This window comes from Bidens hawaiensis, unplaced genomic scaffold (assembly GCF_021521415.1).
Source record: "Bidens hawaiensis isolate Kalapana, Puna unplaced genomic scaffold, B.hawaiensis_p1.1 tig00041865_1, whole genome shotgun sequence".
NCBI lineage: Eukaryota > Viridiplantae > Streptophyta > Magnoliopsida > Asterales > Asteraceae > Bidens > Bidens hawaiensis.
The window spans coordinates 43,757-115,006 of record NW_027497423.1 but is presented as its reverse complement, the minus strand read 5'-3'; the positions used below and the strand labels follow the sequence as shown (position 1 = coordinate 115,006).

General features: G+C 35.8%; 8 protein-coding genes and 1 long non-coding RNA gene across 9 annotated transcripts; 6 read left to right on the top strand and 3 right to left on the bottom strand.

Annotated features, from left to right (window-relative positions):
* Positions 1 to 16,703: 16,703 nt before the first annotated feature.
* Positions 16,704 to 18,838, bottom strand: LOC143593250 (pentatricopeptide repeat-containing protein At3g50420-like). The gene has a single exon (XM_077072938.1). The coding sequence runs from the start codon at positions 18,827 to 18,829 to the stop codon at positions 16,715 to 16,717; it is 2,115 nt and encodes a 704-aa protein (XP_076929053.1). The 5' UTR covers positions 18,830 to 18,838; the 3' UTR covers positions 16,704 to 16,714.
* An 864-nt stretch (positions 18,839 to 19,702) lies between these two features.
* On the top strand, positions 19,703 to 22,076 carry LOC143593255 (uncharacterized). The gene is made up of 6 exons (XM_077072942.1): positions 19,703 to 19,765; positions 19,854 to 19,907; positions 19,994 to 20,146; positions 20,835 to 20,921; positions 21,006 to 21,518; positions 21,600 to 22,076. Exons 1-6 carry the CDS (start codon positions 19,703 to 19,705, stop codon positions 21,804 to 21,806), a joined length of 1,077 nt encoding a protein of 358 aa, XP_076929057.1. The 3' UTR covers positions 21,807 to 22,076.
* A 488-nt stretch (positions 22,077 to 22,564) lies between these two features.
* Positions 22,565 to 23,411, top strand: LOC143593249 (uncharacterized). Its single transcript, XR_013146070.1, has 3 exons — positions 22,565 to 22,782; positions 22,876 to 23,255; positions 23,328 to 23,411. It is a non-coding gene; the product is annotated as an uncharacterized LOC143593249 (long non-coding RNA).
* A 1,521-nt stretch (positions 23,412 to 24,932) lies between these two features.
* Positions 24,933 to 27,942, bottom strand: LOC143593248 (salicylic acid-binding protein 2-like). The gene is made up of 3 exons (XM_077072937.1): positions 27,549 to 27,942; positions 27,299 to 27,436; positions 24,933 to 25,229 (listed from the first exon to the last, which is right to left on the bottom strand). Exons 1-3 carry the CDS (start codon positions 27,918 to 27,920, stop codon positions 24,948 to 24,950), a joined length of 792 nt encoding a protein of 263 aa, XP_076929052.1. The 5' UTR covers positions 27,921 to 27,942; the 3' UTR covers positions 24,933 to 24,947.
* Positions 27,943 to 33,226: 5,284 nt separating this feature from the next.
* Positions 33,227 to 34,689, top strand: LOC143593247 (uncharacterized). Its single transcript, XM_077072936.1, has one exon. It carries the CDS (start codon positions 33,227 to 33,229, stop codon positions 34,466 to 34,468), a length of 1,242 nt encoding a protein of 413 aa, XP_076929051.1. The 3' UTR covers positions 34,469 to 34,689.
* Positions 34,690 to 35,930: 1,241 nt separating this feature from the next.
* On the bottom strand, positions 35,931 to 38,746 carry LOC143593246 (serine/threonine-protein kinase SRK2I-like). The gene is made up of 9 exons (XM_077072935.1): positions 38,560 to 38,746; positions 38,337 to 38,411; positions 37,870 to 37,971; positions 37,733 to 37,786; positions 37,546 to 37,638; positions 37,374 to 37,466; positions 37,187 to 37,291; positions 37,005 to 37,103; positions 35,931 to 36,273 (listed from the first exon to the last, which is right to left on the bottom strand). The coding sequence occupies exons 1-9, from the start codon at positions 38,734 to 38,736 to the stop codon at positions 35,986 to 35,988; spliced, it is 1,086 nt and encodes a 361-aa protein (XP_076929050.1). The 5' UTR covers positions 38,737 to 38,746; the 3' UTR covers positions 35,931 to 35,985.
* A 7,526-nt stretch (positions 38,747 to 46,272) lies between these two features.
* On the top strand, positions 46,273 to 49,291 carry LOC143593244 (uncharacterized). Its single transcript, XM_077072934.1, has 6 exons — positions 46,273 to 46,642; positions 47,537 to 47,651; positions 47,763 to 47,937; positions 48,046 to 48,102; positions 48,833 to 49,023; positions 49,131 to 49,291. The coding sequence occupies exons 1-6, from the start codon at positions 46,377 to 46,379 to the stop codon at positions 49,254 to 49,256; spliced, it is 930 nt and encodes a 309-aa protein (XP_076929049.1). The 5' UTR covers positions 46,273 to 46,376; the 3' UTR covers positions 49,257 to 49,291.
* A 5,512-nt stretch (positions 49,292 to 54,803) lies between these two features.
* Positions 54,804 to 55,746, top strand: LOC143593243 (LOB domain-containing protein 10-like). The gene has a single exon (XM_077072933.1). It carries the CDS (start codon positions 54,828 to 54,830, stop codon positions 55,695 to 55,697), a length of 870 nt encoding a protein of 289 aa, XP_076929048.1. The 5' UTR covers positions 54,804 to 54,827; the 3' UTR covers positions 55,698 to 55,746.
* A 10,531-nt stretch (positions 55,747 to 66,277) lies between these two features.
* LOC143593254 (mitogen-activated protein kinase kinase kinase 5-like) lies at positions 66,278 to 69,971 on the top strand. The gene is made up of 9 exons (XM_077072941.1): positions 66,278 to 66,570; positions 66,918 to 67,235; positions 67,309 to 67,396; positions 68,121 to 68,183; positions 68,284 to 68,447; positions 68,552 to 68,627; positions 69,360 to 69,416; positions 69,503 to 69,628; positions 69,717 to 69,971. The coding sequence occupies exons 1-9, from the start codon at positions 66,278 to 66,280 to the stop codon at positions 69,885 to 69,887; spliced, it is 1,356 nt and encodes a 451-aa protein (XP_076929056.1). The 3' UTR covers positions 69,888 to 69,971.
* Positions 69,972 to 71,250: the final 1,279 nt, after the last annotated feature.

Below are 71,250 nucleotides of genomic sequence, written 5' to 3'. Positions count from 1 at the left end.
ACAACTTGACATTACAATGTTGAAATGAAGTGTTCATTTATAAATACAAGAATTACAATGTTGAACTAATTTTATGCACGTCTTATAATTTCTAGAAAGTAAATATAAATCATTTGAATAAAGCCAACTTGAAAACATATTTACTGTTTTTAATAAGGTTTAGATTTTTAATTCATCTAATTATGGTCAAATCCCTTAAAGTACGGTTCTAGATTTGTTTTAATGATTTATTTTGTATTTTTATCTTTACTTGAATTGCAAGAGAAACAAGTGTTTGATGAGCAGACAAATTTAAATCAGAAGTTACATAATTCACATGATATAATTATTTCAAGCAAAACATGAAAGCTACCCTTGAATTTGAAAGAGATGGTTTTATATAAAGTTAAAATGATTTTTGACCAAAACCCATTTATATTTTGTATTTTACCAATTTTCATTCAATCCAAATATTAAATATGCCCCAACGTTAGCATTGTCCCCACTGAATTATCATATACCAACAAACAAAAAAATAGTGAATTATTAATAATTTAAATTTTATTTTTGAAGAACGCTAAAAAATAAAAATAAAAAGCATCATGTTTATATTATAAAAGAAGGCCAAACGCTAACCATTAACCGGTTCTGAATAGGCGGTTTTGTATAAAAATTACTATTAACAGTTTGTTGACAAGCAAAATTCACGAAGAGATGAGCATTTTGCAGCGAACATTGGTATCGTATCTATATTGTACCGATAGATACGTATCCATATTTTTTTTCAGAAATTTGGTATTGGTTAATCGTACTGTTACAATATTGTAACGAGTAAGGACTCACCTTTGACTTCTAAGGAGCATTATTAACATGTCCTAACAATAACTTAATGCCTTAATAAACTTAAGGTTAAATTATTACAATGTTTTTACGATTTTACTTATTCTGTTTTACATATAAAATTGAACTCAAAAATTAAAAATATTAGTAGGTTTTGAGCCTTGGTCCAAGGTGCACTATTATCTTTTTTTCCCTCCAATTAAAGTTCTTTAAAGTGGAATCCTTTAACTTTATAAAATTATTGCCTATTTACCATCCATCTCAATGATACATTTTTTAATTATTTAGACACATCTCTTTTGAAATATCTTTTTATACCTACAAGCTTTATCACCTTTTTAATATAGAAAGTGATTCCTGGTATTACATTACACAAATAATATAACATATTTATTAGATTGACCACTACTTTATTGGCAATGACATAAGTTAATCTCATCTTTTTTGTTCAATGTTTACACGGTTCATCTTTTTTTTTTAAATCGAATACGAGTCAGTAATCTATATATACGTATAAATCCTAAGAAATTTTAATAACTAGTTTTATTAAGAACCAGTTCAATACAGTATACGGAAATGACGACAATGGTGAAAAAACGATAAAGTTCACATAAAAGATTTACAAAATAATGGTAAAATATTTCTATTAAAAATATATCAAAACAAAGTTATACTTATTGAAGCATTATGTTGTATGCATCTTTAAGACTTAAGTCCACTATACTAAAAGAAAAGGTAGGAAATAGATTAGTCAACCGTATGGTGTGCAAGCTTTATGTAATTGATTACACATTACCCATGCAAAAGTGATTAATGCCAACCAAATAGAAAAAGACAAGTCAACATATGTTAAAGACTTAAAGCTTAAATTACCAACTAATAATCATCAAGTTTTGACCTTTTTCTTGGACACATCTTCATACTCACATTGCCTCTACCTTTTGTTAGTGGTTTCCTTTCCATCACAATCCCATTAAGGAGTATTTTAAAACATGTATATCTATCTTATATGGTGAGTTTAATATAGTCCTAAGTATCGTCTTTTGATCGTTGTTGATTTCAACTTTTAACGTATTTGTTTCTAACGGTTTGCGACTAACAGAATTCTAACATCGTTAGTTGTAGGTCGCCGGAAAAAAAACGTTTTTTTTTCCCGGAAACCACCTGAACACCGCCACCACCAACCAACCACCACCACTTGAGCACCACCAACCGATCCCGACGATGGTTCTAGGGTTGCGACGACCTCAATAACTAGGGTTTTACTAGAAAAATATTACTAAAAGTCTGATACAAAGTTACAAAGCTAAGCATTTTTTTTGTATCATCTTAGGACGACGAAGATGCATACACAAGTACTAGTGTCTCATGACATCGATAAACTTTATTTGTGTTGTATAGTTTATGATTTTTTTATGTTTATTCAGATAGCTGACACTTTAGTGATACGATGTTGAAGAAACGTGGATCGGCTCACTGGTAGACGATCAACTTTCCTCGGGTATGAGTATGCCATTTCACCGATGGTTCTCCGGAGTATGAATTCTTCCACCTACAAAACGAGCAGCACCGTGAACTTACCCCTCAGAAAGGGACAGAGGGGTCCTCTTTGGGGTAACCCTCCGGTGTGAGAATAAGAGATTGTAGGAGAAGATAATAATAACCTGAGAGTGAGTAAGGAATTGGAATGTATTTTCTTGCTTACCTCCCCTTGTGGAGGTGGTGTGGTATTTATAGTGTTAGGGTTTCCAATGATTGGACTCAGATCCCATTAGGGCCTTTTTGGCCTTCTCCTATTGCTTTGCGCCACGTGTCCTTAGGACACCTGGTGCTTTTTCATTGATTATTCTCTGACCCAGGTATTTCACCTGACCCATGTGCAATCACGTGGTAGCACATGGGTTTTGCTGAGTTGTCAACCTTTCATTGGCAGCTGTCAACATCAGCATATTCTTATTCCTTAAAGGATACCTTCTGGAAGGTTATCTGACGAGCACAATCAAGGTTGTCCTTATCCTGATTTGGATAAGGACGAGGTTGATTATGTGCATGTGTGATATGCGCCTATCCTGAGGATGCGCGAGGTCTTCTCTTTATTCTCACGCGCAGATGTTTCATGCGCAGATGTGATATGCGCAAGCATATGTAATATGCGCCACGCGCAGATGTGATATGCGTGAGCATATATGGTGCGTGAGCATGTGATATGCGCCACGCGCAGATGCGATATGCGTGAGCATATATGGTGCGTGAGCATGTGATACGCGTGAGCATATGTGATGCGTGAGCATATGTGATATGCGTGAGCATATGTGATGCGTGAGCATATGTGATATGCGTGAGCATATGTGATATGCGCCATGCGCATAGGTTTTGGCTTTGTGCCTTCATGATATCTTGATTTCAAGCCTTTTGTCTATATCTTGTGGGTTGACCCGCCCCGCTCGATGTTAAGGCGGGTACATACCTTTTCAAGCCCCCCCAGTCTAATGTGTGTCTTGTCTCGCGCGAGCGAGGTAAGATAGATATTAGACTTAATAGTTCTTTTAATAGGGTTTGTCTTTTCCTTTTTTATTTCTCATCGTTGCGCGAAATTCTACCCTTTTGGTTGAAATGAATCGTCCATGAACGTGGTTGGTTGGTGCTGACATGCGTCAGAGATGGAGACATGTGTCAGACTTTTCGTGTGCTCGAGGTGCTACAGTTGCCTTTCCTGTCCCCTCACACAGTGTCAGGAATACGTGTCGCGCTCGTGTTGGCCTGCACCTGCGAGTGGGGGCGCGTGAACTCTGATCAGTACCTGTTTCGTTCCCTTTTATGTCCCCTCACACAGTGTCAGGAACACGTGTCGCGCTCGCGTTGGCCTGCACCTGCGAGTGGGGGCGCGTGAACTCTGATCAGTACCTGTTTCTCTCTCTCCTGGGCCTATAAAAGCAAGCCTTTTGAGTTGTTATTCTTCATCTTCATTGTTATTTCAGAGCTTTTTCTTTCCTTCCATTTTTATTCCGATTAAGAGCCTGTCTTTTGCTTCCAGATTTCCGTTCTTGAAGTAACCTCTGTTTGATTCACAGTTGTATGTCTGATAACCCAGACGCCACAATCTCCCCCAGCAAACGCCATGTAAAATCATTAGTCATGTCCACTTTGAAGAAGACCGGCAAGGGAAAACGGGCTACCGAGGCCTCGTCGGAGGAGGTGGGGAAGAGCAAGACAGTGAAGAGGTGGGATGAGATTCCCTGCAAATTGAGACAGTCTGATTTCGACAGTCTCATCGCCTCTCAGGGTTTTCTCCCTGAGTACGGCTGTCTGCTCCCGGCGGCCGGGCAAACGGCGGCAGATCCGCCCACCGGCTCTATCTCCTTATACTGCCATTTTTTCACTCACTGCAACCTTCGTCTCCCGATGACAAGGTTTATGGGTGCGCTGCTTCAATTTCATGGGATTCACATATCCCATGTCCATCCTTTTGGACTTGTGCGCATGACTCATTTTGAGTTCATGTGCAAAGCTCAGCGCAAGGAGCCCACCCTCGGCGCTTTCAATATTTTTATAGGCCAAAAATCCAAGATTCTTGGTTCTCGTTCATTCCTCGCAGTCAGAAGGTCAAGTGCTGCACTGTTTCCTTCAAAAGCCTTCATGACTGGTCTGAGAAATTTTTTTATATTAAGGCTGGTGTGGTTCCCATCCGCATGACCATGCGCGCGATCACCTCTGCGCCCGCGGATGAGAATGTTCTTAAAAACCCAACTGGCGCATGGGTTGATAAGTTGACTGCTGAACCATCCCCCGCCAAGAATATTTGCGAGGAGGCGCTGGTGGGGGTTGGTATGAGCAGGAGGTGGACCGACAGCGCGACTGAGCCTGTTATCCAAGTTGATGGCTTATGTGAGTTATTAGCTCATTGCATTATTTCTGCGCGAATATAATTCGTTTTGCTGATATCATTTGTCTTGTTTTATGCAGTAAGCAAGGAGTACGTCCATGCCGCCTATGATGAGCATATGGAGGGTGGCACTGTCGCGCTGGGCGCTGGGGAAGTTGGTTTCCCCGATCGCTTCGATGATATGTTCATCCCTGTTGATTTGGGATTTTGCTTTGACAGCGATGCGCCTGGTAGGCCTTTGTACTTATGCTTATGCCTTTAGAATACCAAATTTGGTTAACATTTCTGTTGCACGTATTGTAGATGCGCTCGAGAACTATGAGCTGGAGCTCGCGGAAGAAGAGGTGGAGGAGGAAGCTGAGGTGCCACAACTCAAGCGTAAAGCTAAAGGGAAAACTGGCGCAGGGGCCAGTAAAAAACAGAAGAAAAATGATGCCCCTGTTGCTCAGGATCCTCCTACTCAAGCGAAGGGACTTGAGAAAACCAAGGGGTTTACCTCCAAGTTTTCCTTGTCTTCTTTGCCTCAAGGTGTGGGCAGTCCTCCTGTCCACACGAGGTATGGTGCCGCCACCTCCTCTCTTCGCGCCGCGGAAAAGGGAAGCGGCGCTGCGCCTGCTGTTTCCTCTTCTCCAATAGGTATACTTTGTTTATACTTTATGGTTTTATGAGCGTGATTCCGATAGAGTTATTAATGAATCTTTGCTCACTCAAATGTTTGTAGAGCCGGCGACCTTGGTGGATCAACCTCAGGCGCAACAAGGTACGGAGGCTGCGCCGAAGGTTGCTTTGAAGTCCCCTGTTTTACCCTCGAAAAGGGGGAAAATGGACTTCATGGCGATGTTTAACTCGCGAACGGCGGTGCGCCAAGGTATGTATTGCGCTTTTATTTTCTGACTTTTTTCTTTTAGATCAAGTCATGAATCATTTCTCTTTGTTGGTTTTTTCATAGGAATTATAGCTGACACACAAGCTGCTGGCGGCACTGCTGGCGCCGGCGCCAGCACCGTTGGTTATGCTCCTGCTCCTGCAAGCACTGAATCTCCCCTCATTGGGATTACTAAGGAGCAGGAGGCTGTTTTACGCGCTGATCTAGCGGCGTCGAGACCTCCCTCACCTCCTCCTGCGCGCAGCCCTCCTCGCGAGACTGGTTTTGATTTTTCCAAGTCGCAGGAGAAAAGACCTGTTACAGAGGATGATGAGGAGGTCAATTTTGAAGACTCCGATGGTGGCCGCGCAAGCCCTGTAGCGCCACGAGATTTCGTGGGCAGCCTTCTCGTGGGGCTGGCGCTGACTTTTTTGCTTGCTCTCCGCAGGTATAAGTTCGTTTTGCTCCGCTGCGTGGACTTCCATATTAGTGTTTAGATGACTAGAACGTTGCTTTGTGTTTGCAGGAAGCCGATCACATATACCGCCCGAGATGGAATATTACTGAGGATAGCTCATTTCAGTCCATGGGTGTGTGTGAAGACTTCTGGGCTCACTCTGTGCCTCCAGCTGAAAGGAGGTTTCAGGAGGAACGCGCTCGCGTGGACTTGCTCAATGACCATCATTTTGCTGGGTCTGCGTTCTTTGCTGCCTCCCAAGAGCTTCGCTATGAATATGTAAATGTGCGTGATGCTCTTGCGGAGGCCAAGCAAGAGGCTAAGGTGTCTGCTTGGAATCTTTCTGACGCTCGAGAGAGAGAGCTGAGAAACTCCAAGCAGAACTCAGAGAGAACCGAGCAAGTGCCAACGCTGCCTTCGTGAAGCGCGGGCATGAGCTGCAGGCTGCGCGGGAGAAGCTGCAGGCAGCAGAGGCGGATGTGGCCAAGTACGCGCGACGAGTGCGCGATTTGGAGCTAGATGCAGAGGCGCGTGATCAAACTCTTGTGCAGGCTATCACTGACAAATCTTTATTAGAGAGTGAGGTTGCGCGCCTGAAGAAAGAGCTTGAGGCCGCGCGGGCAGAGAAGGATGAAGCCCTGGCGACGGCAGCGTCTGGCCAAGAAGAGCTCGATGCTGCGCGAGCGGAAAGGAATGAGGCCTTGGCGGCAGCAGCGTCCGACAGAGAAGAGCTAAAACAGACCAAGGAAACTGTTGAGTTGTTAAACTCTCAGATTCCTGCTCTTGAGACGTCTGTTTCTTCCCTCGCGCAGGATCGCCAATGGCTAGTCTCACAGGGTATGATTCGTTGCGCTTATGCGATGAAATACTCAGACGAGTTTCAGACCCTTGTGATGGATTGCAACGCTGCCTCGCGCTTGGTGGGTCGAGCTGAAGGGTTTAAGGATGGCTGTGAATATAGCATGCTGAAGAAGAACCCATCCGACTACCCTTATCAGCTCGACGTCGTCTGCGCTGACATGGCCGAGGTGGGGGAGAAGTATTTGAATACTCCCATTCCCATCCTTGAGCAGGTATTTTAACCTTAATGAGTTTACCTTGACTTATTTTCCTAGTCTTTTTGTACTCATACTTTTCCTTATGATTTGCAGATAGCCTCGCTTGCTGATAAGCCCGATCTTGGCGCTCTAAAGAAATTACTTGACGAGTGTGAAGGGGCTGGTGGCGGCGATGATGGCGCGGGCAATGCTGCCTCTGCTAGCGGCTCTAGCGTGGCCAAAGGACCCGCTCCTGACACTATTGTGATAGAAGACGACTCCATTCAAGACGAACAGCTTGACTATGGCAAGTTTGGAGATGACGAGGAGCGGGCTGCGCCAGATGCTGAGGGAGGTAATGATGAGGGTGATGAAGAGGCTGACGTTGATATAGAAACTTGAGAAGCCCTTCATGTTTTTTTTTATTTGTAGTTTGTATCTCATCATTTTGTAAATTTGTAAATTTCTATGTTTTGGAATGAAATTTTGTTTTTCCCTTATTCGCATCTTGCGCATTCCCCATTCATCTCTTTATATTGCATGTTTGCTTGTTGAATATAAGATATGCTTGCACGTTGAAATTTGAACAAGGTTGTAAGGAAATTATTTTACTTAATCATTGTCATATTTTAAGTGATTTTGCAATATCCTGACTATGCTGACACGTGCCTTGGCGTTTCATTATTCCTATTTTGCGCGACGTTATCGCGCATTTATTATAGGGAATTATGAGTTTTTTTTAGCCTTTACGTGTCAGTATGTGTTACTCTGATATCCATTACGATTCCATGCGCGATCTCGACCTGAGACCTTAACAACTATGTTTTGGCATGTGCTTTGCCTTAGTTGTGTTTAGGTATTTTTATGGTCTAGCTGCGCAGCATGTAGGATGGATGTTGTGAGTGATTTGAGCTAAGGCTCGTATTATTGGGCTAAGGCCTGAGCTAAGGCTCATATTATTGGGCTAAAGCCCTAACGTTTTAGAGTTAAAACTCGTTAACGCGTTTGAGCTTGAAGCTCGCGCATGTATGTTTTACTTCGTTTAATTTTAGTTTTGATGTCAATACAATGTTGTCATATTGCTCAAAATTAATAAAGGGAAGTGTGAAACATGTATGCAAAAGGTAATAGAACACACATTAAGAGAAAATAGCGCTTATCATTATTCATAATGGCTTGAAAAGCCTTGATTACAAACTTGACAATTTTTACATGAAACATTTTCTAAGCTGTGCCGCGTTCCATGCGCGCGGGATCTTCTTTCCATTCAAATCTTTTAAAGCGTATGCGCCTTTTCCCAATTTTTTCGAGACTTGATAAGGTCCCTCCCAATTGGGGGACATCTTTCCCAGGGGTATGGCGCGGCTAGCTTCATTGTTTCGAAGGACAAAATCATTCTTCTTGAAGTGGCATTCTTTCACGCGCTGATTGTAATATTTTTCCAGTTTTTTCTTGTATTTGGCTTCACTGATGATAGCCGCCTCTCTGCGCCCTTCAAGCAAGTTGAGATCCAACCTCCTTTCGCGCTCGTTATCAATCTTGTTCATCATGAGCACTCTATGGGATGGGCATCCAATTTCTGCTGGAATCAAAGCCTCCGTTCCATAGGTTAGGCTGAACGGGGATTCGCCATTGCTGGTTTTGCTTAATGTCCTGTGCGCCCACAGGACATTAGGTAGCTCCTCGACCCATGAATGGGATTCTCCCTCCAATCTTTTCTTCAGCCCATTCAGCAAGCTTTGGTTCGCGCGCTCCACTTGGCCATTCCCCTGAGGGTGGCATACTGAAGTGAAGATTTGGTTGATGCGCAATTCCTTGAGCCAACTGGATATCTTCCTGTCGGTAAATTGTTTGCCATTGTCGCTCACAATTTCCATGGGCAGGCCAAAACGGCATATGATGTGGCTCCAAATAAATTGCTTCATCGCCTCGGCTGTGATTTTTGCTAGTGGCTTGGCTTCAACCCATTTTGTGAAATAGTCTACTGCCACTACCAAAAATTTTACTCGCCCTTGCGCTTGCGGTAGGGGACCCACAATATCGATTGCCCATTTGTGGAAAGGCCATGCGGAGGTCACCGGAATCAAGTTGTTCTTTGGCCGCATGGTGTTTGGCGCATAGCTCTGACACGCTTTGCATTTTTGGATCTCTTTTAACGCGTCCAAGTACATGCCTGGCCAATAGTAACCTGCGCTCATTGCCTTGGCAACCACCATGCGCGGGCCAGCATGTATTTCACAGATTCCTTCGTGTATCTCTCTGATCACATAGCTTGCTTCCTCAGCATCTAGGCATTTCATGAGCGGTCCAAGATAAGAGCGTCGATATAACGTACCATCAAGCAGTTCGTAGTTCTGCGACTTGTGTCTTATCTTCCTCGCCTGTGCGCGATCGTCCGGTATCTTTCCCTCCTTCAAGAATTCCATTAATGGAGTTATCCATGATGAAGGTGTTGTATGAATTACAAGGACATACTTCGCTCCCACCGACGGGTTGCTCATTACTTCCACCCTGACATCTTTGCCAAAGTGATCGAAGCTGGTTGATGCCATCTTACTCAGCGCGTCGGCAGACTTGTTTTCACTGCGCGGAATATGTATGATTCTGAAGAAGTCAAATTGCTCGATGAGTTTTCTCGCCTGCTCTAGATACAGAGGCATGGTGTTCTCCTTGGCATCATAAAGGCCATTGACCTGTGCTGCTACCAAGTATGAATCAACATAGGCCTCTAGCTTTTTAACTCCGAACTTGTGCGCGATGCGCAGACCAGCCAGCAGGGCTTCATACTCAGCTTCATTGTTGGTGCTCTTGAAATCCAACCTGATTGCGTAAGTATACTCATGACTTTCTGGATCCACCAGCTTGAGGCCTGCGCCGGACTCTTCATTGTTTGAAGCTCCATCAGTGAATAATCTCCAAACATTTTTTTCATTATTGGCTTGCGGAGGGTCTACCTCGCGCTGAGCCTCTTCAATTTTTCCTTCAGGGATTTCTGCGATAAAATCAGCTAAGACTTGTCCCTTTATTGCTGGACGGGGCTTATAGGCGATCGTGTGCTCTCCTAATTCCAGCGCCCATTTTGTCAGCCTTCCTGAGAGCGGGGGACGCCGCAAGACTTGCTGGATGTTGTAACCAGTCAGAACTTCAATAGGATGACCATTGAAATATCTATGAAGCTTGCGCGACGCGTGTGTTAGTGACAAAACTAACTTTTCCATGATGGAGTAGCGCGTCTCAGGATCTGTCAGCACCCGACTCACATAATAGATTGGTGTTTGGATTCCCTTGCGATCCACCAACAACACTGCGCCGATGGCGCGCTCTCCTGCTGACAGGTACAATGTTAGAGTTTCGCCAGGAAGTGGAGCTGTGAGCGCAGACAGATTTATCAGACATTCTTTTATCTCACTGAAAGCTTGCTCGGCCTCAGGCGTCCACTTGAATTGGCTTTTCTTTAGGCAATTTCTCAATGTGTTAACAAATGGGGTAGATTTGCTTGCATGGTTCGCTAGGAACCTGTTAATTGATACCAATCTACCATTCAACTTTTGAACTTCCTTCATGGTGGATGGTGAGGGCATGTCAAGGATAGCCTCCACCTTCTCTGGGTTCACCTTGAAACCATCCTTGGTGACCATTACACCTAGAAATTTCCCTTCTTCTACGCCGAATGTGCATTTGCTCGGGTTGAGCTTCATGTTTACTTCCTTTAGGCGCCAAAGGGTTTCTTCGATGTCTTTGAGCATTTGTTTTTCCTCCCTGCTTTTAATCACCAAATCATCCACGTAGACTTCTAGGTTTCTTCCAATTTGCTCGTTGAAAACCGCATCCATGAGTCTTTGGTAGGTGGCTCCTGCATTCTTCAAACCAAAGGGCATTTTTGTGTAACAAAAAACACCCTTGTCAGTTCTGAAGGCAGTCTTGTCCTCGTCTTGTGGTGCCATTTGAATTTGGTGATAGCCCTTGTAGGCGTCCAGGAAACATTTGAGCTTAAATGGCGCCACAGAGTCCACTTTCGCGTCAATGTTTGGAAGGGGGTAACAATCTTTTGGACATGCTTTGTTGAGGTCCTTGAAATCAATGCACATCCTCCATGACCCGTTGCTCTTCTTTACCATCACAGGATTGGCTACCCATGTTTGGTATCGTATTGGGCTGATGATATTTGCGCGCAGTAGATCTTCTACTTGCTCATTCATGGCCTTTGCCTTCTCATCCCCCATGACTCTCTTCTTTTGAGCAATTGGCTCTACAGACTTGAAGGTGTTGAGAGAATGTTGCGCCAGGTCTCGCGGAACTCCAGTCATATCAGAATGTTGCCACGCGAAGACCGACATATACGTTGTGAGCAATCTTTTCATTCTCAACCTTGTGTCGTCTGATATCGTAGCTCCAATTGTGATTGTTTGCTCTGGGAATTTTGGGTTGAGAATCCATTCCTCTGGCGCGTTGTTTGTCATTGGAAGTTTCATTCTCCCTTCCCTCGGTATACTTGTCACTGCGCACAAATGATCTCGGTACACAAATGTTACACCTGTTGGTGTTGGGAACCCCAGCGCGCCGTGCCCTGGTGATGGTATGGCGTTGAATTGAGCAATCGTTCCTCTACCCAAGATCATATTGCGGCATGAAGTGCTGGGCAAGACCAAGAAGTTGACAATTTCGGCTCGCTTGTGTTTCTCATCCCCCATGGTTAGTTCAAATTGTATCTGACCTAGGGGGTGAATGATTTCATTTGAAACACCCGAGATTGGTGCATTCACAATTTCGAGCCTTGCTTGGTCTACTGGATCCAACTTTCTGAAACATTGCTCATACATGATGTCTGATTCACTGCCAGTGTCCACCAGGACTTTTGACACTTCATAATGAGCAATGTGTGTAGTGATGACTAGAGGACTGCTGATAGACGGGCCTCCCCTGATTCTTGGGAAGATTACTTGTTGCTCGCGCCAATCTCCTTGGACTTGCGCGCTTCTCTTTCTCGATCTTTGCCCTTGCCTTCCTCCCTCGGCTACACAGATTCTTTTGAACTTTTTGCTGGCTGAGGCTCCATCTGGTTGTTCATTCTCTGGTCTTGGGTTTTTCACCAGGTGAGCCAACTTGCCTGATTTCACATCTCTTTCAATCGCATCCTTCAAATGGTGGCATGCATCGGTGTTGTGCCCTGTGGACTTGTGAAACTCACAATACTTGCCACTGTTTGATGGTCCCTTGTGGAGTAATGGCTTGGGGCTTTTAAACTGGACATTCTCTGTGCTTAACACTTGTGAAGGCGTTTTAGTGAGGGGAGTCCATATTCTTGGTAGAGGTCTGTTAGGCTCTCTGCCGCCTTCCCTCTTGTCACTTTCTCCGCGATTACGAATGTCTTTTTGGGGCTGGGGTGAGCTTGGTTGCGCCTGCTTTTATGCGGGAGAAAAACTGGTTTGTTGTAACCTGGACCATACGGAGTTCTGCTTGCCCCTCCTTTCATTGTTGCGCGGTGCTACTGTTTGATGCCCTTTATCTCTTGCTCTATCTTGGGCAATTTGTTTTTCATTTCGCGCGAAGACTTGCGATGCTTCCATTAGCTTGGCCCAAGTGGTTGGCATGCCATCTCTGCTCACGAGAGCTCTGCGGAATTGATCACCGCGCGCACCTTGAATAAAGGCCACGCGCAAGAGTTGTTCAGTGATACCTCCAATTGCCAGAGATTCCTGATTGAAACGGGTTATGTAGTCTTCAATGGTTTCATCATTCCTGCGCACGCAGTGCATGATGTCATCGGGGTCGCGCGTGTGTCTGCGCTGCTGTACGAAGTGAGCCTGGAACTTCTCCAATAGCTCTTCGAACCCATCGATTTGTCTAGTCGGCAAGCTTTCGAACCAGACACGCGCTGCGCCCGTGAGGCAGCGAGCAAACATGTGACACCATGTTGGCATCGTCCAGCTTTCTAGGTTTCCAGTGTTGTAAAAACCTTGTAGGAAATCGTCTGGATCAGTTGAGCCGTCGTACTTGCCCAAACCACTTGGCATCTTGGTTTTGTGCTGAATGGGAGCCTTCGCGATGCGCTCAGTGAATTTTGAATGCTTCACCAAGATGGCTGGCCTGTATGGTGTGGTTACGTCCACTTGCCCTCTCGCTGGTGGGTTGTACGGTGTGTACAGATCCATATCGGCTTTGGCCCCAGGCGCTATGTTCATGTGCGCGCGGAGCTGTGAGCCTCCTGCATTAGTATCTCGCGTCTTCCTCATGCCGTGCACTTCTTCATCACTAAAATCAGCGTGTTCAGTGTGAACAGAGTGACCATCTTCCGGCGCGCGCGCCCTTTTTGTTGTTCCTTGAATGGTTTGCTTATCAAACGCGAGCCTTTGTGTTAAATCGGCTAACTTTTTGTGTTTGACCAGCTCATTGTATTTGTCCATTAAACGTCGTTGTTCGTTTATGAGCCATTCTTTAGGGTCATTGGTTTCAACTTCTGGACCCATTGGTCCTTTTTGTTTCGCGCCAGTCAGATTTTGGAACGTGAGATCGTCTGGAGGAGTTTCAGTCTGGCTATGAGGAGTTGTGATGAAGGGATGGTTACTGGTGGTGCGCGCAGAATCACGCGGCACCCTTAGAAACTGCTGTCCCTCATTAAAATCCTCAAGCTCAATATCCTCCAGAACTTGATCGCTGTTTCGAACACTAGAAACCATGGTGAAGTTTTTCAGAGAGAACTGATGAGATGGTGATTTTGTTGCCGTTGTAACAGGTGATGGCGCCAATGAAGAAACGTGGATCGGCTCACTGGTAGACGATCAACTTTCCTCGGGTATGAGTATGCTATTTCACCGATGGTTCTCCGGAGTATGAATTCTTCCACCTACAAAACGAGCAGCACCGTGAACTTACCCCTCAGAAAGGGACAGAGGGGTCCTCTTTGGGGTAACCCTCCGGTGTGAGAATAAGAGATTGTAGGAGAAGATAATAATAACCTGAGAGTGAGTAAGGAATTGGAATGTATTTTCTTGCTTACCTCCCCTTGTGGAGGTGGTGTGGTATTTATAGTGTTAGGGTTTTCAATGATTGGGCTCAGATCCCATTAGGGCCTTTTTGGCCTTCTCCTATTGCTTTGCGCCACGTGTCCTTAGGACACCTGGTGCTTTTTCATTGATTATTCTCTGACCCAGGTATTTCACCTGACCCATGTGCAATCACGTGGTAGCACATGGGTTTTGCTGAGTTGTCCACCTTTCATTGGCAGCTGTCAACATCAGCATATTCTTATTCCTTAAAGGATACCTTCTGGAAGGTTGTCTGACGAGCACAATCAAGGTTGTCCTTATCCTGATTTGGATAAGGACGAGGTTGATTATGTGCATGTGTGATATGCGCCTATCCTGAGGATGCGCGAGGTCTTCTCTTTATTCTCACGCGCAGATGTTTCATGCGCAGATGTGATATGCGCAAGCATATGTAATATGCGCCACGCGCAGATGCGCCACGCGCAGATGTGATATGCGTGAGCATATATGATGCGTGAGAATGTGATATGCGCCACGCGCAGATGTGATATGCGTGAGCATATATGGTGCGTGAGCATGTGATACGCGTGAGCATATGTGATGCGTGAGCATATGTGATATGCGTGAGCATATGTGATGTGTGAGCATATGTGATATGCGCCATGCGCATAGGTTTTGGCTTTGTGCCTTCATGATATCTTGATTTCAAGCCTCTTGTCTATATCTTGTGGGTTGACCCGCCCCGCTCGATGTTAAGGCGGGTACATACTTCTTCAGATGTATCGGCCATTTTCAAATGTTACCGATAAAAATTATCTCCAATACACCGATTTTCCATTTTAGTATTTATTGGCTTCTAGGATGACATTTTGTATAGTAGTTGGTTTAAATACGATGATCGTTTAGCTTAGACAATGTTTTGATTTTAGTGTCATCAATATCATTTTAATACAAATTAATTTACTTCAAACCAAAACGAAATTACAATAATAATAATAATAATAATAATAATAATACAAAGAGGTGTGGAGTATTAAGTGTGTTTGTAAGTAACAACACTTAAAAGTTAAAACCACCAACTAACACACTTTTTCATGAAGCGTTGTACTGTTTCAACCTAAACGTTGTGATTATTATGTACAAATAAATGGGAAGTGTATGGTCTATTTGAAGACACATTTTCACACGGAATATGCATTCTTGTTCTTGTTGAATTTTTAATATTATTCGATTATGAAGCTCATCAGATGCATTACATGTTCGGATGCTTAGAAAGTTCAACATGACAAAATCTTGACTGCGAACATAATAACATCACCAACAAACGTCAACTCATATTCATTGACCCTTCACTCAAAAACGTTTCCACAACTTGGTTATGGCACGTAGGGGTGCAAATGAGCCAGGTTGCCCGCGAGCTACTCGAGTTCAGATCGATAAAAAGCTCGAAAGGAGCCAAGCTTTTTCAAGCCTCTAATGAAGCTCGTTTAGTTATTGAGCCGAGCTCGAGCCTTGTGTATTTTTCAGTTTTTCCTCTTTTAGACTTTTATATATTAATTTTACACTGCACAACCGAGTTTTAGCTCGTTTAAGGTAGTACACGAGCTCGAACCAAGCTTAGGCTCGTTAAAGGACTTTCCCAGATATATAAAAAATAATTAAAAGCGTATATAATTAATAAATAATAAATAATAAACGAGCCAAGCTCGAGCCGAGTCTGATCTTGAAAAAACAACTTATGAGCCGAGCTCTAGCCTGAGCTCTCGTAAGTCAAAACGAACCGGGCTCAAGCCTAGTCGAGCTCGGGCTCAGCTCTTTTGCACCCCTATTGGCACGGCAAGTCGGTTCTCATGACCAAAAAGTCAACTAAAATAAAAAATGTCAGCCTCAAACCAAATTTCAATTTTGACTAAAAACTCCATCCTTTGTATCGGTTTTTTAGCTACACGCAATCAAGGTTTTACATGATTAATTACTACGCGAACCATAAAAGAAACTAACTTTTTTGTTTTATCTATCTTAACCCTTTTTAACTTTTAATCTCAAAGAATCATCAAACTGCACATTTTGACAGCAACAAAACATATAAAAGTACAGCAAACACTATGTTTTGACAGCGATAACGCATATTATAGTTTGCACTGGTTGACAGAAATAAAATGCAGCAAACTGCATTTTTGACAGCAAAAAACTGCATGTTTGATAGCACTATTATGCATTGAAAACTTCACGTGTTGACAGCATTATCAGCGCTTTTGACAACATTAGAATGCAGCAAAAACTGCTCTTTTGACAACAATAAAATGTGAAAACTTCACGCTTTGACAGCATCAGTTCACCACTCGAATGGATACGGGATATCAGTGCAAAAAAATGATTGATTCAATATGCATATTCAGTTATGCTCAAAGGCTGAACAACAATCTTTCTGTATTACAAATTTACAATTACAATGGTCAATATTAACGTTAACGCATGTGGTAATAGCTAAATCGAGAGAATTTGCTACTTTATCACTCTACGGTTTCAAGAAATCAAACTCCATAATTGTGCATGTATCAGAGATGACATAAATTCACTCTCTCGCCTTAATCGGCGACGAAATGAAAGAAATGGTACATTTCTTACAAGAAATTAAAAAATCTCAGTAGGCTTCTAAATATATGATTAGCTTAACACTAAAACATCTTCTTCGGCTTTGACCAAATTCTTTTGCAATAACAATAATTCAGCTTGCACTTCATCAACCTCAGGGTGAGTTTGATCACCCGAAGAGAAAACATGTGCACCGCTAACCAACTCAATCCAACTCAACCCTGCATCTTTCTCCCCCAAAAGCCCTCTTATCTTCCGCCTCATTTTCACCACATCATCCCACCGATCCATTAACGCATACAGATTCGTTAACAACACGTACGCTGCACTATCTTCTTCATCCACATTCACAATCCGTTCAGCCACACGCGATCCCACTTCAAGGTTCCTCTTATCGACACACGAGCTCAACAACGTCCTCCACAGTTCAAAGTTAAATCTGCATAAATTCGAATCCAAATCCATTATCATCTTCTCGGCTTCTTCCAAGAATCCTGCTCGGGTCAACAAGTTGACCAAACAAGAATAGTGCTTTGACCCGGGAGTCAACCCGTTTTGCTTCATCGAGCGCCATATAAACCTCCCTTTATCCACTAACCCGCAATGATTACACGTGGCAAGCAAAGAAAGATATGTTACTGCATCCGGGATCAATCCGCGTTTCATTATTTCATCAAATATTCCAAATGCTTTATCTGCATCCCCATGGTTACCATATGCTAACAAAATCGAGTTCCAACATTTCAAATCAGGGTTTTTTACGTTAAAAAGAACCGACTCTGCTGACTTTAAATCACCCGTTTTAGCATACATATCGATCAAGCTTCCACACACGTTCATTTGTAAATCATACCCGCGTTTAACTGCTAGACAATGAATCATATCCCCTTGATTACTAGCAACAAGACCCGCACACGCGCTTAACGCAATACTAATCGCAAAACTATCAGTTTTATGATCTTTCGACATTTCACGGAAGCATTTTATAGCATTCTCACCATCACCCATTCGAGCATAACCCGTGATCATTTCGGTCCAGAAAACAATATCTTTATTAGGAACTAAAGTTTGAAGCTTTTGAGCCGATTCACAATCACCGTTTTCAAAATACATAGACACGAGCGTGCTTCCAATGTACATGTTTACATCGAATCCTGATTTGATAACTTGAGTATGAAGCGGTCTTCCATAACTACAAGCCGGTAATGATCTTGATCCCGATATAACTATAGCAAACGTATAATCATCCGGTTTGATAAACGAAGCTTTATGAAGATGGATAAACAATTTAAAACAATTTTCACCGTCTTTTTTTCCCGCTAATCCGGATAACATCGAGTTCCACGAAACCAAATCCGGATTCTTTATATCTTTAAAAACTTTCACTTCCATATCCGCGTCTCCACAGCTGGAATACATATTCAGCAACGCATTTTGCAACGGGAGATCGGTCGGTGCTCCCGATACGATTAACCGAGCGTGAGTGACTCGCCCGATGTCATACCGAGGTAACTTGCTACACGCGGTTAAAACCATCGAATACGTAAACTGAGTAGGTAAAGCTCCAGCCTTTATCATGCTTTCATAAAAACACAATCCTTTAACAATCTGTTCGTTTTTCATGTGGCCGACTATGACCGTATTCCAAGCCATGGAGTCTTTTCGACTCATGAAACCGAAAACCTTACTCGAAGTCTCCAAATCACCATGCTCCGAGTACATCGAAAGCAAAGAAGTTTGAACCAATGTATCACTCACAAAATCAACTTTCACAACCTGTGCATGCAAAGAACACCCCAGCATTACATCTCCATAACAAGAACATGCTTGTAGTAAGCTAGTGAACGTCGGTCCACTCGGCGTAAACCCGTCAAGGTTCAACCTTGTCAGCAGCTTAAATCCCACGTGGGTATTGTTGGGACAACGAGAATAAGCAGAAATAAGTGCGTTATATGACACAATGGTTCTTTGAGGCATTTCGTCGAACACTTGGTGTGCGTATAACAATGAGCCGAATCTTGAATACATGGATATGATATTGTTGTATAGGTAAGGTGATTTGTGGATGGGTGGTCTGGAAGTGATGACGTGAGCATGGATTTGGCGGGCTTTTGTTAGGGTTTTGACTGATTTGCATAGTTGGATTAGTATGGTTGTTATTGCCGTGGCTTCTTGAGATGATGACATATATAATACAGCAGCTACATGCTGTTAAATGTAATTAAAGACTCATTTTATTTTATTTGAATAGCCCAATAATATAAGGCCCAATTAAATGCTTCAACCCAAAAAATGAAATATTATAATATTATGGAACATAAACGAGTATACACTTTCGCATTTCCTAACTCGTTAATAATTTGTAATAATTACTAGACCACTATCCAATGATGCTAAAATTACCAACACATCTGTTAGTTTTATATTTTGGTTTTATTATTATTTTTTAAAAGCTCTATGAATTTAATTTAAACAATAAGAAAAATGACCAGCATGTCCATTTGAATGGCAAAAGTCAAGAAATGTTTATTTAACCAGGTTTTCTCATAATGCCGACCCTTAAATCTCATTTATCCGAACACTTTTCTTTTTTGTCACTAATCGATATGATTTTCAACCAACAAGATCGCACATGATGTCTTTTTTTTCCTTAGAAAACCGTTGGACCTGACGAGATTTATGCACTTCTTGTCTCCATAGGTCTGCCAAGTTTCACGCCAACTAACAAGGGTGTATTTATCGACCCGACACTTCTTTTTAAACTTCGTTTATATTCTTGAAATTGTCATCGCCTTAATTTAGAGAATCCCGACAAGAAAAATCTCGTGGGTAGCACCAATCCTTCGACTCACACCAACTCAATACGTGATAATAACTGATTGGCTAAAATTCATGTTAAGTTAATAAGTAATAAAACTTAAAATCATTTACTTAACTACTAACGGTCAAATGGTCAAATGGACATTTTCGTCATTTCCACATGTTATATTATCTGCTGGTTTCTTTTTTTTTTCCGGCTAAAACCGATTCATCTCCGGCGACGGCGACGGTGACGGTGATATGAACCGGCTTCAATACTCAAAGCTCTGTCGTATAATTCACGATTCACTCCATCAGTTTACAGTAAACTCTTCTTATTATATCATAATATATATATATATATATATATATATATATATTATATTCATCATATTCTGCTAACATTTCACAGGAGAAATCAATAACCAAAGAACAAGAGATATCGATATTAATCACACTCTCTCAGGTCTTTAATTACTTGAATTCCACTTACAATTACTTCAATTAGCGAATACTCTGTTCACATGCAAAACCCTAATTTTGATTTTTTAGGTTTTGAATAAAATTAAGCTTTGGACTGCTGAATTCGACTCCGATTCCGAGTCCGGGTCCGGTTCGGGTTTCGACAGTGGCAGTAATGTGATTGATGATCTTCATGATCATTCTTCAGCTTCACATTGTATACTCAAGATCACTAATCAATTGGTACTAATTTTTGTTTAGTATTTATTATTTAATCAGTATTAAATACGGGCCGTATAGGCCACACATGACTAGGGGTGCATACGAGCCGAGCCCAAGCTCGACTAGGCTCGAGCTCGGCTCGTTTACTCTTTATTAATTATTTTTTATGTAATTATAATTATTTTTATATTTTTTTTCTTTTATAATTTTATGCATAATATATTATGTATAATATAATATATATTATTGAGTTACTTTTATTTATTTTTTCATAACATTATATATATTAATTAATAATTATAAAATATATATTTTAAAAAACTATATAAACGACAGGCTCGTTTAAGCTCGCGAGCCTGCTCGAGCTTGATAAGTGAAGCTGGGGCTCGGGCTCGTTTAAATAAACGAGCTTACTTTTAGGCTCGAGCTTGGGATCGGGCTCAATTAAGCTCGGCCCGATTGAGCTTTTTAACGAGCAGCTCAGCTCGTTTGCACCCTTGCGCATGACTGGCAAGTGTACGAAGGTGACACAATAAAAACAGCGTTTTCAGCCTATACGGCCCCTTATTGGCACCCTTGCGCATGACTGGCAACTCAGGTCCTATACGTCCCGTATAGGCGAAAATTGGTATGTGAAGATCCATGGTGGTGTATGAAGATCCTATGCCATTAAATGATATGAAGTTGATTAGTTCACGTTTTGGTTTAGGTGTTATTGCTAGCTGTAGAGAGTGAATTTGTCCAACATTTAGCTGCAAATGTGGTTGTATCTGTATCTGAATTTGTGGTTGCATCTGTAAGTTATAATATATTAATATCTAACACTAGTTATAAACTTATAATAAGTTTAATTTATCTAACGCGGTAACGTGTCTTGCAGGGGAGTTACTGGGAGGAATTCATGCAATCCCTGTGTTGTTACTTCGAGCTAATATTATGTAAAGTTCTTTCGCCTTCTTCAGACCGACCATTTAGAGTTAAAAGTACCCTAGGGTTTGATTCAAAAGATTTCACATTGGATTTGCAGTGCGTGTTGGATAATGCCACATGGCACTCAGCAGGTGCTATAGTTTTGGTATTACGCGCTATCTTGAAACAGTTGAAACATGAAGATGATGTTGAAAGCTTGGAAATTTACTTTCAAGTTGTTGGTTCTTGCCTTGAAGTTATACCGTGGGACATGTGTAACATGATTTTAGTTGATGACATTAATGCAAAGTTTTGTGGATATCTTGTTCAGTTATTCTGTTCACTGGCAGATTCTGAAGACGAAAATCGAGCTGTTCGTGAAATTTTCAACATATTTTCAAAAACTTTAACATGGTTTTTTGGAAAGCAAGAAGAAAGTTATAATAATACAGGCATGTCTCGATACATTCGACACAAGATTTTGGTATGTTTTTTTGTTTATATGAAGTTATGAATCAAGATTAGATGTTAACATATTAATACGTAACTGTTTAATCAAATGCAGGTACTAATGATCAGGCTGAGTTATCTAGTCAAGTTAGACTGTGAAATCACGGTTTCATGGTTGCATGTTATTGAAAAATACTTTCATAATTTGTTATCTGAACCTGTAACCGAGCCAGAATCTGATCAAGATGACTGCCTCAAAGATTCTCCATTTAACAAGACTTCTTATCGACATCTACAAAGACGGGTATTTTTCTTTATTTAAATAGTGCATTTAGTTTAATAGGGTTAAAAGTTAATTGTGAGAAGCAATGTTCATGTGGGAATATGAATTCTTGCTCAAAAAATGGATTTACAGCACTTTATGAATGGGTGAAAAAGCATCTTCCTACAAATATTCTTGATAACCATGAGTCATATGATGAATGCTGCAAAGGCTTCACAAAATCCTTCATCCGGCTTTATATGCATGAAGATGATATGTTATTTAAAGTTCTCTTGCAGCTGACATACGCCCCATTTGGACACACGCAAACGTGAGTATCCCGACTTATTGTTTTTTTTTTTAATATTTTTTATTAGTTTTAAGTTGGGTTAATACAGTAAAAGCCAACATACTTTCTGTCTTTTAACCTGATTTTGGTATTTTAAAGCCTTTACACACGTTAAAACATATGAAAAAGTCAATGAACCCAGTTTTGGTATATTAAAGTCTTTAAACTTGTCTACAACGAACTTACATAAAAAAATATATAAAATGATGACTTGTTAGTTATTACCTCTTAAATTGGTCGAAATAAAATGCTATAAATGTTTGTGCACAAAGTTTTATTCACTTTATGCAATTTTAACCAAATTAAGGGGTTAGAAGTAATTATTTTATTTATTTATTTATTTATTTATTTATTCATATGTACATATGCATTCCTGACAGGTTTAGGGACTTAAATATAACAAAATTGGGCTGAGAGGCGTTTTCGTGTTTTTAACACGTGTGGGGACTTTAATATACCAAAACTAGGTTGAGGGATCTTTTTGTGATAACTAAGATAGTATGTTAAGTTTTTTATGATATTTACCATTTAACCCTTCTAAATTTGTAGCATTTATTCATATATTTACATCACTCACCTGACAGGATTACTGAAGATCGGATACCTGAGGTGGTTGCGAAAGACATACTTTTACTGTTATCTGATATCTTCGATCCTGTGTGCTTATTCCATCTATTTCTTTCAGAGGTAAATGCTTTCAGTTCCATAATATTATCGTTTTGAATCTTTTGTCACAAAGTTATAATCTTGCACTCATATCTAATTATCAACCATTTGCAGCTACATTATGATCATCAAGTGCTTCTTGATTACCTTATTTCAAAGGACACCGGAGCCAGTTGTGCTGAATATCTTTTAAGGCATGATAAAAATCATTTTACTTCATTTTCTCTACATAATTTGTTTGTTTCCCATTAATGTAAGAATATTTTCAGGTGTTTGCGAATTATATGCGATAAATGGGATTCATTTTTGAAGTTTCCGTTTTGGGCAGAAGTTGAAAGACAACTATTTCACAAACGAAGAAAATTTGAGAACGAGAAAGCTTGTGAACACATGTTTAGTAATGCGCGTGATTGCTTGCTTCTGCTGAAGAAATCTTTAGAGAGTTTACATAAGAAAGATTTGTTTCCGTATAATCCACAAGTCCTTTTGCGACGGTACGCTGATCATTTACATGTTTTTTTTGAAGTGTTTGCTGCATTTACGATTATTAGTGGTTTCGTTTGCAGCTTAACAAGATTTCAGGAACTTTGTGTAAATAGGGTGTAGGAGACGGGTGATCCTGCGTTACTCTTGTAGTTTCTTCGTTTTACCTATTGTAGGGGTATGGTACTAAACCCGGTTTTACGACCCTAAATTTATTATGATTGGCTTATTTTATTATATGGACTAATACAATGTTATTGGGCTGAGGGGGTTTTGTGGAGGTAACCCTAACTGGGCTAGGCCCATTAGGGTACCATGATGGTGGCCATGAGGCTCCCTATATAAGGAGGTCTCCACCTCCTTATTAGGGGTTGGTCATTCTCAATAAGAGCCACCACCATATTTTTGTGTCTGTGAACAAGAGATCCTGGAGATTTTTTAGCGGTCACCTCCACACCCCCAAAAAGTCATTGCAGATCCCAACCAGCCGGAGAAGAAGATCAAGACGTGGTTCGTTCATCTCGAAATCCGTGGAAACATCGTCATAGATCAGGTCAGATTCATCTCGTGTTTCGACACCTATCGTTAAAATTGTAAATATATTGGCGGGTCGACTAGAGTTTTGGCTATAGAATTGTTAGTTTAATAGACTTTTCATTATATTGTCGCGACTCGCAGGGCCGGCTCCGAGAAAGCAAAAAAAAATTTGGGCCGAAGGCGAAAATTTTTTTGAGCCTTAAGTAATAGAAGTATTTTGTTAGGTTTAAACAATTTAAATTTTATATGGGTTTACTTGGTTATAATTTGGGTTGTCTAAAAAACTTTTGTAAAAAAAAAAGATTAAACATGTGTCAAATGGGACTTGAACTCATAACCTTTTGGTTAGGAGTAATACCCTTTGCCACTAGACCAAACCATTGGTTATGTAATTAGGTTTAAATATTAAATATACATATTGTATTTCATAAAAATACAATATAATTTACAAAAAAATAAAAAATCCGGGCCTAGCGGATGTCGGGCCTATGGCCGTCGACCACCTTGCCTCATCCCAAGGCCGGCCCTGGCGACTCGGGTTACTCCTTCTTAAGCAACTTGTGTACCATACTGACTTGACTGTTAAACAAGGGTTGCGCGAGTAACATGATTACAACACCGTCAGATAATTTATTTGATGAAAATCCGCTAAGTGCAAGGTGTCGGAGTCGTTGGTATATAAGCCAATGTAATTACGAGTATTTTAAAAGATTAGGTTTTGCAATTCAGAAACGGGTAGTTGTGCAGCTTGTTGCCCATTTGCCTATTGTTTCGATGTAATCATTGCTTTAAGTTTTATATTTGAATAAAATTCTATTATATAAAATTCAAAATTAGTTTCTTAATCATTTGCAATAATAAAGGTTTAAAGAACTTGTAACAAGTTTTCCAATAGTTATGCTTTTTCTAATTTCCATTTTCATTTGGTATGAAGAAATAATAAATTCTTATAAAAACAATTTTTGTAGTCACATTCAGCAAGCTGTTTTCATAATACCCCTTTTTAAATGATTATTTGTAAGTTAAAAGGGACAAAATATGAAAAGTACACAATATCATATACCAAATTACCAATAATTGTCACATACAACTTATTATTGCTAGAATACATTATTTGAAATTTCATTTTCAAATAATTTTGTTTGTGTTTATTCTTAAAAGTAACATTAAGCATATGTGTGGGCTATGCCAAGAAGGCAACCATTAAGTTGTTTCGAGTCACATAACATCGCCATGTGGTCGACATCTTCCAGCTCTTTAACCTCGTCCACATGACTATTGTCGATCATCCACTTTTGAAATCCCTTTTTAATTGCTTTATCTTCATCACAGATAATGTATACTCGTCTTACATGACCGTACCCTCCTTCCGTGAACTGTTTTGCAACGTGTAGATCTTTCATAAACATCGAGCTAGGTCTAATGAGCATTTTCCCTAGTTCAAGATCCTAAAATAATATACAACTTTGTTAAATACAGAGGGTAAATATTTAAGAAAAAAAACATCATACTTTATTAGTTTTCTCAAAGAAAAAAAAAACCATTTTAACATAATTTTCATATACTAAAGTCCCTAAATAAATATGATTAAAGGAGGGGAAAATGTCACTCTAACTCAATTTTCTTATTATAAAGTCTAAATTTATCTACATTAAAGGAGGGAAAAATGGCCACTTGTTTATATTTATTTTCTATAATCTAATTGTTCTTTTTAACCAAATCATATTAGTTATAAAAACTTATATAACTTGTTATTAAAAAACAATTATGTTTTAAGAAAAATAATTTATACAAATTGAATTATTGTATAGAAACAAAAATAACATAAAAATTGAATAAATTTATGTTTCTAAAATAAAGACTTTACAATTTTTTTTTTTATTTTTATCAATTGCTACATTTAAAATTTAAAAATTATGACGCACACACGATTAAAACATATGTTGTGAATATTATATTTGAAAAAAAAAACAAGTAATCTAGGCCCACCAGCATTAACCGATGGAGCCCTAAGAGACATGCAAGAGGCTAAAGCCTAAGGGCTAGAGGTCCAATTGGTAGCCGTACCATGTGCGATGCCACTTACTTTACCGGCGGCCTCTTATAGCCGTCGGTGCCGATGGATAGTCTTATTATTTATTTATTTTTGTTAATATTAATGTCTAGAATTTCTAAGATAATTATATCACACATCTTTACCATATATATATATATATATATATATATAAACGAAAACATAAAAATCCTACGTGTCGCGATGTGATTGCTCTCCTTTTTTTTGGAGTTACCAGATTTCCTCGATTTTTAAATGGATGCTTCTCATGTATTTGATCCGAATTCATGGGTATGGATCTAATCAAACCCATATATTTCTTAAACATGTTATAACATCTTATTAAATTAAAAACTAATCTCACCAAATATTTGATATAAAAATCCTAAAAAGTAGGGATATACTAAAAATTAATATATGATTTATTTAAAAAAGATATATATTATTTATAATTAAAAAAACTAATTTTATAGTAAAGAAAATAAACGGGTCTCGGGTCTCATCAACTCATATAGTTTTTAAACCGGGTTATAGCATCTCATTTATTTGTGAATTAATTTATCATCAAATCATATATATATATATATATATATATATATATATTATTAACTTTCATACAATAAAATAATAAAAATTCAAAAATAAATAAATATTAGAAACAAATAATATAAAACAACCCCGTAAATACACAAAACATTTAAAAGCTCTATGGTTGTTTCTTGCATTTACTCAAGCTATCATATTGTTTTATTTGTAAATGAAGACTTCTCATGCATTTTACCCGAATTCACGGTATGGGTCTCACCATACTCAGATAACCTTAAACGGGTTATAACATCTCATAATTCTAAAAATAAATCTCACCAAGTATTTGATATGAAAATCCTATAAAATAAGGATATACTAAATATTAATATTCAATTTTTTAAGAAAAATATATTATTTATAATAAGAAATAATTTTAAGTAAAAAAATAAGTGGGTCATGAGTCTCATCTAACCCATAGTTTTTAAACGGGTTATAACATGTCAGTTATTTGTGAAACTATTTCATCATCAAAAACGCTAAGTATATATTAACTTATTTTAAAATAAATAAAATTAAAATGCAAAAAATATGAATATTAGACACGAAAAAGAAATACAACCCCTGTAATACGGGGGATAAAAACTAGTATATATATATGTGTATGTCTTGACACTTATGAATGATATATCCTATACATTTCAATATATAATCACTTATATAAATGTGAACGTTTTGTTTGACTAATTCATTCTACTTATATTTTCAATTCAATTTCATTATAACTTAATTTGTATCTAGTGTAAAATTTTTGACATGAACTATTACCACTTGTCTAACCATTCTAATATATATGATTTACTTTTTGCATCTACTTAACAAAAATTTCTAGATTCATCACCGGTTATTAGGGTGGTAGATGATGATGAGAGTAACAACCTCATCGGAGCAAAGTTGATAGAGTTTCGACGACATAAATTCTGGACCGAAAAACATGGACATTTCAGACCCAGTTTGAGCGTTGTACGACAAGAATTGCGTGTCCAACCAATCTTCTGCCGAGGATCTTTCTTTGTACTTCAAAATGAATAGTTAAATAGAATAAGCTTATATTCAAAAGTTATAAACTCAAAATAGTTAACTATTAAGTATTAATAACATAAGTAACTTATTATTTATATTTTATAACCTGGTCTAACACATAAGAAACCTTATGTACATAATCCGGCATGAAGGCGGCCAAAAAGACTCCGACCGCCACCTTTTCGGGGAACATTTCCATGGCAAGAGCTATGTTCATGCCACCTAGGCTATGGCCCACCAACACAACCTTCTCCTCTTGTGGCAAAGTGGCCATGAATTCCAACAATGGCTTAGTGTAGTCCAAAAGTGTGGCCACATGTTGTATTTGTTCGGTGTTGGCGCCCGAGGCCGAGAGATCAAAGGCCGAGACGCAGTGGCCAGCGGCCTCGAGGAGGGGTTTGAGCTTGAACCAGCACCAGGCTCCATGGCATGCACCATGTACCAAAACAAAGTGCTTTTGTTCATTGATAACTCCCATGTTATGTTATGTTACCTTAGTGTTTAATGTTTATGTTATGTTACCTTAGTGTTTAATGTTTGGTTGATATTGGCTTGCACTTTTGATTGTGTTATTTATAGGGAGATTGACCAATGGATAAGATTTGCAACTTGCTATGACATGTTATATTATGTCATTACAATTTATATATATGACATCTTATATTATGTCAACTTTATTTTAAGATAATATGTGACACCCATTCCTCCACACAAAATTTCGGGTTCATACCCAGACAAAGTGTATCTAGTGGCGAAGTTTGGAAGAATATGTAGCGGATGGGTATATTTTCGGATGAAAACAAGTAAAAATATATATTTTTAATTTAATTAAGTCTATCTTTATATAAAAAAAAAAGTTTTGCACAACCCAAATCATAACCCAATAATCACATTTAAATTTTTAATTGTTTAAAAACAATAAAAGAAACTCATTTACTTAAGACACAAATCTTTTTTCGTCATTGGCCTAAAATTCTTTTAATGATTCTCGAGGACGGTCTGGGTTGATCGTACATGTTGCTTTGATCTAATTAGTTGTTAAAAAAAAACTAAAATGGTGAAAGCACGTGCTTTTTTTTTCCTCCAATTATTGACAACACCTAACGGCTAATAAAACCAATTATGTCATTTTCTGTTGATTTATTTGGCGGTTCATTATGTGTTGCAAGTAGCCATGTACACTTTTTGAAAATATCTCACAAGTACTTTTTGAAAATATCTCTCTAGTCACATATATTAGCTTTTTGAATATATGATCATAACAAACCAATTATGTCATTTTCTGTTGATTTATTTGGCGGTTCATTATGTGTTGCAAGTAGCCATGTACACTTTTTGAAAATATCTCACAAGTACTTTTTGAAAATATCTCTCTAGTCACATATATTAGCTTTTTGAATATATGATCATAACTAGGGGATGGAACGTGTGAACATGTGCGGCGTAGAGACGCAAATAATTTGGTCGGTATCAATTTGGTACAATATTAATGCGGTACTGACACTAGCCCTACCTATGGCAACCAAAACCTAAAGAGAAAACTTAGACAATTAGGTTGTAATATGTTCAAAAGGATATCAACACATATTTTACACCTATCGAAAACCAAAAAAACAAAATGATAGGTGAATCGAAACTTAAAAAAAAGCTGTTCATACGGATTATCGGGTATATTAAAATTTATAATGGTTGATTACAACGACACTTACGTTAGTGTTAACCACACAGAAAAAAAATTCACGTTGACACTAAGATAAACACATTGCAAAAAAGAAAACGGTTTAAAACGAAACCTTGATGCAACGTTAATAGCTTGTACGTTTGTGCTTCAATGGCTTGTACATTATCGCGCACAACTTGTCTTTTAATAAAATTTACACTGAAACATAAATAATAAGCACATCACAAAAATATATTTAGTTATAAGACATCTTAATTTTAAGATTATAAAAGGAAACGCTATGAGTGGACCAAGTGTCAAAACATGACTGGGAGGAAATGATTTTAAAAAAATAGAAGGGGATATAGGGTTTCAATAGTAAGTATACCAAAAGTTGAGGGTATACTTGGTATGCTAAACAACATTTATACACATCCTATAGTCCTATACTCCTATACACATATTATACATGTAGTGTATATATATATATATATATATATATATATATATATGCGCGCGCTAGAGTGATGTTAGAGGACCAAATGATGATATAATATTGTTTTGGTTAGGTGTTTTGGATTATATGATGAATAAGAAGGTGAGTCTCTCATTTTAGTTTTGTTTTTAATGTCGTGACTTTCATTTGTTCGTCTGGGCTTCCAGTAGTTCGTTTGAAAAGTGTCGCTTTTGTTTTCACTAAACGGGAATAGCAACAACTGATGGGCTTTTGTTTTCACTAAACGGGGCTATCAAGGGCTCGTCGGATGATTAAAGAGGTGAGTACCTCATTTTTATTCCTCTTTTACTCGATGTGGTTTTCATTTGTTCATTTGAACTTTCATTTGTTCGTTTGAAAATGGTCGATTATGTTTTCACTGAACATGGCTAGCAATGAATGGTGGACATTTGATTCCTATTTACGGGGCTATCAAAAACCTATATGATGACTAAGGAGGTGAGTCCCTCATTTTAGTCTTATTTTACTCGTCGTGGTTTTCATTTGTTCGTTTGGGATTCCATTTGTTCGTTTGAAAAATGTCGCTTCTTGTTTTCCCATAACGAGGATAATAGCGAGTGGTGGTCTTTTAGTTTCAAATAACGGACTATCAAGGACTCTTGGTATGATTGAGGAGGTGCGTTCCTCATTTTATTCTCCTTCATGTTAACTCAAACGCCCCGAAAACGTGTATCAGGATGCTCTAAAGGAAATTTGAAAAATTATGAAAAATATTTTTTAAGCCATCAGGTATACATTCATGGCTTCACGCTCCTTAACTCCACGTAGATACCAAATCATTCATTTTACCTTGTTTAACTCACCTCACTTTAAGAAAATTGTTTAACCCCTTTTACAGTTTACCTCTCTTTATTTAATTTAAAATTGATTCTTAAATTATTGTGTATTTGCCATTTATTTCTCGGTTTATGGCATGTCACCAGTACACTGTACACAATATGAAAATATCTCACAGGCCAAACCATTTTCTTGTCATTTAGCCCAAAAATATATCAACACGTATTTGACATAGACCGATAGAAACCCATAAAAATAAAATAACATGTTTATCTATAGTTTTTACATCGAAACATAAGGCAACGAGCAACAAGCTACCCACTGCCTCTTTTGGTCTTACATCAAAACCAAAATCTTTCTAATAAAACTGTTCATGCCGACCACTAGTTACAACTTGTGACGGCTGATTTTGACAATTTGAACACTAGTATTAACCACATGAAACAAATTCACGTCGGCACGTTAATAAGAATAAACATGTCGCAAGAAAAGACAGGAAAAAAATGAAACCTTGAAGCAACTTTTATAGCTTTTACGCTTGTGTTTCGATAACTTATACATTATTACACACAACTCGATTTTATTGAAATTTACTACCAAACGTAGATAAAAGCAAGCACGTCGCAACTACATATTTAGAATTTATTTTAAAACATCATATTATAATTATAAGAGGGGGAAAAAACTACGAGTGAACCACACGTCAAAATAAGGTAGGGGAAAATTTTTTAAAAACAATTGGAAAAATATAGAGTTTAAATAGTGATTATACTGAAAGTTGAGGGTGTAATATTGTGACTTAATAATGACGCGTGTATATTGTAACTTTAAAGCTATCATACATAAAGTAGTTGCACAACGTGCTCAAAGAACTTGTACATTGTCAGACGGGTCTAAATGAATTCGGGTTAATACAAATTCATTGCAAATAAAGTCGGATTAAAATGAATTGTTTTAGAAAAAAATACTATTAAAATATGTTCGTTCACTATATTTTTATAGTGAATAGTAGTGATGAGGAAGACAATTAAACGTGCCCAAATCACTTATAAAACTGTTTTTTAAAATGTTTAATGGGCTCCCAATGGCTTATTGGGTTAGTTCGGCCTAGTAAGGCTTAAACTAAGTTAATTAGTAAATTAGTTATTTAAAATAGGTTTTTAAGTCAAACAAACTGATATTTTTCCCATATTATTTCAAGTCCGTAATGTTATAAAAATGATTATAAGAAAAAAAAAGTATATATCTAAATGAATTTGACTAAGCTGTGGCTTTAAAATGATTTAAATTGCGACAAATGATCAAATAAATAACGGCATATTTTTATGATACTTTACACAACAAGGACTTCAATATCAACGAGTATCCCAACGTTTGCTAGTATAGTCAAACATCTACGAGTAATTGCAACATCCACGAGAACTTTTATACTTAACTAATTAACTCACTAAGAATCAAGATCAAACGGCTAAAATAGACTTCACAATCTCTCCATTTAGTTGACAATTGCTCCCTAAAATCATATTAAGCTTCAAAATCACTATTATCATCGATGTTAATATGTTTACGAAAACTTTAGATTCTTTTAACACAAAATGCTTAATATTCTCATATAAAATCGGTTTTGAGCCAATAGGGGTACCCGTTGCTTCATAGCATGCTTGAACCAGTTTCGAGTAAGTAACGATTTCCATGGTTCTATGACTATTAAATGACACTTAAATCTACTAAGAAAAAGTCATTAGATGCATATAAACATGTAAAGCTCAGGTTGGTGCACAAGGGTAATATTTCATATGTGATCAAGTTTAAAACGGGTCTTGCACCTAGTTTCGGGTTGTGATGTCATCCACATTTTTGGGCAGCTTCTTAACAAGGTATAGGACTATCTAAGAGCATAGCGAGTCCCTCAACCCTCACCTGTGTTTTCGTCCAAACTTCATTAATATCAGTATATCACACAAACAAGTTCTAGAAGTGGACATTTTTGATCTAGTGGATTTTATTGATGTAAAATTAGTAACATATAATTTAAAATGAAACAACAAAAGTATTTTTTTTATTTATAACCTTCAAGTCTTGTGAAAAAAAAAGCCAGTCATATAAGTATGAAACCAACACTAACAAGAGAACTGTGGTTTTTTGTTTTTATGGTTTGATCAAATCTAAATTAAAGAAAACTACGGTTTTCGTCGTTGGTTTAATCAAGTCTATTGTTTTAGTCCAAAAGTTTCAAATTTGAGTTTTTCGTCCAATAGTTTTGTTTTCATTTGCAATCAAACCCGACCCATATAATCCGGTTAACTCTGTTCGTTAAAACCCATCAACATGCCCCTCACGTAAACAAGTTTAAACCGGGTCTTGCACCTAGTTTCAGGTACGTCATCCACGTTTTTGGCCTTTTGAGCAGCTTCTTAACAAGGTACATGACTACACGAACATACAAGGATTACACAACCAATTAAAAACAAAATTGTCGCTCACGTAAGATGCATGCACGTTAATGGGTTTCACAAGTAGAGTTAACAAGATTAGTTAGGTAAAGTTTAATCGCAAGTAGAAAACAAAAAAGTAAAAACCACAAATTTGAAACTATTAGACTAAAATCGTACGTTAAAAATGAAGTTGTCCGGCATGGAGCCTAGTCAGCCTACACGAGAAATATCTCTTGTCTCGTTACACGTGTCACAATCTGAATCTAGTCTATACACATGGCACACGATCATTTACCATTTTACCCCTCAACCTCCTATAACTAACTCAATTCCGTTACAACAGACTTAACAATATATCATCACTCACCTTTACACACAGCTTACAAACTCCATTCATGGCGTCTACTCTGCAACTCACTCTCATCACCATCACCATCGCAATCCTCCTGTCAACCACCGCCGCTGGAGCTCCTCCTACCTCACCGGAATCCGCCACGTCACCTCACGACATCCACGACTCGTTCGCTCCAACCTCAATCTTCGAACCGATTCTCGCAAACCTAGGGTTTCATGAACTCGCCATGGCCGTACCGTCACTCTCCGACGACTCAGCCTTCACCACGTGGAACGGTCCTACCACTCTCTTCGCACCTACCGACGCCTCCATCCAGTCATGCTCTTCATGCTCCGTCGTTCGCCTCCTTCGCGAACACATCGTTCCAGGTCTGTTCTCTCATGAGTACTTAACTAAACTAGCCTTCGGTACGAAGATTGAAACTATGGATCCAGGTAGATGCGTCACCGTGACGTCATCAGTTGAATCTAATAATCACAATAATAATAATAATAATAATTACACGAAGATATTCATCGGAGGCGTGGAGATAACTCGTCCGGATCTATTCAACAACGGACTGGTAGTCGTACACGGACTACAAGGCTACGTCGCACCGTTATCACCGTTCTCGTGTAACGTCGAACGGATGACGTCATTATCATTTCCTGATAACCGTCAATCCGTTACACAGCAATCAGTTCAGTATCCTGCTTACGTCATGCGACTAATGCTTCGAGACGCCATGCTTCGACTCCGCAACAGCGGATTCAGCATACTCGCACTCGCGATGAAGTTAAAATCGGTTGAGTTATTAAGTCTACAAAACATGACGGTTTTCGCACTCGATGACGTGTCGATCTTCTCCGGTTCGCATTCGTACGTCAATAACGTCCGGTTTCACATCATTCCGAACCGGTTGTTGGCTATATCTGATTTAGAGAAGCTATCGTCTGGTACGTTACTTCCTACGCTTGAGCCTACACAGTCGGTGATGGTTACAACTGCTGCCGGTGAGTTTACGCCGATGAAGATTAATTACGTCAGGATTAAGGTGCCTGACGTCATGCGGAACTTGAAGATTATTGTGCATAGTGTTTACTTACCGTTTCCGCATCTTCATCCGTCAGCTGGTTTGTTTGAAGAGACACGTGTCACTGGTGCTAGTGGTACTGAGGCTTTGTTGGAAGTGATGAATACGACGTCGTGTGTGCATGAAGCTAGTGGAAGCTGTGCTGTTGGTGGTGGTATGACGGTTGACGTTAAGCAGACGGTGGTGAAGACGGAGCATCAGGGTTTGTAGGTGGTTGTTGACGGTTTCGTTAGTCAACGTTAGTCAAACTATGAGATGTTTGAGAATAAATGGAATAGTGATTAGTGGTAGCTTAAAGTCATGATGCATATCTTAATTGTACGTTGTTTGTTTTCGTGCATCTACTGGTTGTACTGTGACTTACTAAAACGGGTTGAATATTAAATGAAGCTTCACCTTTGTTATGATTTGATTATTTGTTCCCATTTCATTTTTATACAACATAACTAGTATTTGGGACTCGTGTTTCGTGATGGTACCGTTAAACCTTAAATTACTCACTCGCCTTGCGACATTTTAACTCACGAAATGTCCAAAATCTAAAACATTGTTGTATAAAAGACTGAATCGAAATAGAAAAAAATTTTACTCAAGCAGCTATGAATTAATATAGAGATTTTTTTTATTTCTACTAATACAATACTCTACTGCGTTAATTTGGGATAAACATATTGTCATATTGATTATGTATTTGTTTATATAATCATCTTATATATCTTTCTACAATGTTTTTAACTTAATTTGAGACACTTGTTCGATGTTCACTGATATGGAAAATAAATTTTACCGCATGTGATAAAAAGCCAAAGTCACATACCTTCAATCTTGGAGAAGGCTTCCATCTATCATTGTGTTTTCTAGCTTCAAGTCTATATGACGAACTTGTTGCAACTGACAAATAGTTACTATGTCTATACGTTTTAAGATCGATTAGCTAGTCATATAAATAATATCAAACACATACCATAGCATGACAGTAGCTGACCATGAATATCATTTGCTGAAAACAGAACCGCGCCTGCACAAAAACTTAATTAGCTTTACATGTTTTGTATAATCAGAAAATATGTTGGCATGATAGAAGAACCTCATGATCTACATTAAAGCACCCTGCGTCACAATAATGTCACAATAATCGAACTTGAACGGTGTCACAATAATCGAACTTGAATGAAAGATACTGATAAAACAAACTGATGTAACATATGATAATAATCAAAACTGATCTTGTTCTGAATATTGTTTACATCACCACACAATAAATACAAGATGAAACGTTGCAGCTGTCTCTTGATAACCGCTTCACAAACAAACACGTCGTTTAAACCTAACGACACACACACATGCATGACATAAATCGGGCTGTAAACAAGTCTGACTCGTTTACAAATACAAAACACTAATAAAGTTCTAGACCCAATAGAAAGTAAACATCACGAGTTAACGAGTATATATTGTGTCAAATAAGGTTATTACATTATCACTACAAGAATGAATATTTGATATTTTCTTATTATAGTTGTAACAATAATAACTGTAATAGCCAATAGTTGTACTGTCAATAAAACAGATTACATATTAAATGAAGCTTCTCTGTTTCCATTTCATTTCATTTTTATACAACATATTTGTAGCAGATACATAAACCATAAGTCCATAAGTCTATTAAGTCAATAGACTTAATACTCGTGTCATATTCAATATATATTCAAGACATGTAAGTGTGATCACAGCGCGTTCACAATCTCGCCACTGCTGTCAATATGAAGTTCTTCACGATCAGAGTCAAAGTCGTGTAGATCAAAGTCTAGATCATCGTCCATCATATCAAGATCATAAAGACCAACGGACGGGATTGTTGCCTCGGATAGTATCTGCATGATTGAATCCACACTTTGCATAGGCTCATCAGGCTCTTCAAACTGAATGTTCATCATGTTCTCTTCGTCCATTAGATCCGCAGGCATGTTCTTTAGAAACCATTCGTGTGTCTTTATTTCCGCCATTGTGATTCTCTGTTTAATAGCATACACAAATGGTTAACTATAAATTTAGGCCTGTAAATGAAATGAACATTTGGTGAACTGTTCGTGAACCATTCGGCGGGAAGTTCGTTTATTTTGTTTATTTAATAAACGGGAACATGAACGCATGTTCCGTTCGTTCATTTATGTTCATGAACGTTCGTTTATGTTAGTTTATATATGTTCGTTTATGTCTGTCTATGTATTAATAGAAAATAATTAAATATAATCTAGATGAGTATTTTCATTTATGTTTGTTTGTGTTCATTTACATTTGTTCCAATATGTTCAGTTATGTTCGTTTAGATTTTAAACAAACGAACATAAATGAACACAAATGTTCATTTTTAAAATAAACGAACATGAACATAAATATGTATTCGATTAAGTGTTCGTTTTCGTTTAAAATCAAATGAACGAACACGAACATGCCCTTGTGAGTTCATTCTATTCGTTTACAGCCTTTCATTATTCACATTATTGATGAATACATCGGTCTCAATCTCTAGGCTTTGCCAATTTTAATTGTGTTTCGTTTGTGTTCATGAACACATTCGTTTCCTTAATGAATGAACACGAACATAAAATCTTGTTCGGTAAGTGTTCGTGAACCGTTCGTGAACACATTATTTCCTTAACAAACGAACATGAACAAGGCCTTGTTCGTGTTCGTTCGGTTCGTTTACAGCCGTAAATAAATTGAATAAATGATATTATTCAACCTGTGCAGGGTCGCCAACGAAGATCCGTGACAGTAAGTGACGACATTCAGGTGACAATTCAATATTATCCGGAATCGAATACTGAACATGGAGAATTCTCTGCAGACAACCAAAAGGTACATTTGTAAAAACCGAAATGAAATGAAATTAATATTAATAAAATGCAAGTTTTAGCTAAGTACATGTATAGTTTTCCTGAAATCTCTTGGTTCATTTGGATCCTCAAAAGGATATCCGCCAACAAGCATGACGTATAGCGTCACACCACACGACCACACATCCGCAATCTGAAAACAATGCACCCCGATAAGTTTTTTCTTTTTCTTTTTTTGCAAAAACGTGTCGAATTGGAACGCGATTAATTCATACCTTCCCATCATATTCTTGTGTGGCCAACACTTCTGGAGCAATGTATGCTGGTGTCCCAACTGTAGATTTCGGCTGCGAATGCAGGACCGATGACTGCAATACAACATTCACAAATCATACCAAAATCAAGATTTTATAATAATAATAATTTGTTTCATGCTTATTATTATACCTTTGAGTAACCAAAATCACATATCTTTAATCTTGGAGCAGGGCTTCCGTCTATCAACGTGTTTTCTAGCTTCAAGTCTCGATGACAAACTTGCTACAACCGACAACACAAAAATAGTTAGTTAGCATGTTTAATGTTTATATACGTTAAGATCGATCTAGTCATGTAAATAATATCAAACACATACCATTGCGTGACAGTAACTGACACCGGATATCAGTTGCTGAAAAAAGAATCGCGCCTACACAAAAACTAACTTAGCTTTTCATGTTTTATATAATTAGTTAAAAAAAAATAAAAAAATATTTATAAAAATAAAAGAACCTCGTCCTCACTGAAGCGCCCCGCGTTACAAATTCTGTCGAATAGCTCCCCTCCAGCAACATATTCCATAACAATCGCTAGATGAGTCGGGGTCAATATAACCTTTGAATTAACAAAATATACACATATTAACTATTTGAATCTCGGTTTAACCAGGGGTAAATCATAGTTAAACCCCCCCCCCCCCAGTAGTGTAAATTTAGTCGTTTTCCGTCTGAAAATTTTTATTTGTAGTCTAAGTTTACCTGTTTAAGACCAAAAGTTGACCCCCCCCCCCCCCGGTAGTGTAAATTTAGTCGTTTTCCGCCTGAAAATTTTTATTTGTAGTATAAATTTACCTGTTTAAGACCAAAAGTTGCCCCCCCCCACCTCGTTTATGAATTTTTCCATACATTTTGAATCCCCCCCCCCCCCCCGCGGGGGCGTCACATAATAACCAAATGAAGAAAGTATTAACGATTTCAAACCTCTTTAAATCGCACTATATTCGGATGCCGCAAAGGTCTATGATTAATGATTTCTCTTTGAACATTCTCATCTATCTAAAACACAACCAATATTAACATGCTAAACATTATTTCCATATTTAGTATAAAACTTATATATTTTGATCATCAATCAAAACTTAAAAAAAATAAAATTAAATTAAATAATAATAATAATAATAAAAAAAAAAACTAATTAACTAACCTTTTCACCTCTCTCAATATACTTAACAGCAACAAGCTCTTTGGTTAGTTTATTTCTCATAAGCCTTGCAACACCAAAATTACCGGACCCGATATCCCGAACAAAGTCATACTGATCAGTATCATGCATGATCGCCATCTCGACGACCGGATTCACCGCAGGCCAATCCATATTCATATTCCAACTCAAATAAACAAAAAAAAAAACTCACGTTACAGTTTCATATATAACCAGGCAACTATATATCAACATGCAAACAAAAACAAATACTTAAAGTGAGTTGCATCTGGTTATTATATATAAATATTATTATTATTATTAATGCATAGAAACAGGGTGATACGGTATCGTTTTGGCTAGAGTTTGGTTGCCAGACGACAAGTGATGATATTGGTTTTATTGAATCTTTGTCGGGTTTTATGTGTAGACTTAGTTTGAATCGGTCATCATATGTTTTTTATATTAAAAAAAAGATGATATTTTTAAAAAAGATTAGAATAAATGTTTTTAAAAAAAGTTTAAGATAATATTGTCTGGCCAGAGTCGGCAACAGGGCTCTTCAAATTTGAGTGTGGTAACCTAAAAAAACAAGAAAGCTGTCGTTCTAAAAAATATCCAAGTTATTTACGGTTTGACCAATGATAATTCTAGTTTTTCACTATTGTTGATAAGAGCAATTTCAATCAACGGCGAAGGTTGCTTAGGGCCCGGGGTGGCCCCACCCCTTGTTTTTTCACGCAGTAGTGCAGATTTATCCGTTTTCGTCGAAATTTTTTTATGCGTAGTGTAAATTTAGCTGTTTTTGGCCAAAAATTTGAGCTCGGCCCTCTTTGTGAAATTTTGTATACATTTTGAGTCCGGCCGCCCACGGTGTCTTAGTTTAAGCTTCGCCGCTGATTCAATCATAGACTTTATACTTAATTTATATGTGGTCTATACTCGATTTTCGTTTATATTTTTCTCCGTTTCGTTTATGATCATCATTGTGAAATAAATCAAGTGAAAATCAGGTATAAATAGGTTATAATTATGTTATCGGAATTGCCGGTGCTAACAAAAGGGAATGCTAATATTGATATATCATCACTGGTTAAGTGTAAGTCAGGATTATTATCAGGCATCAGCCAATATGTCATAGCTAGAATTATTAATTAAACGTGTTTATGAATATGTATTAGACCTATGAATCACTCTTTTTATACTATTTTCACTTCATTACGCAAAGTAATATTATCTTTTCGCCCATCTACTTCTATGATCCGTCACATAAGTTGTGTCAAATCTATAATTTAACTTATTTATTTGTAAACAAATATATAATTTAACTTATTTCTAAATTCATCGAAGAGTTTAAATCCGGGTATCTTCATATGTACTTAATGGAAAAGAACCTGACGGATATGTTATTGTTGTTGCTGCCAAATCATAATTAAATTAATACTACTTTATTCAATTTGCAAAATGCAACTTGCTGTGTTTAATATTTTTCTTGAAACGACTTGCTCTAATATTGTGACATGAAAACGAGAAGATATTATTAAAAGTTTAATGTATAACATATTTTTATTTTATTTGGGTTTGGTTTGAAATAGGATCATGGGTTTAGGTATTAACCATTTATATAAGGAAATGAATTAAATTATTATCAATCAGATTGTCTGGTTTAAAACAATGGAATTTGATATCCATTTTAACGCATTATCGACAAAATATTGTATTTCTGGTATCAAATCGTTTTGTGTTACCAATACTATATAAATTTTTATTTATTTTTTCTTTATTTTTATAAAAATAAAGATAAGTTGACTAGGCGTATAAAAATTATAAGTTGAAGCTTCATATATGTAGTAGTTTAACTTAAAAGGTAGAAAAGCGTCCCGTCATGTAAGCATGAAGCTGGCACTTATTTTATAAAAAAATAAATTAAAAAAAAAATAATTTGATTGGTTGAAAAATAAGCTTGCCTCACAAAAAGAACCCTAGTGACGCCAAATGAGCTCTTTTACCTTTGGCGGTGACACCCATATGAAATTCTCTTGTAATGGTTTATGGTTTAAGTGTGGGTGAGGATTGGTGGCAGGGAGGTCACCGCACAACACACACTTTGTTTCAAGGGCGCTACTTTTTATTTCATTTTAAACGTAAGAGCAAAAAAGTTGTATAGTTTTCCTGTATTCCAACTTTAATATGTGTTATCATGTTTCTTATCAAAATCGTGTACATAAATTATGTCATCAGATTCTCGTATGTTAAGATCCAAAGCAAAAAAATATTAATGAAAGATACCATGGTTTTAGAATTTGCTTTACACCCGAAGAATACGTGTTATAGTTCACCGTGAGAGGTGAGTTGTGAGGGGGAAGTGTGCTACGAGGTTTACAATCACGGGAACGCAATGCGGGTCTAATGAGTGATAAGTGGGTACCTAGTGAATGTGATTTCGCTCGTGAAGCCATTCATTTTTTTAAAATATTCTTAATAGTTAATTATTGTCATATCACGCATCACTCACTAGACCTAACGAATGATGAGTGAATGAATGTATTTCTTGCTTACATGACTCCGTTTATCACTCATGCTCATTAGGTATAACTTATAAACCAAAGTTCAAAGAAAGTTTAATTAGATGCAGTTAATACGGTGACTTAATATTATTTTTAGTCAGTTTAAGTTTCAAGTTCAAATCGCTTAATATTGTATAAAAATAATACAGCTTATTATAAGAAAAAGATGTTTTGACCATGAAGAGTGTCTAGTATTTGTTTAAAGATTTTATACATTAAAACAGGTTCAACTGGATTTGTTATTTCGTGCGTCTAGTCACACATTTTTTAATTCCTAATTTGCTATTTGTAGAAACTTTTAAACATTGATCAAATAATAAACTAAATATTTTAAAATTCTCAAAGTGAGAGCAATAATTTTCCCTTATCAAGATTTGTAATTTACTATTCATTGAACTCTCAATCTAATTTACAATAGTCGTCCTCAATTTGGAATCTTTGATTATAAAAACACAAAACTTTAAAGTTATTTGCGTTGCACAGTCATAGTTTAAAGGGCAGGCTAAACGTACCTATTATTTAATTTTAAATTTACTTATTTGTTTATCTGTATAAAATAGGCTTACTTATTTTATATTTGTTAACTATTTTAGAATTGGTTTATATCTTAATATTTGTATAGATTTAAGCACCTTCTTAAGAATTTCCGTCACTATTTCTTGGGTTCAGTTTCAAAACCTTATGGGGTTACATTAAAGTTTTTTTACGGTCTCTCAAAGATTTACACTGTGTTCCCGAGTTAGATTAACGAAAGAAAAAAAAAAAGATTCATTTCCTTTCCTTTCACACATCCTATCTCTTTTCCTTTCCTTTCCATCCAATTCTTTCCATTTTGGAAAGAAAACTTTCACCCTTTAAAACCTCACATTTCCCCCACTTTTCCTTTCGTTTCTCCCCTTAAATGAAACTTGGGAACACAAGTTTTTATCTTCCCATCTATTTCCTTTCCTTTCTCCCCTTAAGTTGAACTCAGGAACACAGCGTATGTACTAAAAAAAATTAAAAAGTCATGGAGTGCAATTGCACCCTTGCTCCCAACCTAGCTACGCCTCTTATTGTATTGTCATATCAAACTTGTGTAATAAAGACTATGTTTGAGCTAATATGTTTATCAAATGTAACTATATTGTCGTGTTTAATTTGATATTTTTTAACTCGTTGACGGTTACTTAATCATATTACATGTCAGCCTATTTAAAACTAAAAGTAGAATTTAAAGTTTTATTTTATAATATCAATTTTGTAAATACATTTTATAACTCGTTTAAAACTACCAATGACCTTTATGTTTATGATTTGTTTACAACTGATTACAATCCTTCAACTCGTTTAACTCGGTTGTATTGTAAACTCAACATATTAACCAGTACACCTATTACACAAACTTGGACCTAATTATTTAATTCCCAAGCTGTTTTTTGTTGAGTTTAGTTTGATATATAATTTAAGAAAAGAACAACTTATTTGTTACAATTATTTGATGCATGCCTTTAAAAAAAAATTCATAACATTTATTCATTAATTATTTCAACTTGTTAATCCAAAACGTTTTTAATTTGCAAATGGGTGATATATAAATTAACAAATTGACCATAGAATAACGTGAAAGGGGAAAGAAAAGAATACTTTATTTTAAAGTGGAAAGAATTTCTATAAAAGATAACCCTCGTTGTATAAAAAAATGAAATAAAATTAAAAAAAAGACACTTGACAAAACAAACATAAACGATAAATTGCATTTGGTGAAAATTTTCAAGCTTTAAACAGTTAAAGTGTAAAAACATCATTATTGACTTTTGTTTTCATCTAACTTGTTTTCACCTAACTGCCTAAGAAAATTCTAATCAAGTTTTTTCTCGTCTATCTTTTTTTTCTTAAATGCAGTATTTGTTAAGATAATAATTTGAATTGTTAACGGAGTATTAGGTAGGTAAGTAGGTTGTGTGGTGAATTTATTAGTAATGACTCCAATGATAATTTTATTGACAAATTATTAGTAACGGGTGTAAAAATTCGTTTATCTATGCGTTCTCGACGTGAGACTTAAGTGTAGTTTGTTTTTTAAAAGAAAAAATGTTTGTAGTTTGCGGACCACAGATGCATATCTTTATATATTAAGAGGTGGATCGAATGTTTTTAGTTTGTAATGACAATGCCATTTATTTTTTAACTTTTAAAAATGCTAAAATAATATGAAATTTATGGTGTATGATTCAATTTCCTTAAGTAAAAATCAAACCTAGGTCTTTTAAATATGAATTTTCAAAATACATTATTTCAACTTTCAAATACACGAAAACCTAATGACTAATATTAATCTTTATCACGTGAAAATTTTATCAAATAAAGAATTCGAAGGTTATTAATTTCACTTACAGTCAACGTCGAAGTTCGGAAGAGACGGCTGACAGTGGCGGTGGCGAAGAGCAGCGGGGACTATAGATAGTGAAGCAGGGTACAATAGGTTTATGCCTTGAGTGTTGGATTTCGATTGGTGGAATAGGGTCGGTGGAGGGCGACGTCGGTGGAGGGGCACACCCGGTGACGAAGCAAGGGGCGGTGGCTATGGTTGAAAGTATGTGAAGGAGAACGATGGTTTATGAGGTTAGAAAGAGCTTAGAAGAGGTAAAAAGAGACAGGACCAGATCTCCGAAAATATAAAAAATGTTAGATAAAAAAATCGAGGATCTGGGACATGTTTAGAAAGGCCTTAAAAAAAGCTCTAAAATACTCCCCTAAACAAACTATTCTTCTATTTTTTACGTTTTTAAGTATTGGATAAGCATTCATGAGACAAAATATCTAAAACTTAACAAAAAAAATTTATAAAACTGGAACATAAAATTAAAAATTGAAACATTAACCCATTGAAATACACACATAAGCAAGCACAATAGTTTTAAAAATCAAACAATCTCAAACATGAAAGTTATTGAAATGTATAATTGAAAACCACTACAATATTACAAGTACATCATTTCATCAATTCATACATGCTATTGAAACTTTGAACAAGTGATTAGTCCTCCGGGGCCTTGGTTAGTTGCTCTATGCTAATCTCATTCGACTGGACAGTGAACGAAGGAGGGATTGGTCTAAAAGATAAGAACAAGGAACTAGGAAGGGAGGTCGATGGTCGCCTAATGGTTATGTTTTTGTTTGAAACCTTTGAACTGTTGGTTGTTACGTACGTAAAAATTGATACATGGCCGACTTTTTTCCTTTTTTTTTAATTATTTTTGTTTTAACATGTAAATAAGTTAATGGGTTTTTTAAAAGAAAAAACTAAACGAGCATTATAAATAAAAGGAGTTTAGCAACCTAAAATACATGGATTTGAAGTGGGTTTAATATATATTCTTATATTCTTTTATTGAAAACACACACACATATATATAATTCTTTTCTAATAAACCTCGGGCCTCATAGGGGATTGCGCCTAGTATTGTCGCCATCCCCGACCTCCCATGGGCGGCCCTAGATTGCTAGTATATAAAATTAAAAGTGGAAGTCGAGTACAAATTGTTTTGTATATTTCTCCGTCAAAGTGATCTACAACTATTAAGAACCATTATACCAAATTTTGTTTTTATTGTATTTCAATAATCTAAGAAATTTGACTGCAAACTTAATTTAATGATGAAGGGCATGTTCTTGATTTAATCTTTGAAAATGCGTAGATGATTGTAATTGGTAGTGGAGATTAATTATAAAATTGTTAAATTGGAAATAAACTGGATTTGATGTGCATGCATAGTGACATTTGGGTTTTGACCAAGACTTTTAATCTATGGTTAATGGGATGGATTAAATAAAATATATGACACTTGGTGCATATTTATTAATCATCATGTTGTGCTTTATTCTGAACTTTTTTACTATTTATAGACCAGAGCTCTTTAACTTAATCCTAAATATATACAAGTGGATTCTACTAGGATAAGTTTATAAGTAGATTGATAGGGTTAATAATTTACATGTGGGTGAAGTTTTTAGTTTTAGTTTTATTATAACAATAAAAAAAAGAGTCAAACGAGTTATTCAAATTGTGTGTTCTCGTGTTTGAATACTGAGGCCTGATTATCATCACTTCTAACATATTATGCATGTCCAACTTTTCATAATTGATTCACCTTGTTAATGTGTACATGTGTGAATTTCGAAGATGAGGAGTGCTTGAGTCCATGTATCTACGCATCACACATTTATCCACATCATGCGAATGGGTGTATGCACCATGTAAGTGTAGTCAAAGCTCATTATAGATCTTGACAAATATCCATACGACATATAATGGGTTAAACACATCATGTAAAATGGTGCGGACACTTGATGGTCACACAATGCATTACACCTTATGCCTTTTCTAAATAGAACAATAGTAATTACTATATTTGTATCTTCATGCTGCAAAAATTGATAAAGTAGACTTGGGGATAAAACCCGGTTCTAGACCCAACCCAAAAACCAGACCAGTCCTACCCAACCCCCGGGTACACAGAAGCCGTGCCCGGAATCAAACCAGAACCAGTTCCAACTCTACCTGGTCAAAACCCATACCCGACCTAGCCACAAAACGTTAAAAAGCCCAGCCAAACCAATAAAAAACCGGCCATACTCGCATAGTTCCTACGTAACCCGATTCTTAGCTTTATTGACTAAACCCAGAACCGGCTTTTGAAAAACCCGATTCATGCACCTCTATCACAAAGATGTTCCATTTGAGCATGTTAGATGCCTCTTGGACTTCAATTGTGAAGGGGTTTATTTTTCGGGCGAGGACATAGTTTACTTTACTGGGTGATTAGTGAATATTTTGGCCTTTGGGACATTCAAACTCAATAATACTTGACATAAGTATAAGTACTAAAAGTGAACTTAACTTCTAGTCCACAACAGAGGTGGTCATATAAAACGGTTAATTGAATTGATCTGAAATTAAATCAAAACTAAACCGTTTTAAAACCGATTAGATAGAAACATATTTTGAACCAATTAATAGGTTCGAAACCAAAATTGATTAACTGAACCGAAACCAATCAAAATCAGGTAAAAACCGAAACCGATCATAAACCGGAAATTTTATTTGACCAAACCAAACCAGTTTAAACCCAAACCAGTTCGGAGTTTTAAACCGATTGTGCAACTCAAGTCCCCAACAACTTTCACATATTATCATTTCACCCCCTCAAACTCTCTAACCGAATTAATTTCAATTACCACCGCCGGCGAATAATAATAATAATAATAATAATGGTATCGGACACAGAACTCACCGGCCGGCTACGGCAGTACCTAACAACCGCCGATCTCAACACCACCACCACCGCCAGTATTCGCCGGAAGCTGGAGGAAGAGTTTGGAGTCGATTTAACGGACAAAAAAGCGTTTATTCGGCAACAAATTGATTTGTATTTAGAAAGTCAACAGCAAGTTAACGAAGAAGATAACGAAGTTAACGAGGAAGGAGAAGATGATGATGAAGAGGAAACGAGCAATGGAAAGAGCAGAAAACGAAGGTTAGTTGTTTATTATTATTATTATTATTATTATTAATTTGTTAATTTGATGGTTTAGTTGTTGTATTCAAGCTGTTATAATTAGCATTTAGGATTTGAATATGTGATGTATTGTTTTTTGCCCTAATTATGTGAATGTGAAATTGAGTCATGATAATGAATTTGCATATTTGAATATTTATCACTTAGCAAATGAATTGGATGTTTAATTGTGTTTAGGAAGATAATTAGGTTAGTTTTAGTCAAGGTTGCAAAAGTCGCTAGCTGACCCTAGGTAGCCGACTGCGGAGTCGGGTGTATGTCAAAATAAGCATAGTTCACGTAAAAAATGTGAATTGAAGTGATGGTAATGAATTTGCATATATGAATAATTAATTAGCATATGAATTGGATGTTTAATTGTGTTTAGGAAGCTAATTAGGGTTGGAAGATTTGGACATTAATTAGCATACTTTTTGTTTCCTAGCGCCTGAGGCTGTGGAGCTTACTTAGCCGAGTCCAGCGGGTTATGTAAACAATGTAGTTTATCAAAGACTTGGTTTTGCAATCAAAATGGAGCTAGTGGCATAACTTGTTGCCCATTTGACTTTTATTTTGATGTAAAAGAGTACTTGAGCAATTTGTTGCTTTTGATTAATCCAGAAAAAAGAAAAATTAAATTTCCAAAATAAAGAATGTTACTTTTGTTAAAGTATATTTGTTCATGAAATTAAGTCAAAAATGTAAATTTCAGTGATGGTCATGTATGCATATCTATGAATAATCCATTAGCATATGAATTGGATGTTTGATTGTGTTTAGCAAGATTATCAGGTCGTCTTCTACATTTGGACATCAATTAGCAATTTAGCGTAGTTGTTACTTTTGTTAATGTATACATGTTCATGAGATTAGGTCAAGAAATGAGAACAAAGAGGTGAAGAAGAAAGGGGGCGGGTTCACCAAATTATGCAGTCTTTCTCCGCAGCTTCAGAAGTTCACAGGGGTACCCGAATTAGCAAGAACAGAGGTATGAACACCATTCTGCATATTTGTTTTATCAAGTTTTGTGATTATTGTCACAAATCAGATTTATACATCTCGATATATATATTATAGCGCGGTAACATTATAATCATAGGTTGTTAAACAACTATGGAGTTACATTCGTGAACACGATCTGCAAGATCCGGCCAATAGAAGGAACATACGTTGTGATGAACCGTTTCGTGAACTATTTGGTGTGGATACGATTGATATGTTTCAAATGAACAAGGCTCTTGCTAAGCATATATGGCCATTGAATTCTGATGGTGGTATATCTTCATATCATTGTTCTTCATAGTTATAACAGTACAGTTAATATTAAGTTTTTTATTTTTCTTACTGTTTTATATTTATGACTGAAATATTATTATCTGCAGCAGCTCAAGCTAGTGTAGAACCCAAGGAAAAGAAGCCAAAAAAGGCAAAAGAAGAAGGTGGGCTCAATTTATTTTTTATTTTACTCTTTTTATAAGTTAGCGTTAAATAAGCGATCATTTTGGGAGAAGAGAATGAGAAATGGGAAATTTTGATGTAGAGAATGTTAATAATCTCAATGGTTTAAAGCTGTATTTAGGGATGTAAAAAGACCAAACGAACCCGAATGGAGCATGTTCGTGTTCGTTTAACTTTAACCGAACAAACGATAGAACACAGACAGTTAACAACGGGTTTTTTTTCTTCTTGTGTGTTCATTAAGAAAATCAATGTGTTTGTGTTCATTTATGCTCGTTCGTTCGCTAATGGTATAAACAAATGGTTCATGAACGTAAATAAACGGGCATAACTGAGCTTAAGCCCATTAAAAGTAAACGTGAACAGCAATTTGGGGTCTAAAAGGTTATTAGAACTAGACCAAATTGTAATGGGCCTAAAAATATAAAAATGAATATAATAACAACTGTAAACGAACAAACGTAAACTAACAAACATATATGAGTGTTAATAATGAACATAAATGAATTTAAATGAAAAAGCATTCATGGACATTAGTGAACGAACAAGACATGTGTTCATGCTTGTTCGATTAGCTAAATGAACAAAAGTTTTGTTCATGTTTTTGTTTATTAAATAAACGAACATAAAACAAACTTCCCGCCAGACGGTTCACTGAATGTTTGGTAAGTTTACAAGCTTAGTTGTAGTCTCACTTAGTTTGGCTTACAGATTCAGATGAGCCGAAAAGAAAGAAGAAACAGAAGAGTGCCGGGGGTGGCGGAGGCAGTGGTTCGGGTCTTATGGCTCCGGTTCCACTTTCAGAAGCTTTAGTGAAATTTCTTGGAACAGGTGAAGACGCATTGGCACGTTCGGATGTTGTTAAGAGAATATGGGACTACATTAAACAAAATAACCTCCAGGTACATATGTATGCCTTAACCATTAGTTGTTTTTTTTTATTAAATTGGAAAATTATAAATGTTGTCATAACTAACGCGTTAAACATTCATCTGAAACATGCGTATAGGATCCCTCAGACAAAAGACGGATTTTATGTGATGATAAGTTGAAAGAGCTCTTCGATGTTGACACATTCACTGGATTCACAGTTTCAAAACTCTTGTCACCTCATTTCATAAAGGCAGAAAGGTGAATCTTGCTAGTTAGGAGCATGTAGTTTTGGATAATTTTGGCTTGAATTGTTTATTGATAAATATATTTCACTGATGGTTCCTCTAGTATGAATGTTTCGCGGTTTTGCTTCTTTCTTTTTTAAGAAAGTTTAGGTTTGGTTCCCGAACAGTCCCGTTGGCCATTGTTGGGGAACTGTAATGCCTTCAGAAGTTATCATTATATAACATTAGAAATTTTGTTAAACTCATGTGAAATTACATTTACCCGTCTTATTTAAAAAAGGCGTGTTTTATTCTTCTCCTTTGGTCTCGTCACTTCTTTCCAACTAAAGCTTTTAATCTGTCGTCTTCCACCTCCCCTTACTAAACATTCACGATCATCCGATGCTATACATTCCTTCCTAGACTGATGATGTGAGTACTAGCTTTCAGCCGGTGCAAAACCGCAAAGCCTTAAACCTCTCCCCTCATTTTTGTTTTGTTTATCAGTGACTGTGACTGGTTGGATGTTTCATCTCCAAGTGGTGACTTTGGATATTAGTAGTAATGAAAGCGATTACGATTTACGAGTGTTGTTAGGAGGTGTCATAGAAAACCCTTGGAACCATCGAGATTATGTTGCGATGGTCACACGAATGGCAGAGACGTTTTAGTGCTTTTTGATTCAATGTGACAATATATGTATCATATGTATACTCTAAAAGTGAAAATAAGGCAGAAAAATCGACTTTGTAAACGACATGAGCCGCAACCAAATGCACAGAACCAAAACTGGGTGATGTGAACCACTGATACAACTAGGTGACCTGGCAACTGGGTTGAATCACGTTGGGCATGGAGCCGCAACTGGCGATGAGTGTTGCATATTAACACTCCCTCTCAACACCCACTTCTATATATAGTTGCGTTGTCGCATAAACAAATTAACAACAATTTTCTTAGCTTTTACACTAGTGAAGTGATAATGAGCTTCAATGTGTTTAGCTCGTGCATGGAAAGTAAGGTTCTTACTTTTAGCAAGTTGAATCGCTAAACGATTATCATGAAAAAGCCCAAATCTTTCGAAAGTTGCAAGAGCCACACTTTCATGAGCTGCCATCGATGGAACTCGTTATTATATTCTTCTTGAGTTGTTGATAATGACACAATAGTTTGACGTTTACTGCACCATGATACCGCACTTGACCATAGCAGAAGCGCATAGCCAGTAGTTGATCTTAGAGTGTATAGATTAGATACATAGTTTATATCATAGTACACTACTCATTGTCCAAGATGTTTTTTTTAAAGCATGCGAACATGTTCTTAATTTGAATGCTATCTTCTTCGAGATCACATAAAATAGCTGATGTTGAGGAAAGGCCTTCGCTCGCACATCCATATTGAGATCAACCTACAAGTAAAAGAGAGTCTACGAGAATGAGTGCCAGCACCAATGACGAATTCAACTGATACCGACCTAACAACATAGGCACTTGTATTGGTTAACTTTCATGTGTTAACTTTAAAAAAGATTGAATGCATTGATGTGTTTAATTTTCTTCTATCAACGTTCAAATATAAATGTTGCTGAAAACAAACATGTATTCGAAATGTGTTTTTTTCCGGTTGGTAATTTAAGCTGTATCAAGTGTCGTTAATGTACTGGTACATTGACAAATGGATCTGAGACCGACCAAACACCATCAATATTGTTATCATTATTATCAGAACTAGTACCAATATATGTTTATACATTTTTTTATTAACGTAACCGTTGTGATTAAATTAAATAAGCCTTTTTGTATTGTAAACAACACCGAGTATCAATACCATAACGAGTTATTTTTCGTGTTGTAAATTGTACTGATTGTTGGTACCATACCAGTTAATGAAACGAATCCAACCCATACTTATCAAACAATGTCAGTATTGCCATCAATATTATCATAACCTGTGTCAATATACGTTAATATGGTTTTTGATCTATGTAACATATATTTTTCTTTCCAAATATAATATTTTATAAAATTCCAGGAATATTATTATTTTATCTATGTGTTTATTTAGATTATTAAACCACTCGTTTTAGTATAATTAAATGATTAACAACCTAAGTTTATTCATAGCATAAACAATAGTTACACAATTTTGCTTTGACCATAAGATATTCTAAGTCAAAATGAAACAAATTTAGAAAATTAATAATATATATATATATATATATATATATACTAGTTTTTATCCCCCGTATTACGGGGTTGTTTTATATTGTTTGTTCTAATATTTATTTATTTTTTGAATTTATATTTTTTTATTGTATGAAAGTTAATTATAAACTTATGGTTTAATGATAAATTGTTTCACAAATAAATGAGATGTTATAACCCGGTTTAAAAGCTATATGGTTTTGATGAGACCCAAGGCCCGTTTATTTTTTTTACTATAAAATTGGTTTTTTAATTATAAATAATATTTATGAAAGTTAATAATATACTTACGGTTTGATGAGACCTAAGACCCTTTTATTTTTTTACTATAAAATTGGTTTTCTTAATTTAAATATATATATATATATATATATATATATATATATATATATATATATATATATATATATATCTTTGTTAAATTAAATAAGATATTAATTTTTAGTGTATCCTATTTTATAGGATTTTTACATCAATAATTTGGTGAGAATAATTTTTAATTTAATGAGATGTTATAACCCGTTTAAGGAATATCTAGGTTTGGTAAGACCCATACCCATTAATTCGGGTTAAATGCATGAGAAGCCTCCATTTAAAAATCAAGCAAATCTGGTGACTCCAAAAAGGAGGGAAGTGACCACATCGCGACATGTAGGATTTTTATGTTTTCGTTTATATATATTATAGATATATATAGTTTCATATATGATTTTGACCGAAAATGTGGGTAATTTATTGGTGAGAAACGGTGACAGTTTAGAAGTACATTGGTTTCTCACGCGACATCTTATCTTCCTATCTTTGCTTGCCGTATAGACCAGCAGATCATGTATATATAAACTAATATAACGGTTAATTTTATCCAACATTTAAACTTAGTTTACTAGGATAATATTAATGATCATTTCACCTATAAAATAATCATGTGTAAAGAGACATGTCTAGCAGTTCAATCTATTTTGACGGTGACATGTTGAATGATATGGTTGAACAAAAAATGATCTTATTTTTAGTGATTGCCTATAGTTATGTCCAAGTTATGTACTCGCAAATCAACGTCTTTTTTATAAATAAAACAGATGAGCGAAAGATTATGTCTTGAAGGAGAGAAGTGTTAGGTAGTTTAGTTTCGTAAATTTTCCATTATAAGTAGTTGTTTGTTTTAGTTCCAATTTATTGTAATTTGGGCCGTTTGCCTCTTGTTAGTGATGACTTCTTTTGCTTTTAATAAATTTTGCATTAAAAATTAACTTATACGGTTTAAGTTTTCAATTAAAATGAAAGCTCACTACTTTCGAATTTTGTAAAATCAAATTTTTATTTACATACATGATTTATATTTACAGGGGGAAAGTTTACGCACAAATGAAAGTAACGTGTTAATTGTGAATATCAAGTATAATTACATAATTATTCAACTTGTATATATAATTATTCTACTTGACTCTCACAATTAGCACGTTAATTCCATTTGTATTTGATCCAAACTCTTGTTAACCATATGCAAATATTTGTTAACCTATTCATGAACTCTTGCTAACGTGTTAATTGTGAATATCAAGTATAATTACATAATTATTCAACTTGTATATATAATTATTCTACTTGACTCTCACAATTAGCACGTTAATTCCATTTGTATTTGATCCAAACTCTTGTTAACCATATGCAAATATGAACCTCAAATTATATTAATGATCAATTCACACACAATATATATTTATGTAAATGATTCTCACCCACCTACACGATTTATAAGAAAGAATTTGTATTTTTTTTAACGACCAACGAATCCTTCAAATGTGCTATTGACTAAATTCAACACATCATGATACACTCGTCTTTCGTTCTGGGAAAAACACTCACCTAAGGCCAACATCCGTGAACACTCGTCCGAAAACACAACAGTACGGTGAGATAAAATTACCCGTTCAGTTTAAGAATCCAACTTGTGAAAATTATCTACAAGATGTATGCATATTATTCTCAAATCACAATTAATGCTAGCTAATATATTTAAAACCTCGTGGTTTTTTTCCTCCAAAACATTTTATAAAAACTCTTACATTTGACATTAGAGACATTTTTTTACAACTCATAACATTTAATTATGTAAGTCTTTAATACACACACGAATAAATAACACGTTAAAAGGAAGACAAGGACAAAGAGGAAACTCAGATTGCCTTTAAATCATTCTTCAGAAATCTAGTCTCTCTCTCTTTCTCTCAAATCGTACGGTCAAAACACAACTCTATTCCAATCACACGGTGAAAATTATATACCCCTATATTTATCTCACACACATACACACAACTAGACTCATTTATACACAGTAATTATATGATCCATAATTCCATATGTATGCATATACAATATTATTACAATGGTTTAATTAACACTTCTTCAATAAGCTTTTGTGTGTGTTGTATTAGTTTTTCACCTTGCTTGAGATCTTGAATACGTTGAAGATCGGATCAAGATCCTAATTACCATACATCTTATATCAAGGTACATGAATCTTTCAATCTATATATATATATATATATATATATATATATATATATATATATATATTTCATTTTCATAACCATATAAATATAAGGAAGATATATGTCAAATTAATATGTGTTATGGACCATGATATATTATTATTATTATTTCCTTAATTTTTATATCAAGATTTTTTGTGAGAAATCAAAAGGTAGGATTAGAATGATTTATGATTCAGTTTTTGTTTCTCTTTCCTTAAACACTCCGAACATGTTTTGAATATACATGCTCCAAATATATATTGGATCTAAAAGTTTTGGTATTATGGTATATGTGATCATCAATACAAAATAATGTTGATTTTTTTTTATAAAAGTTATTATATATAACACAAACCGAGCTACATCTGGATAATGAGTAAATGAGCAACAAGCTGCGCAGCTAACCCCCTTTTGAATCGATATTATTTTTACATAAATTAGTTTCTTTTGTTCTTGTGTGTGTGTGTGACTGTGTGTAACTCAAAGGTATTAGTATTACTATTAATTACTATTAATTACTATTTTTACCTATTAATCTCTTATTCTTTTAACAATTTTCAATATGCAAGATTTGAATAAACAAGTTATTTGACTTGGAATTGTGTGTTTCGATACATGAAGAAATTAAGGCTTTAATTGCCACCACCTGCTTCTTAATATTGGTAAACGAACCTTCTTGAATTCATGTGCACTTATAAGTTACTATATTATAAGTCATGCCCATAATTGTCAACATGATCACATGTTAATGGTTTTGTGAATTCCATGAAATAATAATTATTCTCTAAATCTGATCATGATGTAATAATAATATTTGCAGCTTGCTAGTAAATCTCAAGGAACATAATCACATATTCACATATCAAACATGTCATCTTCAAACTCACCATGTGCAGCTTGCAAGTTTTTACGTCGAAAATGCACGCAAGAATGCGTGTTTGCGCCCTACTTCCCACCGGACCAGCCTCAAAAGTTTGCAAATGTGCACAAAGTGTTTGGTGCTAGTAATGTTGCTAAGATCCTTAATGAACTCAACACTGCTCAACGAGAAGATGCGGTTAACTCATTGGCGTATGAGGCGGATGCAAGGCTAAAAGATCCGGTTTATGGATGTGTGGGATTAATATCGGTTCTTCAACACCGGTTAAAGCAAGTTCAGACCGATTTACATAATGCGAAAAGAGAATTAGCTAGTTACATGGGACCTTCTATGATGTTACCAGTTTTGAATCAAGGGTTTATCCCACAAATCCAGAGTATGCCTTCGTCGTCCGTGCCGGTATTACCTTATAACATGCAACCCATGCTGGGCGTGTCAGGTCCTGGAAGCTTCCGGGACCCACAGCACACCCAGATAATAGACCCACAACAGCAACAACAACAACAAGAACAACTGATGCTTAGAAACTACGAGCATCAGCAACAACAACCACAACAACAGTCGCTTGATCTAGTAAGATTTAGCGGCGGGTTGGATATTGCGGCAACTGGGCAGGTGACTGGGAGTGGATTTAGCCTTATGACGGCTCCGGCAGCCATGTCACCGCCTTTAGGGTTAACTAGTTCTTATGTTAATAACATGTATCAAATCCAACCGCAGCCGCAGCCACCACAAGAAGTACAAGATCATCACCACCTTGATCTACAACCGCATCCGCTGTTGATCCAGCAAGATTCTCAGCAGCCACCGCCTGCAACCGCTAGTGAGGAGGATAGGAGTGTTGCTCCTTCACGTTGATTTTGATAATAATAAGTTAATAACCATCTTCAACTATTCTAATTCATATATTACTAAACTTTCAATGCAGGTAATTAATTAATTAAGCTTAATTAATTTCTTTCTCTTTATTGTTAAAATTGATTGATTAATTGTTTTGTTTTATGCTTATTGGTGAATTAGAAATAATGTTAATTTGGGTGCTAAATTTGTGTTATGAAATTGTCCTAATTAACCAAAGTGTAGTTTTAACATATTTGGGTCCTAATTAACATATTATAAGTGTATATAAGATGATAGATTCATGTATATATATATATATATATATATATATATATATATATATATATATATAAGGTTTTGCTTTACTTATACTTAACAAGGTAAAAGTTGTTAGGTGGGATCTATATGAGATGATCCTTACAAGGGATTATTGATGTTATCTTTTACTATTCAATTATATATATATATATTGAACGATCATTTGTATCACTGACATATCACTGATCCATTCGATTATCTTCATTTTATGAATATTAGTTATATAGTTAATTCCTTCTTATTCGATCTTAGTTTTGACCTTTATTTCTTCAACTACCTGATGAAGATTTTATCATTTCAAGTCTTCCAAATAAACCACATGACATGTAATGATCACAAAAAATAGCTTATTTAATGGTAATTGTCAAAGTATAAGGAGGTAGGAAAACTAATTAGTTCCTTACACCTAGGCTAGACATGTTGCCAAACAAATTTCGCAAAATAACAAGAGATGACCACGCGAGAAGGTGATTGGTTGGCTCTTTCGACCCCTTGCACAATCCGATGAACCTATGGTGGTGCGTCTCTTTTTAACGGACTTCTTTGTTAGTAATTGATTCAAAGTTACCCTCCAACCGAAGACACCCACATTTTTTATGGGATCCAGTTCGACACATATGCTTGTTATCATTCGATCGACCAACTATCTTTGTCGTAAGAGCTTATTCATTCCACTTTCCTTTAAAGGAAGAGTTATTTAAGATCAGAGAAGGAAGAGGCCATAGGAGATTTGATATGTTGTAATTTTTCTTCACACCACCCTCGTATGCGTGCTCACACACAAACACATTGTTAATTGAAGATCTTGAAGACATCTTTTATTGGGTTTAGTGGAGATTGAAAACATCAGAGTTCTTTGGACCGATCCTATATCTCTTGTTATGGACCGTTTATGTTTTCTTGTTTTTTTAAGCTAGAAACTCTAATGTATCTCTATCTAATGTCTTCTTGTATTTGTAATTTCTCATCATAAGTGTTGAAAGCGTAAAGCAATAATAAATTATGCTTGCAACTTGTGAGCATAGATCACATAGACCAAACCTTCGTTCTCGTGTTCATTTAATTTCTGTTGTATGATTGTATGTGTTTTGCATAACGTACATCTTAACAAACACACACATTTAATTTTGACCAAACGGAAAAGAATTAGCCCCCTTTGAGTGCCATATTTAACACACACATTTAACGTGCATCTTAACAGATACACACATCTAATAGTGACGAACACAACAAGAAAATGTTTTATTATAGAAATTAAAGTAAAATTTGCCAAAATATTTGTGCTTAGAAGAAAATGTGGAAATGTGGTAGTATGTTTTGTCCATCTAATGCATGTGTCAAATGTAGGTTACATTGAGGATTTATTAAGACTAAAGAAGATACTGTATCAAGTAGATCACAATCAATAATATATATAGTGGAAATATCCGATACACTAATCCTTAACGTACATTAACGTACGTGAATCCCGTTTTTCACGAATCGATTCATGAAATCACATCCCAACATCTCAGAATCGGTTAACTGAAAAAAACAGTTTTGGATTGTTAGTCGATCAATTTTTTACTTTTTTCACGAAGACCGTTTTTGAGCGTTTTCTAAGCGTTTTAGGTTTTTGGCTGAACGTATAAATTTTTGTGAGCGTTTTCTGAGCGTTTTAGGTTTTTGCCTTTGAGCGTCTCGCATACCTCTCGAACGTTAATGCATTAGACCACCCGTACTGGGTGCGTTTTGTGTAGCGTTTAGGAGGAAAACGCGGGGGGTACACCGCCCCCCTGCGTTATATGATTTTTTTTTTGCTACGTTGTATCCAAAACGCGCAGAATTGCACAAAAATCAAAATTGGACCGTTGCATATTACCGTTGGTGAATAAAAAAAATTTATTTCTTTATATATTAAACCAACTAATTCCCAATCAAAACTCTTCAAATTTATAAAAATTCTCTTTCAAATCTACAACTCTATAATTCCTTTACACAAAATTCATTATATATGGATCCTCCATCTATAAATAAACAGTTTTTCGGGCCCGACCAACAAGCAGAGGACGTGGAGGAGGAACAGGCGGTTACGAGTGCGATTATGCTCGCGACAAAGTATATTAGTTCCGTTACGGGTGCGATTAGCTCTCCACCCCCCGTTTCAAAAAGAGCATATATCGAACGAGATCGTGCCGAAGCCAACAACCGGTTGATGGCGGATTACTTTTGCGACTCGCCTAGATACAAGAACCCGAAGACCTTTAGGCGTCGTTTTCGGATGTCTAAAAATTTATTTATGCGCATCACCAATGATTTGGAGTGTGAGTTTGATTACTTTCAGCAAAAGTCTGACGCTCGAGGGTCGCTAGGATTCACGGCTATTCAGAAGGTTACGTCAGCCGTACGCGTGCTCGCCTACGGAAACACAATCGACATCAACGACGAGTATTTAAAGATGGCCGAAAAAACAACTCGGGACACCTTTGAGTATTTTTGTTACGGTACGTTTTTTTTTAAATAGTTTATCACTTGTTTACTGTGATCATTTATTTTATAAAAGTTTTGTAAAATACAGGAATATTTAAACTATATGGACCACATTATCTGAGAGAGCCCAACGTTAACGATCTACAACGTCTTTACGAGGCACAACAAGGGTGCATGGTTTCCCCGGCATGATAGGGAGTGTAGATTGCATGCATTGGGAATGGGCTAATTGTCCAACTGCATGGCGAGGTCAATTCACACGAGGTGACCAAAAGGGACAAACGGTCAGCCTTCAAGCGATCGCTTCATACGACCTTTGGATTTGGTTAGTCTCCTGTGATGGAGAGTTACATATCTGGGACCGTTCCCGTCGCTTCGTTTTGGGATAACGATAACTTCTACGATCATGGGTACTAACTGGGTGATGGAATATATCTAGAGTTCGCGATAATCGTTAAAACATTCAGAGACCCGATGGATGAAAAAAGACAGTATTTTAAGAAAGTGAAAGAGTCTGCGAGAAAGGATATCGATAGGTGTTTTGGTGTTCTTCAACAACGATGGCATTATGTTAAAAATCCTTGTCGTCTGTGGTCTTTAGAAAGATTGAGATGTGCTATGTATGCGTGTATCATAATGCATAACATGATCATCGAGGACGAGGGAAGAGCAATATGTCCAACTTTAATACCGGACCAGGATCCACCACGGACTCCGGCAAGTATGGAGCAACGACTCGAAAACTCGGATTCCGTGCGGTCAAGAGAGATACATAACGCACTAAAGGAGGATTTGGTCCAACATCTTTGGATGTATCGGCCTCTGCCTGGTGAAAACGATGATCAAAACGAGGGCAACAATGAAGACGATGATGAAGACGACGACGAAGACGACGAGGACGACGATGACGAAGAGGGCGAAGACGACGACGACGAAGAGGGCGAAGACGACGACGACGACAACAACGACGAATAGTTTTTTTTTATTTTCATGTAATATTTATTTAATAAAATATTATTGTTATTTGATTATTGTTATTAAAAATTAAAAAAAAAAACAAAAAGTGTAAAAGTGACTGGGCGCCACGTGGCGCATAACGCCTGGATGTGGATAGTTATGACTACAGCCTGTTTTTGTAAAAAACCATAACTCTGACTGGGCGGCACGTGGCGCATAATGCCTGGATGTGGAGAGTTATGACTACACATGGTCTTAGCGTACAATATCTCTACACTATATATATATATATGATTGATTTCTTTTGAGAACCACTTTGAGTTTTAAGAACTCGAAAGAACTCAACGTAACAATTCTTTTTTTTCGGATTTTTTTACACATGTGTAATACGTAAGTGTAAGTGATGTACAAAAAATTACAGTATTTTATTACACACCGAATCGACTTATTACACATGTGTAACTAACAGTTAAACTTGTGTAATCATTAAAAATACTTACTCTCTTTCCTGCTTTATTTTTTAATTACATTTAATCTCATCCACATATTTCATGTCATTTAATTAAATGTGTGGTCCAAATTTGAGTTCTTAAAGTTCTTACAACTCAACATGGTTCTCAAAATATCTCTCCCCTATATATATATATATATATATATATATATATATATATATAGGTATTGGTTCATTTCAGAAATGTTTCTTAGAGCGAGAAGTGCGAGAAGTGATTCTAACAAATCATGTAATTTGTTTTTATTTTTTGAATTAATAATTAGAATGGCATAATAGTCAAATATCTATGTTTTCATTTTGGTAACTATCAAATATTAAAAATAAGTTACAATCAAATAATAATTGGTCTACATGCACCAGAAACAATTTCCGATTAAAAATTTGAAATCTCATAAGTTTGAATTCAATATCCAATTAAGCTAACAATTCCTTTAGACCCTAATCCCCAATTTGGTTCTCCAATTTTTTCAAACTCTATATCCCAAAATTGATTGTCAGTTCAACCCAATTAATCAAGAATCACCTAAATTGATTGAGGACGTTACATAGAAGAAACAATAGTGGCTTAATTTCAATCACATGATCATTTATATGAATTAACAACGTAAAATAATTACTTACACAAATTAAAATGATCCTCTTAAAATAATCCTATACAAATTAAACTGATCCTCTTAAAATAATCCTATACAAAACTACTACGCACATAAAATACACATTTATTATATATGTTGTTATGTTTAAACATAAATACAACTTGCACTATTTGTTTCATTATATTTATAATAAACCTCTATATTTACAATTTAAACTTCCAACACCAAATTTATTTGATGTTGTTATCAACTGGACACAAAACATATAATCTAGGGTGTCTCAAATACTTAATTAAACCAAATTTTATAGTTGACTAACAAACATTTCACATATATAACATATCTTACTACTCAATAGACTCTTTTAACATAGACATACAAACAAGAAAGTGTATGCTAAAAATATGGAATAAATCAAACGACCATATAACTACCTAAATTGCATACCGAACTTGAACAGATACTCGTAACATAAACCTACACAAACACAACACAAACCTTTGAAGTAAATAAATATGTACAAAAGACATGGACTATCAAATGCGTTAACTTCACAACCAGATTTCAAACCCATTACATTAATAATACAAACCGAATACATAATAGAGTCATACTGTCATACACACATCACCTACATTTAGGTAAACATACACAAAACACAAGAGTTATCAAAACAAAACCATGTTTAGAAACATTAGAAAAAAAAAGAAGAACCTTGACTTCCAGTCTTACGAAACTAAATTTTCATTCCAAACTTAGAGCATTCATGAAATCAGATCTTTTTGTGTTTGTGTCATATAACATAATGTTTGCATTTGGCAACGTGTCTAGTCCTTAAACCGATGAGTACTTTTTTATGCTTTCTTCACTCCTCTCATAGACCACAATCCCAAGCCCTTTCCATTGTGACTTCTTTAATGTTAGCTGTCTTTCATTCTGTAAAAAAAATTTGAAGCACCAAAAAGTTTTCAATATTAGAAAACTATGCATTGATATGTAGGTACGTGTGTAGGTGCTACATCAATATATTCTCTTCATACCGTAGGTATGTGTGTAGTTTACCTACATCGATATGTAGGCACGTGTGTAGGTACCTACATCAATATATTCTCTTCATAGACAATGTAGGTATGTGTGTAGGTACGTATATCAATACGTAGATACTTTATCTAAATATGTAGGTACATATATCAATATGTAGGCTCGTGAGTGGGTACTACATCAGTATATTCTCTTCATACATGAAAAGGGAATATACATGATGGAGGTATGTGTGTAGTTACCTAAAACTGATTTACCTAGTGTTAGGTATGAGAACTTTTCTCGCCGTAACTTCACTTCTCGCAAGATCCATCCTATATATATATCATCTCACTTCTAATAATAAAATACAATGTAAACGCATTAAGTATGGATGAAACATAAAAATAATGGTCCCAGAATTCAAAAAATGGGGAAACCACACTCACATGTTTATAGATTTGACGAAGGAAAGCTTCCCATCATCAATTAATACTTGATACTTAGAATATTCAAATGCTAATTACCTTGTGTTAAATAATTAAAGACTTCACATATTCAAAATAAAATTGCACGGTAAAAGTAAAACTTTCAGTGCTAAGACAGTTAAATATTTATCATGTTGAAAATGTATACAAACAGAATATTGAATTTGATGAGGAAAAACATATATTAAAAATTACGTTTTTAAAAAGTATATATATATATATATATATATATATATATATATATATATATATAGAGAGAGAGAGAGAGAGAGAGAGAGAGAGAGAGAGAGAAACACAAGCACATTGAGCACGGGTAATGTGGTGTTCATGGTTCCATTTGGGTCGACTTTCGATTTTTTGATTTTTGAAATTGTTCAGTTTTAATTTTTTCAGTTTCGTTGTGGTTTCATTTCGGTTTCAGTTTTTCTTCCCGATTATTGCCATTTAATTTGATCCCGATATTTTGGGCAATTAAAAATTTGGTTGAAAATAATGAATTTAGATATAAACAATTTTGTTAGTTGTTAACTAACTGATTTTTAAACACTTGACAAAAGTATTTAAGCTACATATATATTATATTTATATAAATTACTTAATATGACTAGAAATCAAAAATAAATTATATAGAAATTCAGTTCGGTTTGTTATTTTCGGGTTTTATTACATGCCTGCAAAACCAAAACCGGATTGTAAGTTCGGTTTTCACAAAATCATAAAATCAAATCGTCGGTTTTGATTTCGGATTTGAATTTTTTGTGTTTATGTTTGGCTTTTTAGTTTCTTGCGCACCCCTATTTATTATTATTTATGTAGAGCTGAGGATGGTGGTCGTGTGATGACAAACGGCTAGCAAAGCAACGAACGTCACATTGTACATGGCCGAAGGAGTGCCAGTTTGCTACGACATTGTGGTGGATGAAGAAGATGTGGCTCATTTCAATTTTCTTTTATTTTTCTTCTAAGAAAAATATAGATTAACATTATATAGATGATATACATGAAGCTTGACAAACTTCTACAAAACCGTACCGGTTTCTTTATATCTATTTTTGCCGAGAAAAAGGAAAATAATGAATAGATGGAAAGTTTTCAATTCTTATTTCTGAATAATATTTTTGAGTATTTTGTAAAAAGTTACATTTTATAATTATCCCAAAAGAGTTGATTGCTTAATGGTTTCTAATTAAATTTAACTAGTTTTAATTAACAATCAATCTTTTAAGTCCATTGCTTAACGCCCCACTAATGTGCGAGAAAAGATAAGCATCCTGAAGTCCAAGGTCTTCTTCACTTATCAGGAAAGTTTATTTGCGATAAGATCAAGTCAGACACAATTCAATGAGTCAAATGCCTTTTAATATAGTCGATCACAAATATCATAGCCTTAATTCACATTTCATTTGTTTAACCCATGAAATGATTTCATTCACCAAAAATGGGTTGTCTAGAATTCCACGGTTCTCCAAATAAACCGATTGCGTATATGTAATTACTAATTAGCAAGTGCATAACCTTCTTGAGCCTGTTTACCAAGACCCTGGCTATGACTTAGTAGATGCTATCAAGGAGATGTATAGGCCGGTATTACGATTTACGGCTATGAATTGATGTGACTTTTAAGGATTCATAAAATGTTGACTAATTTTCATTCAAATTATATTTGTTTTTCAATTTTATATTTATGTTCCCATTTCAAGTCAAATCCAAAAGTCAATATCGGTGTGTTAGGTTCAAACTTCAAACTTTTGTTTATTACTTTTGATAATCATTACCTAAGCAATAACTCCTTGCATGATAACAATTAACTTTCTATTTATAAAAATACATGTTTATTAATAATGAATTTGACAAGTAGCTAGCTTTTACTTTTTGGACATATACTTTCTTTTATATGACCGCCATGAATGATTTTATAAAATAATAAATATAGCAAGAAACTTGAAATCAAGTACATAGGCCCCCAATTTAATAATAAAAATTAAGGACAAAATTCACGTGACATTAATGTTTAAATTCCGTCCATATATTTATATTTTTTACTTAACAATTGTGTGCTTAATCAATATACACATTTGAACAATACTTTTATTAAATTCAATATACTCTTTAGATTCATAGCTATCAGATCGCGGCTTGTTGTACCAAAAATTTTCATTTCGTTGCATTCAATTTTTTCTTTCAATCATATGAAGATATGAAGAATGGACGCGGGATAAATACTCTCGTTTTCAGTCTCCTATTATTGTTATTATATTGAGTATTGAAGTGAAGTAAAAAAATTAGAAACTATCTCTTTTCTAACCAAGAAATAGAAAAAAACTTAGTTATTTTAGTATACATAAAAATTAGAAATTAGAATAGAAAGAGATCTTTATGAAAAATATTATAATATAGTTTGACTATGTTACTAATTCTGCTAGGCAAAAGTAAAACTTTTTTTTTGATAGATCTAAAAAGTTAACTTTATTTTTTTGGACGACGAACAACGGCTAAATCATCACAAAGCTCTTAGGGGGTTTTGAAGTTGTGAGACCTAGTCTACTAACTGTTACTTCATCAATACTTAAACCCAGGAATATGACGCATTTGCAACGTCAAACAAAAAAAACTCTTAGGTGAACATAAAGTAAAACTTCCGTTCACCACACCTAAGTAGTGACGGCATAAGTTAATAACTTTTAGTTATGAGAAAACTTGCAAGAAAATTAAGAAATGATCAAATATTAATATAAAGATTGAGTTGAACCTATGAAAAGACAAAAGCGTTTCACATAAATCCTTAATATTTGGAAGGAAAAAAAGTGGTTGAATAACGTTAATATTTAGCAACCGCTATTTTAATTAGTCGCGTCAAGAAGAAGAAAGTAATACGTAGCGGGGCTTGGACGAAGTCCTGATCTGGTCAAGGTCAACATCCAGCCATTGACTTAATCTAGATGAAACATAATTATGTTTGTATTAAAATCATTCATATAACTTGTTAATCAGGTTGATAGGTCGTAAAAATGGGCTAACTAGATCCGAAATGGGTCATATGGTCAGCCTTTTTAATTACAGTTTAATAAAAAAAAAACACTGGTATAGTTAAACAAGTTCACTTAAACATAGCCTATTTATTGTTGATGTTACATATAACAACTTAAAAAATGCCCATTTTTTTTTTGTTTATGGTCATATAAAAAATTGCATCTACCAATTAAAATCATGCTCGAGCCGGGGGTCTCACCGGAAGCAGCCTCTCTATCCCTATGGGATAGAGGTAACGCTGTCTACATCTTACCCTCCTCAGACCCTACCATAGCATTGCTATTGGTGGGATATACTGAGTACGATGAGTACCAATTAAAATCATGCTTTGAAATTGAATATGATAATTATGGTTGTCATTTTTAATCGTAAACTGTAACCCAACTGATACCGTAGCCACTTGAACCCAAATAAGCCATAACCGATGACCCCAACCTTATAAACTTAAAATCCAAATGCAATCTATAGTGAATTGATTCAGTTGACGATTTTATTTTCTTGGTTACAGGTCAACCCGAAAAACTCCGAGTTGGTTATCGTTATTCAACTGTTTGTATTTATACTCAAATGAATTCACAATAGAGTACAATCATTTAATGGATTTTAGTTAGGTATGAGCTTGGTAGCGGTACTAAAAGTACATGTACCGAATATAACAGTACCAGAAATCCCTCAAAATGTGTATCGGTAGCAAAAATACTCGGCACGTATAATACCGATATCAAAAAGACAAAATTTAGGAATATACCAGTACTGTTCGTTACCAATAAATACAAAATCAAAAATGACGAATAGTGAGATCCTCAATGGTTAAAGTCAAACATTTGTATTAACTAAAAGTAAATTGTTGGTGATCTCATAATAATAATAATATTTATAAAAACTTATACACTAAAAGTCAAATTCTAAGTAAAAAAGTAAAAAACAATTGATAAACATGTCTATTTCTCCCATTTACTTTTTCTTTTTGTATTTCTGCCAATCATTAAAAAGCAAAAGGAGTTGTATGTTGCACTTTGAAAAAGTCAAAGTGTTTGACCTTCCGCATTAATGTAATAACAACTATATAACTATAAATACTTAATACATAACCTACAAATCGATGTCACTTCTTCATATCAAACGGATTATAACGTTCGAACAGCGAAGCCGGAGCATAATAACCCGAACACCGGCGTAATTCGCTGGTTATTGATTCTCTGAGTTGAAATGCAGTGGTTGTATACCACATTTTCTTCATCTTCTTCGTCGTCGTCGTCTTCTTCTTCTACGGCCGATGGAAATACTCGCACGAATCACAAGCACCTCAACGATAAAAACGACATCGTTCAGGCCTCATTCTCTTTGCCTCTTCCTGATTTAAAATCTCTCATCAAACGTGAATTAACCGCGAGTCAGAAATGTAATAACATTCTCCCCTCGCCCGAATACGCAAGCAAGAAATTTGCCAGAAAAAGCCGAACCATCAGAGCTAGTCACGCCGATCCTGAACGACCTCCAGGGTACGATTTAAGTATTTGCGGTCTTTTATTATTTTTTTATTGATCAATAGCGTTGCTATATCAGGGATGATATTTGTACCGGTATAGTACCAAAAAGTACGTAATCATTTTTTTGGTCTGGTACCATTGAAAATGCCAAAAACTCAATGGTACTAATAACGAAGAAAATATTAAAATACAGGCACCGATTGAGTTTGATTGGTACTGGTACTCAGTAAAAAATGCTCATCCCTAATTACTATTCCCGGTAATTAATCGTCTAAATAATTTGATTATGTAGGGCAACTTAGATCTTAAAAAATGTAAAATATTGAATTGTTTCAATTTTAACATATTTCTTATTTCAGGATAGCTAGTCTAGATCATTCAAGAACACCAGGTTTTGCATATTATTATCAAACTATTACTCAAAGAAGTATGCATAACTCATTTGTTCATAGTCCAAATGTTAGTACTCGACCTGACCGCAACACGCGAGCCACAATAACTACAGTCCACCAGTTGCCACTCCCTCCAGGAGCTGCAGGACTTGCATATTCAACTTCCTCACCACAAACCATTAACAAACCTGATTTAGCGGCAAAGACACCGAGACAAAGTCTATGGAAAAAGGGAAAACTTATAGGCCGCGGGACGTTTGGAAGTGTTTATGTTGGCTCTAACAGGTCTGTTAACATTTCATTGCCTAATGTTTGTTTTCATATGATGCATAGACTAATATGTTTCATGTTTTATTAGAGAGACTGGAGCTTTATGTGCAATGAAAGAAGTTGAAATACTACCGGATGACCCTAAATCCGCGGAGTCTAATAAACAACTACAGCAAGTTAGTAGTATTTCTATAATCTATCAAGTCTTTGATTGCATATATAATATACTAGTTTTTATCCCCCGTATTACGGGGTCGTTTTATATTATTTGTTTTTAATATTTATCTATTTTGAATTTTTATTTTTTTTTATTATATGAAAGTTAATAATATACCTATGGTTTGATATTAAATTGTTTCACAAATAAACGAGATGTTATAACCCTATTATTTGTTTTTAATATTTATCTATTTTGAATTTTTATTTTTTTTATTGTATGAAAGTTAATAATATACTTATGGTTTGATATTAAATTGTTTCACAACTAAATGAGATGTTATAACCCGGTTTAAAAGCTATATGAGTTTGATGAGATCCAAGACCAGTTTATTTTTTTTACTATAAAATTGGTTTTTTAATTATAAATAACATATATCTTTTTTTTAAATAAATTAGATATTAATTTTTTGTATATTCCTATTTTATAGGATTTTTGTATCAAATATTTGGTGAGATTAGTTTTTAATTTAATGAGATGTTATAACCCGTTTAATTAAGAAATATCTGGGTTTGATAAGACCCATACCCGTGAATTCGGGTCAAATGCATGAGAAACCTCCATTTAAAAATCAAGCAAATCTGGTGACTCCAAAAATAGGATCGCGACCACATAGGATTTTTAGGTTTTTGTTTATATATATTATAGATGTGGCTGGTATTCATATCTTATTCACTTTTCAGGAAATTGATGTTTTAAGTAAGCTTAAACATCAAAACATTGTACAATACTATGGTAGCGAAATCGTAAGTTTTTTAGGCTTTTTATTCCTTGTTGTACTTAATATATACTTTTATGTTTGGAAGCAATAGTAGAGACTTTACAAAAATGATTAAACACATGTAGGTTGAGGACCGGTTTTACATATATTTGGAATATGTTCATCCTGGTTCGATCAATAAGTATGTTCGTGATCATTGTGGAGGAATGACTGAGTCTATTGTACGAAATTTTACAGAACATATTGTATCTGGGCTGGCTTACTTGCATAGCACCAAGACCATACACAGGTAATCGACTAACCATTACGTGTTTTATTGTGTAACGAAAGTTGATGCAGCTAATTATTTGTTATCTACTTATACGCGTCTTTGAACACAAATGTGTTTTGTAGGTATATCAAAGGGGCTAATTTGCTAGTTGATGCTAATGGTGTTGTGAAGCTTGCTGACTTTGGGATGGCTAAACATGTAAGACTCTAGCCACTAGGCCTGTAAACGAACCGAATGTTCAGCTTACAGTTCGTGAACCATTAAGTAGGAATTTTGTTTATGTTCAACATGAACAAAAACTTACGATCATTTAGTTAACCGAATGGACACGAACACATGCCTCGCTCATTCATTTATGTTCGTGAACTGTAACCTCAATTCGTTTAGGTTCGTTCGTTAACGTTCGTTGTATGTCTGTTAGTTTATGCTTTCTTAAGTTTGTCCGTTTATGCTCGTTAATATTATTTAAGCTTTTTTGGCTTAATACACCCTAGTATAAGTGTATTAACTTTTTAGACCCAACACATTGGTCTTCACATTATTTTTAACTAGTTTTAGGTCAGTTATGTTCGTTCATCTATGCTCGTTTGTTACCTTCATGAATCGTTTGTTTATACTATTAATAAACGAACATAAATGAACACAAACATGTTCATTTTCTAAACAAACGAGCACAACTAAGAAAACCTTGTTTTTTTATTATTCGTGCTCGATCGTTTGTTTGGTTAAAGTTAAACGAACGAACACAAACATGCTCTTTTCGCGTTCGTTTGGTCAAACAGGTCAAATAAGTTGAAAGCCATCCAAAGTCTAATTTAAATCCATAAGACCTCATAAATCATTTTTATTCAAAGATTTCGGTTATCTTGTAATAGTTTAATGAATTAGTTACGCCGAAGAACATATTGAAACTTTGATCTTGTTGCACAGCTAGATGGACAAGTTATTCTTACTCTGAAAGGAAGTCCATACTGGATGGCTCCAGAGGTATTAATATTAATATTAATATTGATCATTTAATTATTAATCAAACTAATTTGATATTATTATTAATATAATAATCTTAACTGCAGCTCCTACAAAGTGAGCCACAAAAAGATAATAATCCTGAACTTGCTCTAGCAGTTGATATATGGAGTTTGGGTTGTACAATCATCGAGATGATGAACGGGAAACCTCCTTGGAGTGAGTACGAAGCGGTAAGCAGAAGATAATATTTCAACTATGTTTTCGAATTTTAATTTTAACTTAAATCATGATTCACTATTTGAAGTATGTATAATGCAGCCTGCAGCAATGTTTAAGGTTATGAAGGCGAGTCCACCGATACCTGAAACAATGTCACCAGATGGTAAAGATTTCTTGCGCGGTTGCTTTATTAGGAATCCTGCTGAAAGGCCAACAGCTAGCATGTTACTTGAACATAAGTTCTTGAAGGTTATTTTTCATTATAAGTGATTATGTTATAAACTTATAACAAAGTTTAAAGAGTTAGTTTCATTTTTCAGGTGCAAAACATAAGAGAACATTCAAGATAACAGTAGCTCCAATTGTTATTTCATGGATTATTTGTAAATGCATTTATAAAATGTTAGGATAACTTATTATGCTATTGAAATTGTGTAGTTTATAACTGTATAGGGTTTGGATCAAATACAAATAAAATTAACGTGATAAACGTGAGAACCAAGTAGAGTAATTATAGATACAAGTAGCGTAATTACTCTATGTTGTAATTACATAATTACGCTACTTGTATCTATAATTACTCTATTTGGTTCTCACATTTAGCACGTTAATTTCATTTGTATATATACAAGTAGATTTTAGTAATTCTTGTATTGTGTAACCTTAACCCCGACACACTTAATATCATTTAACCCGAACTTGACTTGTTAACCCATTTATCTAAACGAGCCAAATAGGTTGACGTGTTGTAAAGGGTTATATACAGGTTAGCGGATTGTTATAATTAATGAGTTAAACTAATTGTAAACGGGATGGCCAGATCAAATACATATATTTTATTCAAACTTCAAATGGACTGTTAGGTTGTTTAATTAAACGGGTTAAACAAGTCTACCCGAACACAGTGGCGAAGTTAGTTACGGCCGGGGTCCCCCCCCCCCCTCCCTTTTTTTCTTAGAAGTGTAAATTTACCTGTTTTCGTTCGAAATTTTTTATGTGTAGTGCAAATTTAGCCGTTTCGGTCGGAAATTTAAACCTGCCCCCCCCCCTCGTTTGTGAAATTTTGTATACATTTTGAGCCCCCCCCCCCCCCCCCCCCGATGTCTTAGTTCAAGCTTCGCCTTGGTCTTTAACACGACCCTATATAATTAAATGGACTAAATAGCGCGTTTATCAAAAGAATTTATAGGATAACCCAAAACCTGATTATTTTAATGTCATGTTTCGTGTGTAAGTCTATTGGACTAAATCCCTTTGTTTTTAACTTTCAGTCCAGTATGTATATATACACATATGTATGATGTACGTATTATTTGTATATACACACATACTTGAAACTCTTCAGCAGCCACCAGCCCACCAAGGGCCCTATATATCTATCATCTTGATCCAAACATTCAATGAATTAGGCTTCTTTGCACCAAAAGCACATATAAAACAGCCACTAGTATAGAGTGTTATCCTAGTGTCTTGAACTATCAACTTCTTTATGCATACTAAATGAGCACAAACTCCACTTTAAACCTTCATCTTAATATCCAAACTCAAAAGTGCATGTTATCTTGATATTGACTAGTTCCAAACTATTTCTCTAGTGGCACACCCACTGTGTACATAACAACATCTATTTAAA

What these genes read in the sequence shown, in the direction of transcription:
- LOC143593250 (XM_077072938.1), bottom strand. Translation starts at nt 18,829, where the DNA reads ATGTCATCATCTCAAGAAGCCACGGCAATAACAACCATACTAATCCAA.
- LOC143593246 (XM_077072935.1), bottom strand. Translation starts at nt 38,736, where the DNA reads ATGAATATGGATTGGCCTGCGGTGAATCCGGTCGTCGAGATGGCGATC. An exon ending in TCAGTTACTGTCACGCAATG is followed by an intron (nt 37,639 to 37,732) that starts GTATGTGTTTGA and finishes TGTCGGTTGTAG; the next exon opens with CAAGTTTGTCATCGAGACTT. An exon ending in ATTTCAGGAAAACTATACAT is followed by an intron (nt 37,104 to 37,186) that starts GTACTTAGCTAA and finishes GGTTGTCTGCAG; the next exon opens with AGAATTCTCCATGTTCAGTA.
- LOC143593243 (XM_077072933.1), top strand. Translation starts at nt 54,828, where the DNA reads ATGTCATCTTCAAACTCACCATGTGCAGCTTGCAAGTTTTTACGTCGA.
- LOC143593247 (XM_077072936.1), top strand. Translation starts at nt 33,227, where the DNA reads ATGGCGTCTACTCTGCAACTCACTCTCATCACCATCACCATCGCAATC.
- LOC143593254 (XM_077072941.1), top strand. Translation starts at nt 66,278, where the DNA reads ATGCAGTGGTTGTATACCACATTTTCTTCATCTTCTTCGTCGTCGTCG. An exon ending in GATCCTGAACGACCTCCAGG is followed by an intron (nt 66,571 to 66,917) that starts GTACGATTTAAG and finishes TTCTTATTTCAG; the next exon opens with GATAGCTAGTCTAGATCATT. An exon ending in ACTTTGGGATGGCTAAACAT is followed by an intron (nt 68,628 to 69,359) that starts GTAAGACTCTAG and finishes CTTGTTGCACAG; the next exon opens with CTAGATGGACAAGTTATTCT.
- LOC143593244 (XM_077072934.1), top strand. Translation starts at nt 46,377, where the DNA reads ATGGTATCGGACACAGAACTCACCGGCCGGCTACGGCAGTACCTAACA. An exon ending in GCCATTGAATTCTGATGGTG is followed by an intron (nt 47,938 to 48,045) that starts GTATATCTTCAT and finishes TATTATCTGCAG; the next exon opens with CAGCTCAAGCTAGTGTAGAA. An exon ending in AAAAAAGGCAAAAGAAGAAG is followed by an intron (nt 48,103 to 48,832) that starts GTGGGCTCAATT and finishes TTTGGCTTACAG; the next exon opens with ATTCAGATGAGCCGAAAAGA.
- LOC143593248 (XM_077072937.1), bottom strand. Translation starts at nt 27,920, where the DNA reads ATGGGAGTTATCAATGAACAAAAGCACTTTGTTTTGGTACATGGTGCA. An exon ending in TTTCTTATGTGTTAGACCAG is followed by an intron (nt 27,437 to 27,548) that starts GTTATAAAATAT and finishes TTCATTTTGAAG; the next exon opens with TACAAAGAAAGATCCTCGGC. An exon ending in ATCAACTTTGCTCCGATGAG is followed by an intron (nt 25,230 to 27,298) that starts GTTGTTACTCTC and finishes ATATTATTTTAG; the next exon opens with GATCTTGAACTAGGGAAAAT.
- LOC143593255 (XM_077072942.1), top strand. Translation starts at nt 19,703, where the DNA reads ATGAACCGGCTTCAATACTCAAAGCTCTGTCGTATAATTCACGATTCA. An exon ending in TCAAGATCACTAATCAATTG is followed by an intron (nt 20,147 to 20,834) that starts GTACTAATTTTT and finishes GTTTTGGTTTAG; the next exon opens with GTGTTATTGCTAGCTGTAGA. An exon ending in ACATTCGACACAAGATTTTG is followed by an intron (nt 21,519 to 21,599) that starts GTATGTTTTTTT and finishes AATCAAATGCAG; the next exon opens with GTACTAATGATCAGGCTGAG.